Source organism: Carassius carassius, chromosome 37 (assembly GCF_963082965.1).
Source record: "Carassius carassius chromosome 37, fCarCar2.1, whole genome shotgun sequence".
NCBI classification, from domain to species: Eukaryota; Metazoa; Chordata; class Actinopteri; order Cypriniformes; family Cyprinidae; genus Carassius; species Carassius carassius.
The window spans coordinates 22,797,845-22,859,861 of record NC_081791.1 but is presented as its reverse complement, the minus strand read 5'-3'; the positions used below and the strand labels follow the sequence as shown (position 1 = coordinate 22,859,861).

General features: G+C 37.9%; 2 long non-coding RNA genes across 2 annotated transcripts; one reads left to right on the top strand and one right to left on the bottom strand.

The window, feature by feature from the left end:
• Positions 1–24,305: 24,305 nt before the first annotated feature.
• LOC132117760 (uncharacterized) lies at positions 24,306–31,038 on the bottom strand. Its single transcript, XR_009425839.1, has 4 exons — positions 30,854–31,038; positions 29,024–29,157; positions 25,067–25,116; positions 24,306–24,710 (listed from the first exon to the last, which is right to left on the bottom strand). It is a non-coding gene; the product is annotated as an uncharacterized LOC132117760 (long non-coding RNA).
• A 25,754-nt stretch (positions 31,039–56,792) lies between these two features.
• Positions 56,793–57,378, top strand: LOC132117759 (uncharacterized). Its single transcript, XR_009425838.1, has 2 exons — positions 56,793–56,878; positions 56,963–57,378. It is a non-coding gene; the product is annotated as an uncharacterized LOC132117759 (long non-coding RNA).
• Positions 57,379–62,017: the final 4,639 nt, after the last annotated feature.

The following is a 62,017-nucleotide window of genomic DNA, read 5'->3' as shown; positions in this document are numbered from 1 at the left end:
TGTCAAGCGGGGCATCTGAAGTACTGAAGAGATCTGCCTGGACACTTCATCTCCCATGATAAAGAAATCTATTTATCCTGCCTTTCATCTTCAACGCCAGCCGCTCCAATAAAGTTGTGGTGTATTTTTTATGTGTTTGATAGCTTCATACGCTGCTGCTTTGAAGCTCCCTAAACATCATTTTTCCACACGAGAAGCTCACCCTGTCTAACTCCACTCAGAGCTGCATTGGTGTTGAGCCAACCTGTCTACTCCTTAGCACAAGAAAGCCATGTTTTCCACTAATTGGGAGGTCTGTGCTTGGCATATTAATGGCTGACAGCTTCGAAGGTTTGTGTTAATATTCTGGACATCCCCACAGCTTCACCCAAACAAGACCAGCTTCCTCCTGATAGAGAGACAAAGAGAGGGAGTACAGTACACACAAAACCAGATCAGAATTATAAGTAGCATTACAAAACTCTGCCGTGACTTGTCCAGGGTAGCGTTTTCCAAGGTTACGTCTACGCTGAGACAGGCTTCAATATTGGAGGAACAGTAGCGACCTAAATGCCAAACGGGCAGATAAAACCCTGAAAATAGCACGTCTCTGATAAGAGCGCCTGGAGCCCATGAAGACTCAAGATGGCCGCTGCAGTGACCATGTGCAAGTGCAATGTGTGTGGGCTTGTCTTTCTTGTCATCTCCTGGTCCCTTTGAATAGATTTGGCATGGCAAGAAGGAGTTACAGATGGCAAGAAAGGCATGGATGATGAATGCGCGTGCACACACACAGACTGCTATGGTGGTACGTGCATGTGTCTATGTTTGCGGTCCCTCATTTAGCCCAGCATACAGGCAGAGAGAAACTCACATGTGAGATGTGTCTTTTGTCAACGCTCACGCCGGCAGAACACACACAGGATGCCATGCCTCCACACACGCTGCTTGATCGCTCTTTGTTTTAAGTAATTATCTTTCTTTCACCGAGGCTGCTTCGTTTCTTTACTTTGATTATGTGTGTGTGCATGACAAGAGCCTTGCTTCTCTGAGCTAGAAAATTGTTGTTGCTTTTCTCAGAGATAAACAAAATCTATTTATTCAATTTTGTCAGCCCCTAAACAAAAATGTTAAACAGTTCAAAAATGTGAAGGATAAAAAAGGCAGGTCATAGTTTGTTTTTCATGGATATTGCGTATATACTATAATTAGATGTTTGTTCTGAAGAAAAATGTATGCTTGACCATTTAAAACTTGACACCATTGTGTGAAGGTGTTGTGAATGTTTGCTAAGGTGTATTGTTTGGGAGGTTGTGATGTGGTTGCTTGGTGCTTTCGAACTGACCCAAATCATGACATTGTTAAAGTACTATAGTCACATACCTGGGTATTTACAAATGAATACCATTGTACCATAGTATGAATGTCATTAGAAAATAGTTTTACAGTTCAGAGACTGTAAAATTGGGGTAATATGTTCATAGTTTCTTGACCTGTTAAGGACTCTAGCCGGTGCATTTGGACTACCTGTAGCTTGTTTATTGAAGATGCAGGACAATCACCAAGAAGTGCATTACAATAGTCCAGTCCAGAGGTAATGAATGCATGATCTAGACTCTCTGCATCAGAAACAGGTAACATGTTTCATAGCTTGGTGATGTTTTGAAGATAGAAGAATTCAGTTTTTGGCAACATGGGAAATATGGTTTTCAAAGGACAAGTTGCTGTCTAATATAACACCCAGATTTCTGAATGTAGAGGAAATATCATTTAGTTGAAAATTGTAATCTATGAGATTCTGTGTACTGTTTTTGGTCCAATAAGTAATATCTCTGTCTAATCTGAATTTACAACAACACCACCACCACCACATTTTAAAAACTTAAAAAATGCAATGGGATGTTAACTGTAAATAAATAAATAAATAGACAACAAAAACAATAAAATGAAAAATCAAGGAGAAATAATACAAATTTTGTGATACGTTAAATGTAAATAAATAATAAAACGGCAAATAAATAAACAAAGAAACATTCCCCATTTTAAAGAACAAAAAACTTATGGTATGTAAATTAAACAACATGCTACATGCTAAAAAAGTGAAATTAATTTTGTACTTTTTTGACAATTTTAAACATTTTAGTAATTCAGTTCCATACAAACATACATACAGTACTTAGCAAAAGTTTTAAGCCACTAGTATTTTCACCAATTTAAAAAATTGTTTCAAGTCAGTTATTTCTATCTTTCGCTGTAGTGTGTCAGTAGTAAATATCAGTTTACATTTCCAAACATTATTTTGCTATAATGGCTGATGCACTACAGCAAACAATAGAAATAATTGAATTAAAACCATTTTTAACTGGTGAAAAAATACTAGTGGTCTAAAACTTTTGCACAGTACTGTATATGATATAACCATTGTCTATGTAAATAAATAAATAAATAATCACCATGATACCATTTCCAAAAACCAACTTGGACAAACAAGCAACCACTTATAACAGCCTAAAAATCACTTAGCAACGAACAATAACACTCTAGCAACTGCATATCAATGTCCTGGGAAGCATCACAGCAATTTAACAAAACAGCAGCCAGTTTTGCACTGCCAAGCATCCTTACATTTCCTTCAGCATCTCTTTAAAGACAGATTTATTCATTACCCAAAGGAAAGTGCTGCTAATTATCATTCTAATCCGTTCAGTTCGAACCATAGAACCAATTTAAAATATATTCAAATAGCAATTGCTGTTGTAGCCACTCAATATGCAGGGAGGCAAGCCTGGCAGAAGAGACCACTTCCTGTGAATATATGGTGGCCTGGTGAGCCCATAAAGCAGGGGTGTGTGGATTAGACAGGATAAATCAGAGTCCCTCAGAGACTCGCTGACTGCTGCTTGTCGAACACACACCGAGGGGGAACGTTTAGAGCTCATCCAGGTTTTGTGCTTGGATGATTTCCAGGAATTCCTCCCTGTGCCACATTTCAGTATGGAGCGGTGTTTAGTGCAAACTGATGACAGACTCTTATCATGTTCATCAGTTATTAAGACGACTTCAACATGGACTCAGTGTATGTTTAAAGGAGGGTGGAGAAGAATATTCTGCTTGAATAACCAATTTTTTTTAGAGCTGAAATCATATTAGTTTCTCATTTCGAGGAAAAAAATGACTGCTTAGATATTGCTCTTTTTAGAGACTTTAGAGACTTTCTTCTCAATTGTTCAATTTCAAAGATCAACTTTGCTTCAGATTTTTTTCTAGAAAAATATTTAATAAATAATGGAAATGAGACTGTAAATAAAATATTTTAAGAGTATGAAACTATAAAATGAATGTAGAGAGCATACTTCTTGGAAGGAAATGATGAAATGAAAATGTTGATATTGAAATCTCTTACCTTCGACTGCATATCTTGAGAAATCTAAGCACAGCTTAAAATATTACGATTTTCTTAATGTTTCTATGTGGTACTGTATGGTTCTGAAACTCTGAAGGATAAATAGGTACATTTTTATATTTAATATTAAAGACAATCAATTTATATTTTTGATAATAATACACATCAAATATTTTATCGCTAATAAAATACTAATAATATTCATATATATATTTTTATATATAATAATGATAACTGTCATTATTATTATTATACACTTATTCATGTAAATACTGTTTTATTATTATATTAAGGACAACCAATAATTTATATTTTGATCACAATCATTATCTGTCACAAACACGCCAGGTTTCTCCTCCACACAATCACGACGCACACCCTCACCTGAGTACTAATCACCACCACCTGATCCGCATCACCTTCATCCACCTCAGCACCACAAAAGCCACACACACGCACTCAGTCATTGTCCGGTCACGTTCGCGACAAGATCATTCCTGCGCTAACTATTAGGACTAACTCCTCTTTACCTTCTCTCCAAGGATAACCTCCGAAGTTTCTTCTTCCGTCTTCTCTCCAAGGATTACCTCCAAGATCCTCCCAAAGACCCCACGGTGCGTGTGTGTGGTACCCTCCTTCCCGGCACGGATCCCAGCACCCATCCACTCCTTACTTCCCGCTCCTCTGCTTGTGTCCATTTAATAAACTACATCTTTCATCTGTTACTCCTCTGTCTCCGAGTGATCCGTAACAGATGACCGGACCAGCACCGAGAGACACAAGCATGAGCCTCACGGATCCCTTCCAGGAATTAGTAGATGCACTCCGCCGTACACTTATGTCAGCACCTGCATCACCACCACCAGCGAGCACTTCCGCGGATCCTATCATCCCTCCTTCACCTGCCGTGCACGCCAGTCCCATGGCACGGCCAGCGCCCTACTCTGGTTCGGCGGAGGAATGCAGCGGATTCTTGCTTCAGTGTTCACTGGTCCTGGAGATGCAACCGCTCTCGTACCCTACGGATCGAGCCAAGGTAGCTTTCATTATCTCCCAGTTACAAGGCAAGGCTTTACAATGGGCAGACTCTCTCTGGACCCAGAATAATCCTGTAACCCAGTCATATTCTAGCTTCATCTAACACTTCCGGGAAGTTTTCAGCAAACCTGCCTGGGACTCCTCTATAGGTGAGAGATTATACAACTTGAAACAAGGGAATATGTCTGTCAATGATTATGCCTTGCAGTTCAGGACTCTGGCGGCCTCTAGTGGATGGAACGAACAGGCCCTTCTCACTACCTATCGCCAAGGATTGGAGCCCAGAGTGCGGTTGCATCTCGCTGCATACGAGGATACCATCGGCCTCGAGCGATTCATCCAGCTGTCCATCCGCTTCGCCACTCGTATGCAGTCGTGCTTAGAAGAGCACCAGGGCCAGGCGCATTCCTCCTCTCCGCTCTGCCGGCCAGAGAACGTCAGCTCCCCAGAACCAGCCAGCCAGCCCATGGTCGTGGACTCCTACCGCCTCACTATGGCGGAGCGTCAAAGACGGCTGGCCCAGAATCTTTGTCTGTACTGTGCAGCTCCGGGGCATACCATAGCTGGGTGCCCCGTCCGTCCTCCTCGTCCCATGGTGAGTGCCATCCTTCCTTCACGATATTCTATGAAACCACTCACCACTGTTGTGACACTTACTGCGGCTGATGTGTCTCTTCCAGTTTCCGCACTCCTCGATTCTGGGTCAGCCGGCAACTTCATCTCCGGCGCCCTCTGCCGTCAACTCAGTCTCCCAACCTCGTCCACGGCGGCCGCTTACCAAATCCACACCATCACCGGCAGGCCGTTAAGCAAGAAGTATGTACGCCACTGCGTGGGTCCAATCTCTCTCCAAACTGGACTCCTTCACCATGAGAACATTCATCTGCTGGTTCTGGAGGATTCCACCGCTGACGTCATCCTAGGGCACCCGTGGTTGGAGGAGCATAACCCGGTAATCTCCTGGAAGACCGGAGAAATCCTGAAGTGGGGCGAAGCCTGCTTTCAATCCTGTATCTCCGGCTGTCCAGTTCCCGTGGAACGTCCCTCCGAATCACTACCAGTCTACACCACCTCTATTGAAAGCCCTGTCGTCAACCAATACATCTCCATACCCCAGTGCTACGCCCCCTTCAGTGATGTTTTCTGCCCGAAGCGGGCCTCCAAGCTGCCTCCACACCGGCCATGGGACTGTGCCATAGATCTGCTGCCAGGTGAACCAGTGCCTAGGGGAAGGATCTATCCCCTATCCGTTCCCGAGGAGAAGGCCATGGAGGATTACATCAGGGAGGCGCTGGCTCAAGGATACATCCGCCCATCTACCTCCCCTGCTGCTTCGAGTTTCTTCTTCGTGGCCAAGAAGGATGGAGGTTTGCGGCCATGTATCGACTACAGAGCCCTGAATAAAATTACTCAGAAGTTTCGCTATCCTCTTCCCCTCGTCCCAACGGCCCTAGAACATCTCCGTGGTGCCACTGTATTCTCCAAGTTGGACCTCCGCAGCGCGTATAACCTCATCTGGATACGCGAGGGGGACGAGTGGAAGACCGCCTTCATCACCCCTACTGGCCACTACGAGTACTGCGTGATGCCGTATGGGCTAGTAAACGCCCCCTCCGTACTCCAGGATTTCATGCATGAGGTGCTCCGGGATTTCCTCCATCAATTCGTCCTAGTGTATATCGATGACATCCTGATATATTCCCGGAGCCAGGCCGAACATCGACGCCACGTTGCGGAGGACCTGCAACGCCTGAGGGACTTCCAGCTCTACCTAAAAGCAGAGAAGTGCTCATTCCATCAGCCCCCAGTGCAGTTCCTTGGCTATACCATCAACCGCAGTGGCATCCGGATGGACGAGGGGAAGGTAAGCGCCGTCCGGGATTGGCCCGTTCGTACCACCATCAAGGAACTACAGCGATTCCTGGGCTTCGCAAACTTCTACAGACGATTCATTCAGAACTTTAGTACCATCACCAGTCCTCTAACCAACCTCCTTCGTCAGAAGCCCAAGTCCCTGTCTTGGACTCCAGCCGCCACCGAAGCCTTCCAGGCCCTGAAGCTGGCCTTTACGACCGCCCCACTCCTCGTGCATCCTAACCCAGATTTACCATTCGTCGTGGAGGTGGACGCCTCTACCACCGGAGTGGGTGCGGTCCTGTCTCAGCAGCAGGGGACGCCCAGCCGCCTCCATCCATGTGCCTTCTTCTCCAGGAAGCTCAACCCGGCGGAGGTGACCTACAACATTGGCAACAGGGAGCTACTTGCCATCAAGCTTGCCCTGGAGGAGTGGAGACATTGGCTGGAGGGAGCCAAACACCCCTTTCAAGTTCTCACTGACCATAAAAACCTGGAATAACTTAGGGCAGCCAAGAGACTCAACCCCAGACAAGCCCGCTGGGCGCTATTCTTCACCCGCTTCCAGTTCTCCATCACGTACCGCCCTGGGGCAAAGAATGTCAAGGCCGATGCTCTGTCCAGATGTTACTCACCCGAAGAGAGGTCTGAGAACCCGAACCCATCCTCCCAGACAAAGTTATTGTTGCCCCTATCACTTGGTCTGCCGAAACCCTACCTCCAGCCGAAACTCCTGCCAACGCTCCGCCGGGTTGCCCACCAGGGCACCAGTACATCCCCAGGACACGTCGCACTCCTCTCATCCACGCCACCCATACATTACTTGGCACTGGTCACCCGGGGGTCAATGAAACCCTCTCGTTGCTACGGGAACGCTTCTGGTGGCCCAACATGGCCTCGGATGTCAGAAGGTATGTGAGTGGATGTAACAGCTGCGCCATGTCCAAGAGTCCTCGCCATCTACCATCTGACAAACTCCATCCTCTGCCCGTCCCCAACCGCCCGTGGTCACACCTGGGAGTGGATTTCATGACCGACCTTCCTCCCTCTGACAATAACACATGTATTCTGATTGTTGTGGATAGATTTTCTAAAGCATGTCGTCTTCTTCCTCTGAAGGGTCTCCCCACTGCCATGGAAACGGCAGAACTGATGTTTAACCGTCTTCAGGTACTTCGGCATCCCAGAGGACATAGTGTCGGATCGGGGCCCCCAATTCATCTCCCGGGTATGGAAAGCATTTCACTCCCTCCTAGGTGTGGCCATCAGCCTGTCCTCCAGCTACCACCCGCAGTCCAACGGGCAGACGGAAAGGAAGGTTCAGGAGATCGGACGCTTCCTCCGTACCTTCTGTCACGGCCACCAGAACTCCTGGAACCAATTCCTGGGGTGGGCCGAGTACGCACAGAACTCCCTCCATCAACCCACCACCGGACTTACACCCTTCCAGTGCGTACTCGGCTACCAGCCACCCCTGTTTCCCTGGTCTGGAGAGCCCTCTGATGTTCCCGCGGTCGACTATTGGTTCCGGGAGAGCGAGAGGGTCTGGGACGCGGCCCATCACCAACTTCTACGGGCGCTCCGTAGACGCAGGACGGCAGCCGACCTTCGCTGTTCCGAGGCCCCCCAGTACCAACCCGGTCAGAAGGTCTGGCTGTCTACCCGGGACATCCGCCTGCGTCTACCCTGCCGCAAGCTTAGTCCCAGATTCATTAGCCCGTTCACTATCACTCAGCAGATCAATCCGGTCACCTACAAACTGCAACTTCCTCCCGAGTACCGGATTCACCCCACATTCCATGTCTCACTCCTGAAACCTCACCATCCTTCTGTTCTTCCCTCCACAGAACCTGGCGAGACGGAAGCCCCCCCTCCTCTCCTCCTAGATGATGGCGCAGCCTACTCGGTCAAGGACATCCTGGACTCCCGGCGGCGTGGTGGGCAGCTTGAGTATCTAGTGGACTGGGAAGGCTACGGTCCAGAGGAACGCTCCTGGGTCCCACGCAACGACATCTTGGACCCCTCCTTGCTGGATACCTTCCACTCAAGACACCCCAACCGACCAGCTCCCAGGGGTAGAGGACGCCCACCACGACGTCGGGGTCCCCGGTCCTCAGGAGCGGGCCCTGGGGAGGGGGGTACTGTCACAAACACGCCAGGTTCCTCCTCCACACAATCACGACACACACCCTCACCTGAGTACTAATCACCACCACCTGATCCGCATCACCTTCATCCACCTCAGCACCACAAAAGCCACACACACGCACTCAGTCATTGTCCGGTCACGTTCGCGACAAGATCATTCCTGCGCTAACTATTAGGACTAACTCCTCTTTACCTTCTCTCCAAGGATAACCTCCGAAGTCTCTTCTTCCGTCTTCTCTCCAAGGATTACCTCCAAGATCCTCCCAAAGACCGCACGGTGCGTGTGTGTGGTACCCTCCTTCCCGGCACGGATCCCAGCACCCATCCACTCCTTACTTCCCGCTCCTCTGCTTGTGTCCATTTAATAAACTACATCTTTCATCTGTTACTCCCCTGTCTCCGAGTGATCCGTAACATTATCATCATCAGAATTATTTTTATTAAACACATGAAAATATAAATATTCTTTATTACTAATTAATTACACCAATAAATAATAAATATAATATAATAATAATATATATAAATGTAAAACATGTGACAGCGATGTCAATTTGATGAAATTTTACACTGTATGTGTATATTATATATTATGTCGATTTATTTGTCTTTGGTTGATCATATAGTAAGTTCAGTACACATTTATTCATATAACCACTTTATCAAATAAGGGTTTTGTCTTTAAATCAACCTCTTGTCAGCACACACTGACCTAATCAAGACCATTCAGCAGTGACTAATAGGTGTTCAAAAACACTGTTTGTTACAATTTAGTGTTTTGGGGAAGCAAATAAAACGAGAAGCACATTTTACCCTCGAGGGGCTTTAGTCCTGTTGTACAGTACCTGTTCCAACAGTCAACAATAGCATTAGGCTTCATGTCGTGTTCACTTGCTGTTTAACGAGATTTTGCTCAGTCGTTACATAGTATCCTGAAGTCTTAACTGATGTTGTCTGAGTACACTTCACAAAGCACTGTCAACATTATAATCCATGCACTTTTTTTTATCAAGCATTAAGAGTGCAGTGTAAATGATATTTAGTCTCCCAACACATCACTCTCACTTTTTTTTCAGTGTAATTTGTGTGCAGAGAGGAGAGAGAGAAGAGCTGGAAGAATGAAGCCATCACTCAGATGCTAGCAGCATGGTGATGCTCAAATGTAAGAGTGAAAAGAGGTGTGAGAGAGAAAGATTGAGTGTGTGTTGGGAGTTCATGGACAGAATGGTAAATAAGTGTGTGGCAGACACACACACACACACACACACACACACACACACACAAACACACACACACACACACACACACACACACACACACACACACACACACACACACACACACACACACACACACACACACACAAAGGCACAGATGGCTTGGGTAGTCCCTCTGAAAGTGCTCTTAAAACCAGTGCTGGAGGTCCACAATAATAATACTAATAAAAAAGGTGTGTGTATGACAGTCTTTTCATTTTAATGCACTCTGAGGACATCTGATATTGTCATGTACATGAATATGAACAGCCACTGGGGTAATAGTTTAAAACAAAACTAGATTTTGTCCTCAACATGTCTTTGAAAAGAACCGTACTTACATCCCAACAGTTTACGACCAGCTAAGTGTTTACTTGCTAACTGCTAAGCTAACTGTTATCTATTAACACTATTGAACCTATAATTATACCTTATACATATGCTTTACTGACTCAAATATACATAACATAACTACATACATCTACACATACAATACAATATACATATAAGCTAATAATTTACAGATGCCATTTAGTAAGAAAAGTTAAAGCAATTGTAGCATCTGCTTAGGATCACTGATGATCGTTTAGGCTTTATGTCTTAGAGATCCTTTTAGCCTTTTGACATTTGCATATAACTAACAGACATGGCCCCACATTATACATTTGTATGGGTGCTTAATGGCCAATGGTTCCCCCCACTAACAAGAAGATGCTAAACAGATCACCTCTCTGGTCTTCTCTCTGGACTTTAAACACATTCCATTGAGAAGCCAGTCACACTCGATACCTGGCACCAATGATTGGTGGCCAGTGAACTACCCCCCATGCTTACAATACACATACATAAAGACATTTTTCTTTATTTAGACCTATAATTAATCGGTTACAAATGTGTCTGGTATATGCATGTGTTGTTTGTATGTTTCCCTATTATATTAGCCTAGTTACCACTTGTTATTTGTATTAACAAAACTCTAAATGCTTATATTCAGGTGTATGAATGCATCTCTGGTTTAATATCTTCTAAATGTTTCTTTCTTGGTATCACAATGATCTGCTCTTTATTCCTCAGACAATGATGTACACTATGTGATCGTGAAATCCATCACACTATTTGTACTATATCTTTGGTGAAACTGCACCGATCCTCCAGACCAGCAATAAACATGCAACTGGACCATAAATGGAGACACAGAAAACTTTTCCCGCTCAAAAATTCATGCCTGGTTATGGCCATTCCACACAAAGGTGGGTGTGATCTATTAAAAGTCCCTAACTCAGACTAAAAAACCTTTTTCTTGAGACAGACAATCTCAAAGACTGTCTACCTACCGCATCAGGACTCTTGTTCAGCAACAAAACCAATGCAAGTAACCGCTTACAACTATTTAGATGGGTGTTTTTAGGTGATTTTCAATTAATTTATTCTCATTAGGGTGTGGCTAATTGATGTGAAATACTGCCAGTCTTTTGTGCTTCTCTCTCTCTTTCCTTACTCTCATTCATTCTGTATATGTGTTTTGCTTAGTTGAATTCTATGTTAGCTATGTTTTTATTTATTAGATCCCTTATATTCACAATTGATTGTTTGTGTGTGCTGCTCACAATTCAGAGTTACTGAATGTTGATTCTTGCTACATGCAACTGCTAGTAATGCATAAAGTAGGAGCAGGCACGTGCACACATAGACATGAAAGGGGGCTTGAGCACCTGCCCTTTTTATTCCTGGAGAGAAAGTGCCCTTTTTTCTGGGATGCTTTTTTTTTATTTTTGAAAAATAATATATATTTCTGTTTGCACACAGCTTCCCTGTCAAACAAATATATTTATTGAAATATAGTATCTAAATATCAGGTCAGGAGTTCTGAAGTGCTCCCTCTCCCTCTCCCCCGATTATTAAACCCGATTTTATTGCTTCCACTAAAGAAAATAGTCCGCTCCATCTCTATGGTTAGAATCCTGTGAGTCCATAGCAACGCTCTGTTTTCATGGCAACGGTCTGTTATACTCCGCACAGCGGTCTGTTGGTTATAACAGACCGCATTCTACATTGGAATTCAACCAAGCCATGTAATAAAATAAGTTAATGAAATAAGCATATATCACCACCAGGTGATATGCTTTAGTTATTTTGTTTATCCTATTTACCTGCATTTCCCTGTCAATTAGATGCAAATGTGCGCATTTTAACTAGTTGACGCCTAATTTGCATACAGAACGTCCCCAGTTATTGACTTACATCAAGAGTGTTTCCCCCTGAAATTTAGAAATCTAAATTGGTGAATTTAGAAGAAATCTACAGATGCAAACAGATGGAGAATACACTCTAAAAAATGTAATAAATCTGAGTAACTGCATCTGGTACATTAATAAATAAAACCGAGTAGAAATAAGTTAACATTAAACTTTAAAAATAACAATATTTATAAATTAACTATTTAAGTAATTTAACTTTTTTTATTTCCTCGAAACCTTTATAAAATAGTATCCCATACCACCACAAATACATACATGACATTGGCTTTTATTGAATTTTTACTCAATTATTTTGGTAAGTTTAATTTTAAAGTGTTATGTATTCTGATAACACCAAAATAATTAAAGCGATGTAGTGCCTTGTGCAAAAATAAACAAATTATTAGTAAAACACGCCCCTCTGTTTGATGCAGTTATTTAGGTTATTCTAAATATGAAGAGTTCAGATGAAAAATCCTCTAAGTGGCATCTGAAATTTCCTTCAATAATGATCATTTTTATCAAGCTTGTATGTTTATGTTCACTTATTTCACATTACTGGCAATGAAAATTACCTATTAATTGTCATTTAAGTTAAATTACTGAACTTAAATACGAGCTTGAAAAAAAAAGCTCATAAGAAAATTTCAGATGGCACTTAGAGGCTTTTGCATCTGAACTCTTCATATATACTTGAAACTAGTAGCATAGAAAATGTTTTCAAAACATGCACATTGTGGAATGCTTTCCTTTGCTGCTCTATAAACCTAGTGAATACTAAGGAGACCATGGATTCTGTGAACTGATTATTTTGTAGACATCTTTTGAAAATAAAACAATTGCGTGAGTTTGAGGAAGATAAAATTAATTAACTTTTAAAATTTTTTTTTTAAAAGGAAGTCAGAGTTGCGTTAATATATATATATATATATATATATATATATATATATATATATATATATATATATATATATATATACTTTTTTGTTAAAAAAAAAAAAAAAAAAAAACCTAATTATGAGAAGTGCCCTTTATTTCACTTGAGCCCCTCCCTGCCCCTCAAAATGTCTGTGCACGTCCCTGAGTAGGAGTTATAAAGTAAGTTATTCTTCCTTAGCCAGGAAAATAATCTTTCCTATAATTGATGAATGATTATATTGTCTGCTCAGTAGACAGAAAATGACTAATAAATGTGACAGCAATTTTGCTACAGTTAAATTAAGATCTAACCAAAATATTCATTATTAATTATAATTAATCATACATATTTCCCTTTTGAGCTAATCTGCTACACAATTTTATTTATATAGGGCTTTTAACATTACCCATGGTTTTAAAGCAGCTTTACAGAAAGTCATGATATTAATGTTATACTGTCCTAATCTATGCATTTAGAAGATCAGAGCTGGGCGATAGTTCACATTATGCAACTGAGATTTGCCAAATAGGACTACTGTATTGATTTACATGAGTACTATATTTATTTAGTTATATAAATTTAGAGCCATATGATAATATGATAATATAAATTTTGCAGTGGTATAAACAATCACACAGTCAAGATTTCACATACAGTAACTTTGTGCACTAAGATTTGAAAATGTTTTGATTGATTGATTTATTAATTGATTGTCATATCCTTTATTTTCCCCACATGACAAGTTCAGGGCTCAGAATAATACATTTTGCATACTTTGCAATCATTTTATCATTCCACTAAGCAAAAATCATTTCAAGCATATATATATCACTGCTTTATGAGTTATAAACGGAGCATGATGCACAACTAAAAAAAGAAAATATATGATTAAATATTTATGATTTTGACAACCGTTATCATATCAAAAGTTCCTGAACATCTAAAGACGTCACAGAATGGCGTCAAAAAGCAGAAAACGTCATTCAAAATGACATCTGTCACATGAACATCATTGAAGCTAGATGAAGAAGTTTCTCAGTGTCTTTAAAAGGTGTTTGCTCAGTTCTCAGTGGTTCCTTCTACACTTACACTGAGAAGTAGTTTCCACAAGATGAGAAGATTAAATGAAACTAAATATGCTTTAATTTGAAGTATTTTCAAGCGTTATTAGGAATAATTGCCGGATCAGTTAGGCTGATGTTGAGATGTGAGGTGTTGAGGTGATGTGTGGGCACTGCAATTATTTAAACCAGCGTGACCTTCAGTTGAAAGGTGCGTGTTTTTTCAGTCTATTTCTTTTTTTCGAGTGCAGAAGAGAAGGATTTTGCTCCTTCGGCATGCTAGCTCTTTATACGCCAACGCCCACTCGTGTGCACACACACTTTATACACATATGCAGGCTAACACAAGACACTCTTCAGAGTTTAATTAGAAGCCTCTGTGTTGCTTTAAGAAGCATCTGTAAAGGAGAGTGTGTAGGAGGAGGCTAATTGCCTCGTGGTGCTAATTCAGCTCTGACCCTCAGCGATTCTTGAAGTCTGTGTGTGTGTGTGTGCGCGCGAGGGCTGTGTGTTGAGATTTGAAGAACAAAGAAAGAGCAAAAGAAAATGATCAGCCCTAAAGGACAAACGGATACTCCCAAAACTCTTTCGAGTCTAACTACACCTCTCACCCACATCAGTTAGATGTCAATTAGTGCAGCATCCCTGTGTATCATCTGTGTATCAACATCAGCCTAATCTGAGACTTTAAGCATCTAACCTCCTACGTACTGTAATTGAAAGTGGGATTCGCCAAATAAGTTACAGATAAATTTAAACATCTACATTGCAAAATCAGGTGCATCTTAAGGCTAAATGTCTCTCCCACTTCAGCTGTCTCTTTTTCATGAAACAACAGTATTTGTTAGAGCATACATGAAACTGAAAGAAGCCCTTTTAGTTTTATTACTGGTATTATTGTGGACTGTTGATTGGTGCATGTTGCTCTAATGACAACATGTGCTCTCTGTAATATTTCACCAAAAACCATCAAATTAATTTCCTTTTTAATGGACGTGACCAATTTTCATTGGTCATTTTTCATCTAGTGTCATTCTTATATGCAACAATGATTTTTCGCAAATCTCTTCTTATTTTACTCAGAAATAAGGGGTTGTTAATCAGGATTATTATAGTTAATGAAAACACACTGATACTTTCTTTCCTCCATAAAACACAAAAGTAGATCTCAGGTGGCACCTCTAAGCTGCTATTTTCCATACATGGAGAATGAATGGGGTACTATAATTGATACTATCAAGCTCTAAAAAAAAAAAAAAAAAAAACTCAGAAATGTATGACATTTATTGTTTCCCCTACGTTTACAGCTTTTTTTGGGGGGGGGGGGGGTGAGTTTGGTTGGTTCGGAAAAATTTACACAGACACTAACACTTAAAGACGGGTCTGATTTCCTTTCACAACCTCTTGTTTATGCTGTCTACATATTCGACAGAGCATTCGTAAAACCAAAAGAAATCTTAAATAACTTCCTTTTCATTCTTTATGTGCCATCTATTAGGGCTGCACAATAATGGTTAAAAATGATAATCACGATTATTTTGATTAAAATCAAAATCACGATTATTAATAACGATTATTCTATCATGCTTAAAAAAAAAAAAGCTGCAAAAACCAGCCTAGACTTAGCTGGTTAAGGCTGGTCTTTCAGCTTGGTCAAGCTGGTTTTAGCTAGTTGTTCCAGCTGGTATCCCAGCCTGACCAGCTAAGGAAGTGGTCAAAACCCCTCTTAAACCAGCCTTCTGACCAGCTTCGACCAGCAAAGACCGGACTGGATGACCAACTAAAATCTGTCAACCTGCTTAGGCTGAGTTTAGTTTTTTTTTTTTATTCAGCAGGGAAATGCAATAACATTTAATGTGTCCTTTAAACAACCTCTACTGACTTCATTTAACCAACTATGATACAAAACTCTTGGTATTGGTTAGTGTTTTGTCATCTGTATTCACATTACATTTTGCAAATGGGAAAAAGCCACTTAGATCGCACAGTAAATTTGCTCAAAAATCGTGAATACACACTGAAAACTAACATTGCCATGCCATTTTCAACACGGAAACTGGTAAAAAAAAAAAAAAAAAAAAAAAACCTTTTGAAACTCTTATTATAAATTCCAGCAATTCCAATATATGTAAATGTTTCCTCATTTTATTGTCAAAGGGAGGAAAAGCGCATTTATTCCTCAAACACAACAGATCCATTATTGAAACTCAGTGAAAATTTGATCATGACCCATTTGGTAACACAAACAGTACAAATGGCTTGTGAAAAACACACATTGTCTATATGACACTTTCATGTAAGCAGAATATCGCTAAACTCATAGGCTGTTTTCATATCATCATCAGCGATTGTTCCGCCATCTCTGTTTTGGGCCTTAGAGCTCTTCTCATCTGGCAACCACAAGCATGATCGCTAGTGAAGACTTGTTAGCAATGTATGCACGATAACGTAAATGCCAAATTAAAAACAACGTTTCAGGATAAACAGCCAAGCTGGGTCTAATGCCGCCTTCACACTGGCAGTTGAAATCAGCTCCAATACAGCTACGAAACGACCGGAAGTCATTCATTTCGCAGATTCGCAGACCGCATGCGAATGGCTACGAACCGGGTCCGAACGAGTGCGGTGCGAAAAAAATCGTGTCCGTTGGTCATCCGGATGCGTTCAAAAAAATTTTACTCTTGCGAAAGGCTACGGACGGTTCCTATCCGACAATTCCAGTGGAAGTTGGCGTTGCTATGGTACTGATAAACAAACTTGAATTCATAACTTTTAATAAAATAAATAATGATTTTATAACGATAAGTTGTCATGTCATTTTCTTATTTTCATGATTTTCTAACATTATAAGGGCAGTTAATACAATTAAAATGAATAATTAAAGATTGTGGCCTCCGCTCTCGGATACACTCGGTCTCTCTCGCTCGAGTGCAGGGTTGTTACAGCCCTATATACCACTATATCACATTTAGCTGACCTGACATGCACATTCAGATACAGACAATATCAATCGTTCTAATCTCTCCGCCATTTTTGTTCTACTCGCTTCCGAAGCTTTCCGATGCTTTTCAGCGGTGTAGTACGACGCCCACTGGGGGAGTATTGCGTATTACGGAGCTGATTTCAACTGTCAGTGTGAAGGCGGCGTAAACCTGTCATCCGGTGATGAGTGGACTTTTGATGCTTGTCAGGGGCAGGATGCGCAGCACATAGACTTGGAGCAGGAGAGCTCGGCTGCTACTCGCAGTACAGTGAGTGTTGCCATCTTCAGTTCCCTGTGAGCGTTTAAAAAACGGAAATATTTTTGTCTGGTTTTCGTCTGTTTGACGCGACATATTTCCCGCCGCGCACTCTCTGTCCGCTAGTGCTCTCTGTATGTGACGCAAGTGTGTGTTTGTGTGTGAGTGTGCGCACGTGTGGACTCCTTGGGGTAATTGTAAACGCGAAAACACAGACAAAAAAACATGCCATCATAAATAAGATAAATAACATATTACTTAAGGGCTGATTAGTTTGTTTAATAAAATAACAAATTGTAATCTGGCGCTATAAAGAAAATCTAATTAAATTTAGTTGACATTCAAGGGGTGAGCCGAGCCGTTAGGAGGGCGGGGTGCCCCCTTATACAATGTTAGGGAAAACCCTGATTCACACTGAGTCACACTGAAGGCATCAAGGGCTATTTGACCAAGAAGGAGAGTGATGGGGTGCTGCGCCAGATGACCCGGCCTCCACAGTCACCGGACCTGAACCCAATCGAGATGGTTTAGAGGTGAGCTGGACCGCAGATATAAGGCAAAAGGGCCAACAAGTGCTAAGCATCTCTCTGGGAACTCCTTCAAGACTGTTGGAAGACCATTTCAGGTGACTACCTCTTGAAGCTCATCAAGAGAATGCCAAGAGTGTGCAAAGCAGTAATCAAAGCAAAAGGTGGCTACTTTGAAGAACTTAGAATATGACATATTTTCAAGTGTTTCACACTTTTTTGTTATGTATATAATTCCATATATAATTACACATGTGTTAATTCATAGTTTTGATGCCTTCAGTGTGAATCTACAATTTTCCTTGTTCTGGCATCGGTCAAACTGCGCCTCGGGACTCCACTCCTCTGGCTTTGCCTTGTCCCTTCATCCCTCCGGCTACATCAGGCTCCTTCATCCCCTCAGCTACACCTCAGTCCTCTGTCGCTCCGGCTCCACACACCCTCCCAGATCCACACATTTGTGTCAGTTGCCATTGCCATGGGCTCCACCTAGGTCCTCCAGATTCTCCCTGTCACCCTGGCTAATCGGCTCTCTGTCTCTGCCTAGGGCTCCATCACCACCTGCTATGCCACTGCTGGTCGGCCCCTTGGAGTCGGCGGCCACTCCTCCTCCATGGCTCCTCCAACCATCAGCTCCCCCATGGGCTGTCATTATGGCTGTGGCCTGGATCTCCTTCCTTACTTCGTCTCCTCCCTGGACTCTATCTGCCAGCCCCCTCGCATATGTGTATCCTCCTCCAGAACCTCCTCCCAAGTTCCCACCCACGCCTCCCTCAGTAGTTGCTATGGTGCAAGGACGCACCTTCTGGGAGTGGGCATAATGTCAGGATTATGGACCTGTCTGTATGTGTGTTTTGCTCCCTCTGACCCAGTTTCTTCCTCATTTTGATTGTTAATTTGATTCCAGGTGTGTCTCCTTAGTCCCTTGTTATCCTGTGTTTAAAAGCCCCAGTCCTTTCAGTTAGTGTTTGTCAGTTCAACTCTTTACGTGGATGTGTTTCCTGCTGTCTCCTGTATTGATGTTCCCAGTGTTCCATGGATTAAAAGTCTGAAATGTCTGCCAAAGAGATGTTTTCATCCTGGAAAGTCAGGCAACTTGGGGGTCAAAGCTGTCTCCTGTCTGGCTAATTGGATGAGTTTGTAGTCAGAGCTTGGACAGATTGAATCATCAAGCTGTTCCTTTACAAAGCTCCAGGGTTTTCTCTCATTGACGGTTAATGACCAATTTCGTCTTCACTGCGAGACTCTGCGGAAAGTCTTAGCTCTCCTTTATTTGTATTATACAGTCATACAACCAGTTTCTGAAAAAAAAAACAGCCAATGCATGGAGGTCATTGTGGGGAACTGGACGCTAGCTAACTTCAAAGGGAAATTTGGACCATGGCGTCTGTTCTGCTGTGAAGACAGAGCGAGTTCTAGCATGAATTATTCAGTGTTTGTTAGAAATTGGGTGACGTTCACTGTAAAGCATACAGATTTCTTCGCCAACTGAAAGTGCCCATGATGTACTGTGCGTGAATGCATCTTGCTTTCTGAACATTATTAAAAGAAGTGTAAAATAAGGTTTGTGTAGAACAGAAAAAAAATCAATTTGCTTCTTTCTTTCGCAAAAAAGGAAACAGCCTGTTCTGGCAATAGTGCCGGGGAGGAGTGCGACCGCTGTGGCCAGGCTCCCTGCTGATTTCCTGACAAATCTAGCATTACAGGACAATCACTGTTCACTATATAAGTCTCCCAACTGTACTCTTAAATACAGGGTGACTACTCACTCAGACGCATAGAATAAGACGGAGAGATTTTAAGAGTGATATTTAGATTCTGGCAAAATCTAGAGAGAAGTAAACTCAGTAAAGAATTTTTCTTTGCTTATTAGCATTTATATCACTAGCATATTAGTGGTTTATTAGTACTTAAAAAGCACATTAAACTATGACTTTTGCCTCAGACTCCTAATTGGCTGCTTATTATTTGTTAGTAAGGTAGTTGTTAAGTTTATGAATGAGGTAGGATTAAGCAATCTAAAGTATGGTCATGCAGAATAATGCATTAATGTGTGCTTTATAAGAACTAAATAAGTAACAGCCATTATGCAGTAATGTGAATGCTAATTAGCAGCTAGTTAATACTGAGAATTGGCCACTAAAATAAAGTGTTACCAATCAAATCAAGCTGTAATATTATTTAACAAATAAAATAAAATTGTAATAATAAATACCATAAATTAATTCCAAAATATACTATATTTCCAAGACTTTTAAAGATTTAGCTGACGGGATGTTTCTCACACAAAGCTATTGTTCAGAGTTTTGTGCGAGAAGACTTTGGAGCTTGACAGCCCCATTCCTTATTTACTTATTATATTAAAACATATAACAAGTATATTATTCAAAAACAACCTTGTGCATTGCACGGAAGGAAGTCAGTCATATGGAGCACCGTACACGTGAGTAACAGAAGTTTCATTTCTGAGTGACCTATCCTTAAAGGCCAAATGTAGTTTTCAGTGTTTCCAGTCCAGGATCTTCTATGCACTGTTTTCCACTAGGTCTGCATGCATCCAGATGACCTCTAGCCTACTACATGTAGCCTAGAGAGATTTCCCTTTGATTAGGTTCCTTGGGTTTGTTCAGCTCGATACCTGCTACAGTGTTAATGAACCCGAGAATATCCAGCATGTCCTCTAGAGCCCTATGCCCTGTTCAAACACCCACCTGAACCAAAAAGGTGAATCATCTCTCTGCAAACACCTGGTGACTTCATTTGCTGAGAGAAAAGTATGATTTTTCCAATGAATACCTGGATGCAATTGCAATACACATGGAAATTTGCAGAATGAAACATACAGACCTTCTACTAAATATAATAATAGTATATAAATAACTCTAACGCTAATATTTAAACTATAAATCATGATTTTATCAATTATTTATATACACTGAATAAAAGAAAAGGTGCAGAAAATAATTTCACTCACATAATTGCTAATAGATATTACAATTAAAAACAAAGAAATGGCAAGTAAAACACCAAATTAAATGTGACATTTTAAAGCAGAAAGACTGAAATAGTATAATCTTATATAATTCCTATATATATATTCCAATAATTGATTTACCTCAATGTTTATTTGTTTTTGCAATGTAAGGATATTATTAAAATGTTCAACAAATAAATATGAAAAATATGATCAAATTATTATTTAATATTATAATATTAAAATATGAAATATTATATTTACACAATAGTGCAGAAAAAAAGATACATTATTCAAAATATTTAAATACATATTTTAAATGATGCATAATAAATTATGTCTGAAACTGTGCTATTTTATTCAGTGTAGCACAATTTGTTGAAGTCATTGCTGAAAGACACCAGCATTGCAGGTCACTAAGTCTTCTTCCTGTAACTAGATTAGCAAGTCTACCTTTGCCAACCTGTGAAACCAGCAATAACCAGCAGGAACTTGGAACATGGAAATTCATGCTAGTACTTTTAGCAGGATTACTGTGTGGGAGGATTTTGCAAAAATTTCTCTCAAAAAATGACAAACTTACCAAACATCTAATCACCAAATAGTGAAGCTCTCGCTTACAAAGTTGAAGGCTGCACTTCTTCACCTTGAACTCAATTACTCCACTTTTGTCTTGCGTCGATGAGTTTGAACTTCCCCATTCTAATTCTGTCCTCCTCCTCCTCCTTATCCGCTTCTCTTCTCCCTCCCACCACCGACAGCTTCTCAGAAGTAGGCCGTGAGTGGGAGCCCCTTTCAAATGCAGACAGTTTGCAGGCCCTGCTACTGTACAGGGCTCCCAGAGGGGCCTATTATCAGTGACACCAGACTCCAGCGTAAAGGATCTGCAGAGCAGGGCAGAATCAGATGCTAGATCCCAGTGCTGGCTCAGTTATTAATGCTGCTCGTTGCAACAAAGGGCATATAGTATATGATGTCATAACCCTCAGCGCACATACAGCCGCTGGACTTACAAACATGTTTAATCTCACTGTGACAAGGAGAAGCTCAGAGTCAGAAGGTTCATGGTGCACCTCAGATGACCATCCGCATGTTGATGGAAAAGGTCTTTCCTGAACCTTAAGGTCTGTGTAGATTTATTTCCTCCAAACACTTGCTCCAGGGTGAATCTCACAAAACCTGTCAGCAATGTGTCTGGGTCATATTTCACTCCAAAAATGAAATACTGAAATGATATTAAATTAGATCTACAGTATATGTGGAACAAATAAGATTTTGGATAACACTTTACAACAAGGTCCATTGGTCCATTACTGAAAAACATAATGCTCCATTACTGTAAAGTGTTACCAGTCTTTTATTATTATGTTTTTTTCAAAATGATATTTTGTTATTTAAAATTAGCTGTAAAATAGTAAATAAATATAAAAAATAAAAAAGTGATAGTTATATTAAATAGTAATAAAAATGACTAGTAATAGTAAAACAAATAGTAATATTAAAACCACTAATAAAATGACAAATGGGTAAAACAAATTACTGAAAATGAAAATAAATGGGAAAATATAAAAATAAAAACCAATTCAATATATATTAATAAAAACTAAAATAACTGAACTAAATAAAAAAACTAAAATAAATAAAAAGATCAAATAAAATTAGAATATTAAAACAATTGCAGGTTTTTTCTATTTACATATACCTCAAATAAGACATTTTTATATATACATATTTTATATACATATATAGGTATTACACAGAAATATGGCTACAAAAACTCTAGGCATATATATATTTTTATAATTATATAAATATCATTATTCCTTTTTCATAATAATGCAAAACGGTTATCACTCAAAATAATTAATTTTCTAATTAATGAAATGTGATCCTAATAAAAAAAAAAAAATTATGCTAATTGGGTTTAGAATGTATTGGGTTTATTGTTTTGAACATAATGACATAATTCACATACAGTAAAAAATAGGCATTGTAAGGGAAACAGGTCAATTTAGCTCAAAGGGAATTATTTAAGATTTTAAAGGGAATTTGAACAGAATCACTGTTTCACGTCTGATCACTGAGACGCCCTGCGATTCACTGAACGAGCTGTTTAACATCAAATCTGCGCGGGATATTAATATCCAAACTATAGTGAAAACACTATCAATTAGCACAGTAACAAGATCGGCAGTTTAAGACAATAACTTGTAAGCACAAAACACAAGATACTTCTCTTTTCAATATGAATAAGACTTTATTAGATAAATCTAAGACATATAAACTAATCTAACACATAAACGCATGCACACATTCACACAAGTTGCAGGAAGATCGAAAGTTAGGGAAAGAATGAGTTTAAGAGAATGGAAATGTGGAATCCCAAGTTCACAGCAATACGTTAAATTGCATAGACATGAACAACCATCAATCACTTAATTAGCCCTCGCATTGAGTTCCTCAATGAGGTTAAAACTATATTAGATACACCAGTAAAGGTCACAGTCTGGAGGTAAAGTTACTTGCGTCTCCTGTAAAAAGGGAGTCCCCTTTGTTGTCGTTGAAAGGGGTTTCCCGATGTCGCTGATTGGCTGGAAGTTCAGTAGTTGCTGAAGTGACGTCTTGGGAAGCCCGTGGTTGGGCGTTGGCTGAAGACGCAGAGTTGTGTGGCTGGTTGAAGTTGAAACAGGCACTCGAGGTCAGACGTCGGACACTCAATGTTACAAAACTTAACTCAGAACACAAAACTCTCAAACGGAAAAGAAAAGAAGTAAAGTTTGGCGAGACTAGGTGGTGTTTCTTCTCACCGTGGCTAAGTAGCAGCAGGCGTGCAGGCCGAAGCACGCTGGAACAGCGCTCAAAGAACAGTGATGACTAACAGCATGGCTAAAAGCTAAAGCTAAGAAGCAAAGCTAAAAGCTAAAAGCATACTGATAGCAAAAGCAAAGCTAAAACTAAAAGCAGGCATGACTAATAGCTGAAGCATAGCTATAAACTGAAAGCAGAATTTTATGGTGTCCTGAGTATTTAAACTGGCCTGTTGGCCACACCTCAAATGTTGTCTTGACCAATCAGATATTTTCTTGGCTCGGGGGTATCATAAATCATATGTTATCTTATCAAGCACATGGTCCGAATTTTCCCGCTCTTGCAGGGTCTAATTTTGGACATGATTCCTATAACAAGAATATGATACATTTGACAAATAACTGATGGTCATGACTGTTTCAAGCAAGCAGATTCAAGCACATACATATGAAACATGAATATGTATCCTTAAGCTATCCAATAGTTATTAAAAGACATACACAATAAGGGATTATAACCATGATAGTCAAATGTGTGGTTACACATAAATGAATATGGAGTGAAGCGATGGACTGAGTCTTTTTGAGTTCATCTTGGTCCATATATATGTAGAAAAGACAGTTTCTGTGTCATTATATTTTGACAAAGATTTCTGTGGAGACCAGAGGTTCAAAGGCACCCCCCCCCCCCCCCTTAGGAATTTGAGTCTGGTTCTGCTAGGTGGGGGAAGTGTTTAAGGATATTGTGTATAACTCTCATGGGTTTACAGGTGATGTCCGACATTGCATCTCACTTGCCCCAAATTTGACAATCTCTTCTCCGAATTGTTTCTGCTGGTCTGTTGCTTAACCTTAAATTGTACATTCAGTATCTCACAGTTTGTTTACTGCAGCCAATTTCCTCTCAGCAACATGTGCTAATTAGTCTTTAGAATAAGAAAAGCTAATTCTGTTAGCGCTGAATTAAGTTAATTGCCTTAATTGCGTTTGATCCCATCATGTGGCAATCCATCTTACTCCGAATACAACCTGTTGACTAACTGCAAACATGTTCTTCTTTCCTCTATTTCTTTTAAAGTCTGGCCATTATCGCACAATCCTTTGACCCAGACAGATAAAAAAAACCTCACAAAAGGCCTCAAGACCTCCAGCAAGTACCATTTCTCTCCAATGATGGTGCGCAGTTGTTGAGATGCGGTTATTACGCTGACAGACGAGTCAACCTCAATACGCAGATGTTGACTCTCCTCGTCCGTCTGTTGGGTTGTCTGAGAGGCAAGAATGGCTCAGAGTCAATTAGCAAAAAGAGAGATAATGATGAGAATAATCATGGTGATGGTGATAACAATGATAATTAAGTTGACAATGGTAATGACAGAGGGGGACAGCATTTAGAAACGGCAAGCATGCTTTCTTTTAAATATCACAGATTTCTCTCTGTAGTTATGAATGACCCATCTTTTGTGCAATGCACTCTTGTCTTTTTGTTGGTTTGTTTTTCATTCTCATGAAATAATTTTTTTTTCAGTTTATATCCAAAGATTAGGGTTGCTTTAGTGTACCATTGCAAGTATTTAAAGAAACGGTTCATACAAGTAGAAAAAACAAGTTATCGTTTACTCACCTTCATGTAGATCCAAAACCACTGAACTTTCCTTCATGAAAGGAGAAATTCTAAAAAAAACATTCATACATGGGATGCAGGTTTAGAATGACATGACAGTGAATAAATACTGACAGAATATTTATTTTTGGACAAACTCTCCAGGTCTTTGTAACATTGAGAGTGCGTTTAAAACGCAACATGTCAAGTTACGTTTGAGTGTTTGCTAAAGCGCTGATAAAAACCACTCAAACTCGCTCTTCAAGACTTATTTGAGGACTATAAAAAGCGTGTTTTTAAACCAAACGACTCCTTGATATTCTGCAACCTTCTTTCTTCTTTTCATCTCTGTTTCATTAGGTTGTACAGTAAGAGAAAGTGACTATGACAGCTATAAAAACACCTGCTTTGAGCACTGCTTAATTTATTTAGTTACCATGGCAACTCTTCATGGCATGTACAGAAAGCTGTGCTGTTTTACAGAAAAAAGTTAACTTGTTGCAAAACATGAAAGTTAGTGGCAGATGAAAACTGATACTTTTCATAACATTGGTGTAGAAAATGACATAAAAAATAAATGTGTATGCTAAAGGAGAATGTGGATAGTCGTCACACTAGTGAATATTTCTCAGGTTGAGTTTATTTTAAAAAATGTATATTTCCTTATAAGCACATAAAAAAATCTAATATGTCTGCTGTTATTAAATGGGGCATGTTGTCACACGATATTGAATAAGTAGTCACAATAGAATAGGCATATTATACAGTAGCTAAATTTAAACACCACACAAAATAGACAGCAAAATATAAAACCAACTGACTGTTTGCAAAGGCCCGCCCTCCTTAGTCACTGTTGCCATCCCTAACAAACAATGCTGCTTTCACACTACAAATCATGTTCTCATGGAGTGAAAAACACATCGCAGAGCAAAGAGGAAACTGACAACACACAGACAGACAAGACAGAGTAGGATACTTCTAGTATGAAACAAAGTGTCATTTAAAAAAATACAAAATAAATCAAAGAATAAATACTGTTTTGTGAGTCTTTAATTCGTTCATTTTCTGGCTCGGCTCGGCGTTCATCTTCAGTTCTCTCTACACAGCTGTTCAGTCAGTGTACTGTTTGAGCACATGAATTACTCCGGGATATTGGTTTGTTGGTTGCACTTTATTTTACAGTACGTGTACTTACATGTACTTATAGTGTACGTACAGTGTATTTATCTAAGAAAGTTCTGGTAATACAAGGTAACTACATGGGGTAGGGTTATGTTTAGGAGTAGGTTCAGGGTTAGTACATAGTTATTACATGGTTATTGTAATTACTATAATAAGTACATAGTATGTACATGAGGAACAGGACTGTAAAATAAAGTGCTACCGGTTTGTTTGAACTCAGAGGGAGTGTTAGCCACATTAAAAAAGTTAACAGCTAAAGTCATCTGTGGATTAATGCGTATTGGAGATGCGAACCGTTTAAAATGATTCAGTTCGATTTGGTGAACTGGTTCAAAAAGATCCGGTTACATCAAATGATTCGTTCACGAACCGGATATGACAAACTGCTTTGTTTTGAACTCTCACACAACAGACACGGAAGAGAAGACAATGCTGAATAAAGTCGTAGTTTTTGCTTTTTTTGGACCAAAATTTTTGATGCTTCAAAAAATTCTAACTGACCCTGTGATGTCACATGGACTACTTTGATATTTTTCTTACCTTTCTGGACATGGACAGTATACCGTTCACACAGCTTCAATGGAGGGACTGAGATCTCTCGGACTAAATATAAAATATCTTAAACTGTGTTCCAAAGATAAATGGAGGTCTTACGGGTTTGAAACAACATGAGGGTGAGTTATTAATGACATAATTTAGATTTTTCGATGAACTAACCCTTAGTGCTCATTGTTAATTAATGTTACTTAACGGTTAACTAGTGTAAACACCTTCTTCCAAAGTGTTATCTGTCTGTAGGAAATGAAGGCAGTTCTGAACTAGTGAAGATGTTCAAAACCAACCATACAAGAAAATCATTGCTAGAGAAACCCTTAAATGACAACGAGCCCCAGTCTGCTTTACATGCTAGCATTTACCTGCAGGCAGTTGTGCCTATTTATCTTTACTTCTTTCTTGAATAAAATAAACTTCAAAGACCTTATAGCGTTGAACTCTCCCTGAGCCGCTTCTATTTTCCTGGATGCATTTGGCTAAGTTTGGCTATGCATTCATGCGAACAGGAAATGGCATTGGATGATAAGGTTGCGTTGATGGCTGGGAAGTGAGGATGTGCCGTGGCAGCTGACGAAAGCTGAGGGAGGACAATGACAGGGCAAAGTGGGCCCATATGGATGAGGAAAGTAAAGTTCAAACGTTTCAGGTGCCATTTCCCCATTACGATTATCACCCCTACACACGCTGATGATAGAGGCAGATAAAGTAAGCGTGTGTTTACTGCCAATATTGCTTTTAAAATACAGCTGCCCTTCAAGGCCTTTGAAGATGGCCATGACATTTGGAGGGAAAAATCTTAAAGGAATTCTCTTTATTGTGATGGCTATTGAAAACGACAACAGCAGCATATTCAGTGGCACACAGGGAGCAGCAGCATCCCGCCATGCAATTTACTCAGTGGATGTCACAGTCTTACAGCATTTCACAAACCACCCTGAGAAAACGCTGGAAAATATCAGCAGCTCTTTCTGCTGCAATGACATTCCGCTTCAGTAATAGGCAAACTATGTACAATTCTTATTTCCTATTATTATTTTTTTGTCTGCAGCACATTTTGTTTAATCATAGTCATGTGTAGTGTTTATGTACTATTCCTGTGCTCTCAAGAAGCTGAATATACCAGACTTGACAGAGAATGGGAAGCACTTTGTGTGCTCACATGGTGAATGTGTAAATCTTTGAATCTATTTTTGATATTTGAATCAGAGTTATCTTTGTGTGTTTATATTTTGCACATGCAGTCTCATTGAAAACATCAGTGTATCAAGCAAGCCAATAACATTTACAGACTTTTCTTTCAACAAATTCTGGTAAATGTTTATGACATCAGGCCTTCTACGCAAAGATATATAAATGAAAATGTTTTATTTGTATTATTTTACAACCAAAAGTCTAATATGTACAATGCAGCACAATGAAACATGAGCACAATCAGCTCTAATATATGCATGAAAGGTGACAAATAATGCAAAAAATTAATTAACATTAATATCAGTATTAAATTTAATCTTTCATAAAATTGAGCTCAAAGTGCTTTGCACACAACACTATATAATAATAATAATCAAATAATACAATTATTAATTATTATTGATGCTATTGTTCTTAATACTAATAATAAGAAATTATAATAATAAAAACTATAATTTTAATAATAATACATCATCTGTCTGGATTGTTTTCATGTAGACCTTAAAGCATCACAACATAAAATACTTTTACTAAGTGATGTCAAAATGCCGGAACACTTTATTCAAGTATCTATTATCCATGTTTTATTCCATTTTAGTCTTTAAGAAATGCAGAAAAGTCTTTTTTTTTTGCTGTAGCGGTTGTTTAATTGGTCAGTTTACTCTTGAACCCATTTTCTGTCTCTTTCACATGAGCCGTGGAGCTGATTGATCCCCTTTCTTCACCCCCTCTTTCCATTATTCCACCTGATCCCTCAATGAACTCTTTTCTTATAATCCATCTGATTGTTGCCCCCTCTCAAACCTCCGTCTCTCACTGCCTCTATCTCCTACTTCCTTTCTTCTCCCTTAAACAGCTCCCACCTCAATTAATCACCTTCATCCATCCATCCCTCCACCTCCTCTTTCCCTTTATGAGACACTTCCAATAATTGCACTGTTAGCTTAAGGGATGGCCAGGACTTTCCAAGCAATCAGTGTGATTGGACGGGACCGCACCACTTGGCGTCTGTGATTTGATGTGATTGGATAGGGTTCCTGGAGGGCTAACCTGAAGGAGACAGGAGGGGATCAATCCGAAGGTCTGCAGGCTCCTGTCTGAGGCCTCGAGGCTCAAAGTCATTAACGGGAACTGAATGTGTGACTTTCAACCATCCAAGCCTTCATATCGGTCATTCCAGTGACCTGGAACCAAAATGAAAGTCATTCGCATCTTAACGATGCATCATGGTACAGACATACACCTGGAAGAGACTTTTTCATGGTTATACGCTTCATAATTCTGATAATTCATGGAGCATAAAATATAGGAAGCTGAAACTATGATGATATTGTCAGTCTGCAGCAATTGCACCAGCTGCATAAACCAGCTCCTAACATCTTCTGTGGTCAAGCTTGTTTTGTGTACAGCCATACTACAAAAACATCTTAAAGTTAGAAAGCTGGTTAACACTGCTCAAGTTAGACTGATGGTTTTGAAGGGATTTAACTTGGAGATCAGCTGGCAACTAGCTAAACCAGCTGAGCCCAGGATATGGTGATCACTGATACAGACAAGCTTGAACCAGCTGATAAACAAATGACCAGGGTCAGGGGCGTAGCACCAAATTCTGGGCCCTGTATACTCTCAATGTCAGTGGGCCCCCTACACATGCCATTGTACGATGCGGGTTAGCAAAATGAAAATTCAATTATGAGTGAATTTTTTTTATTATTATTTGAATATAAACAAGTATAAATAGTGTTTAAATCTATAATCAAATCAGATTATAGTAATGACTGGTTCTTTCATTCACCACCTGAATTGATGCATTTGGCCTACTTGTGCTCAAATACCTTTAAACCTTAGGCTACATCGGGTTTGTTTGTGCACTAACATTTTGATCCATGATACTGATGCAAGTTTTAAATTAAAAACATTTATTTTTGAACAGGAGAACACGAGACAACTGTACCCTCAGAAACCAATCAAATAAGCTACTGTAAGCCTGCCATAATGAAAAAAAAAATGTCAACTATAAAGGAATAACCTTTCAGTTTTGTAAATTCCCATTAATTCCCTTATATTCCTGTTAACTCCCATGGAAATTTTCCAACTTTGAAAATTCCCATAATTTTGCAACCCTATTCATTGGCTTTGATAACATCACAAATTTATTGAGCATTGACTATAGCTTTTAAGCACAGCACTGTTTGTTTCTGAAACTGGTTAATGTTGCCAACCTGATGTTAGGCCTGGCCCATGATTTACTTACAGCAACAAGCAGCCTGGTTGACAAACTAAGCTAAAGATTTAACATTAGCATACATACATTAGCAGCAGCTGTCTGGAGTTGACTACGTTAACTTTAATTAGATGTAGGTGCATAACAAGCAAACTCAGTTCACCTTTTGGAAAGAAAGCAGTCATCAGCTGCTTCCCCTCATTCTGCCTCCTTTCTTTTTCCTTCCTGTCTTTCTTTTTTTTGAAAGCCCGATTTGGGCTTTTTTTTGCCCAGCATGATCAGGCTCCCAGGCTCTAGACCGCTCAAGACTCACTGCGTTACTTGTTTGCTGCAGGCTGCCGTCTATGGGCAGACTAAACCATTTTGTGGGGGGGGGGGGGTCTGGCACTGAGTTCATTCTCTCAGTTGGTGTTATCAATATATTTTCAAATGAATAATGACATCAATTGGAGGGCCCAATTAATTCGAATTAGGCTACAAAAAAATAAAAAAATTTACAAAAAAATAAAATACAAAAAATTGATGGGATTTCAAAGGGCCCTCTCCCTAGTCGGGGCCCTGGGTAGTCAGGTCCACTTTTCCCCCCACTACCACGCCCATGACCAGGGTGGACCAGCTGGAAAACCATTTTCTAGAAATGCTTCAAAAACACTCACCTGTGTTGGTGTGCTTTTGCAGACCATATTATTTGGCTTTGCACACTGTATTGTTATTTAGGGAGAGTGACATTACCATGCAATTCCCTGAAAAAAGAAAGAAAATGAAAACATGCCTACGCTATACGAAAACATTCCCAGTACTGTTTTCAAGGTACTTGGAAGGATAATAGTGTTGCATGTGTGTGTGTGTGTGTGTGTGTGTGTGTGTGTGTGTGTAAATAAGGAGGATGAATCAAGGGAGAAAAGAAATGAGAGAGAGCAAGAGAAAATAACAAGAGAAGAGTGCAACAATAAGCCTTAGCTGCACAGGCACAAATTGCCGTATCCAGCACGGGCTCTGCCATTACGTCTTAATGTATTGAAAACTGCAAGTGTCCATGCAAACCTCTAAACCAATGCATCACCATGGCAACCAGGCCCACAGTAAAATGACAGTGTCTCTGTGTGTTTAGTAGAAATTGTGTGCAAGTATTGTGCGTGAAGTGCTCGTATAGAACATCTTTACTAATTTGCACCACACCAGTCCCCTCACAATAGGCACAGTGTTATTGATGCATTATTTTCCGTTTACAGTCTGAAGGACACAGCGGTGCACCTCAAAGATGCTACCAAATCACAGCGCTAAAGGATTGTGTCAAGAGGGAATTGAAAATGGCTTTCTGCTGTCCTTCAAAAGTGCAAGAAAACAGCAGCTGAACATAAGAGAAAAGTCAAAAGAGTGAAACAATGTCAGGAGTTTTGAAAATAACAGCACCTGATCATTTATTCATATTCATGTTGTTACCTTTTTCTCAAAAAAAAAGAAGAAAAAAAAGACCCAATCAGGCCTTTCAAATAAAACACATTCAGTCTAACAATGGTACCCAGGAGAAAATGTTATTGTTCAAATCTTTGTTATTTATGGAGACTTAATGAACTTGTTCAGGTATGTTTCATATAAGTATTATTTTGACTTATTTTGATACTTATTTTAAAAGGCCTTAGGAGAAATAAAAAGATACAATTGTTAAAACACAGATGTTAAAATATGAGCACAAATCCATAAAATAATTCAAATTTGGCTCTAATAAGTCTCAGAAGAGTCTGTTGAGAAATATTTGACTTCATATTGAGATCCCAGACTACTCATTATGAACTTGCACAATTAATGAGAAAACATATGACATCTCTTTAAGAACAATGTAAGATTATTCACTTCTCAGGAGAAAAATCTGAGAATCAGAAAAAGCTTCAGTTTGGTTTCCACTGCTGGCAAAGAGAAACAACTGAGAAACAAAATGTTAACATACATTTACTGTTTATAATATATATATATATATATATATATATATATATATATATATATATATATATATATATATATATATATATATATATATATACATGTGAAAATAGAAAATAGGAAAACTTTAGATGGATGGATGGATGGATAGAAAATATTACATGGAATACTAAATATATTATTTTACATTAGATTAATTAGTTTTAAAACAATCAAAGTGTCCTTGTGTTGGAGTCCCCTACAACAGGTTTATAAATCAAATTTATAGGTTGTGGTTCGGAGACGCATGTTATTCTTCTTGGCATGATGTAAACACACTAACTAGCTGAATTATGCAAATGTTTTACCTACTGTAGTGACATATAACAGATACAAAACAGATATGTTAAAAATAAAACCTATATGACCTGCCCTTTAATATGTCTCATTTGTGATCGGCTAATCCTTTGTATAAGAGACTGTGATGTTTTCCCCCTACAGCCCCAGGAGGTCAAAGGTCAAGTCCAAGAACTGGAGGTCTAAGGTTAGAAGGAGGTAATCACAGTCAGTTAGGCCGGGCTAACCGTGTCACGACCACTCTCTCTGATTTCATTTTACCCACAATCACGTAGAGCGGCTGGTTCCGCGCTGCTGCCTGACCTCCTTGTGCTGGAGTACCAGATCAGGTCACCGCACGGCTGACACATTTCACAGTCATTATAAACCTCTGGGGTGGGACGTCCATCCATAGATCTATCTGATGAGGAGGTCTGCGTCTTCAGCGGGCTGGAGAGATGAATTAAATAACCTCATTTTAGAGAAGCAATAGAATTTGGGTTCATCGTTTCAACTGGCCAAATAAAAATCGAATTGACCCAGTTCAATCCAGCAGCACTGGTGTGGTTAATGTATTTCAATGAACCATAAATAAGCGTAGTAAATGAGCAGGAAAAATCAGTGTTCGCAATGGACCAACGCTGAAATTTTCTTCAATAATTTGGACTGTATAGCATGCACGCAGAAACACACACCTGTCCGTGTTTGATAGGAGATGCATAAGTGGTAATATAGGAGAAAAAATGACTTTAGATTAGAAAATACAAAAGCAGCGGGTGGTCTGCCATGAGTATGCGGTTGAAAGAAGCCCCAGACAATTATCTATTGATTACATTTGTAAATCCAACAGTGCAATTTAATGGGCTTTAGCTGGTAATAGGAAAGTTTCTTGGCAAGAAGGAAACACAGATATTTTGTTGAGAAGATTAGTTTAATCTATTACCCTCTGAAATCACTAGGCAATTACACAATTGTCTCATTAAGAAAGAAAGACTATAAGCCGGAACACTGGCGATTATAAAGTGAACCTTCTAGTATGCTCCAATAATCCCAGCTGACATGTTGACACCACAAGAGAACTTTGAACTCACTGAACTCATAGTACAGGCCACAGCAACAGCAAAACTCAGACAGTAAACATAAACTGCACCGTAAAACATGTTTTCATGATGATCACAATTTTAAAAGAAAAAAAAAAAAGCTATGTTAAAAACCTGTTTGGGATAGTTCACCCAAAACTAAAAATTCTGTCATCCATTACTCATCCTCAAGTTGTACCAGAGCTGTATGAGTTTCTTTTCTCTCTTGAGCACAAAATGGGATAATTTGATGGAAGCCATTGACTTCCATAGTATAGGGGAAAAATATTATTAACTTCAAAATATTTCATGTAATCTTACAGTACTGTTAAACTTACAGCTTTGGGTGGTGAAAAAGAACAAGTCATCTAATGGTGAAAAACCATAAACTGAATTCCCTGTGTCACATTTTATGATTTTTGATTGAAATATTTGTTTTAGTTATTTCTTAATTTAAGTACATTATGGTTTTGTGTTATTTCCTATGATGTTAAATTAAGGTTTCCTGCATTATTTAAGTGTCATGTTTGTTCCTATGATGGTGTTTTGTATTTGTGTGCAGCTTCTAAATATTAATTTACATCTTGCAATTCTGCACTTTTATTCTCAGAACTGCATGATTATAAAGTCTGAATTGCGTGATATAAAGTCGCAATTGCGAGAAAAAATCAGAATTGTGCGAAGGTCTCATTTGCAAGAAAAAAATAACATTAACTTTTTTTTCCCCTCAGAATTGCAATTTTATATCACGCAATTCTGACTTTATAGCTTGCAGTTCTTACTTATTTTCCTAAAAATTTTGAGTTATAATGTCAGGATCGCAATATGTAAAACCACAACTACGCGAAAAAAAAGTTAAAATTCGCAATTAAATTTTTTTATATTCAGTGGATCATTCAGTGGCTTTCATAAGTACTGTATTTAGATTGTGGAAAAGTGACTTAAAACAAGCTTTGATTCATCACGTGGCTTTCCCTTTACCACTTGTGTTTTTTATGGTGGCTGTCAGTGTATTATTATAATTGTACAAGAAAGATTTTTGTATCTCAATATATATTTGCATTACATCAAATAGGTTGTAGATTGTAGACAGAGATTTTTACGTTTATATAAAAACAAGGTGTTGTGAGTCTCTGTCTTGTTTTGCTCTCAACATTTGGCTCCAGTCCCTTCAATTCAGTTGTTTTATCATAAACCTGGAGAAAATCATACGTTCAATCATTTGTAAAAAGCATAAATCACAAACCACACAACTGCAGTGACTTTCTTTTGAATGGCTCATTTTTTGCTAACCAAATTTCAGGATTCAGTGCTTTGCAGGAGTGCACCTCATTGGCTGGGGCTTTTGGAAGTACTTCAGCACAAGTCCTTAGTTGACATAAAGCTCCATGGCAACACTAATACACTGTATACAATTTCATTTTGACTCATTTTTATACTATTGTGCTTGATATATTCTAGTTAATGCAATGTGGAAGTTAAAGGTGAAGTGTGCCATTTCCATCTAGGTGAACCTAAACAGAGTTGCAAAAATAACAACAGTTACAAACAGATATGCTTTCTGCAGTTTGTCACATACTTCAGAAGGTTCTTGCCTCCCAGCTCACATCATTAGTTGACCCAATATTGCTTTGTTGCCTGGTTTGAGATAACAGAATCAAACTGCAAGAATAAAACCTATGTTGGTCAAAAGCTGATTTTCAGCAATAATCCTAAAAGCTTTTAGAAAAATCCAATTGGCTTCATGTCAGTTGACCTGATATACATATAAATGCATGACAGACAGACAACTTCGTCATTCTGTCTCTAAGCTACTTATAGTTATCCATAATAAACTACCTCTAAGATTATTCTTTAGTCCTCAGGCTACAGATTCCATCCATACATCTATCCATTGCTTAAAGGCTAAACATCACACTCAAGACCAGCTTTTGAAGCTCAATAAACCAGGAGCATAATAGCGCATGAGGAATGTGAATAACACACTTAAGCACAACCTTGAACTTGCAAGCTGGGTTATTTACGACAGCGGTCATATATAATTATACATTGATCGAGTCTCCTGACAGCCTGTGGTGAGAGTTAGATTGACCCTGCATTGGAAGAATACCGTCCAAATGAATGATCCGTGACACGCAGAGTGTCAGATGCCGCAGATGTTTGTACGTTCAGCACAAAGAAATGGCCGAGGAGCGAGAACGATTAGGCAGTCTGTGTGATCGTTTTTTTAAAATTATGAATCTGTCATGAGCAGACAATACCACTGACAAATACTGTAATGGGGTGACTTCAAACCGGAATGAGAGTGCGACAGCTGACAAATTACACTTTGGGCTCTCTCTCTTTTTAACTTTCTTCTTTTTCTTTCTTAAACTTTTCATCTCTTTCATTGCACCTCACAACTTCACATTTTGTTTATCTTCTAAATCAGAGGTTCTCTTAAAATTGAGTATCAGGTGTCGATTCGAACATAACACATTTTTTTGTTATAACAATGTTTTTGAAAAAAAAAAAAAAACTCTTGATCATCAATTCTGCATATATTATTGTTACAATTGAAAAAAATATGAATTTAATTCATATGAAAAATAAAAAATAAATAAATAAATACCAATAAGACAAAAAATCTTTCTAATGTGCTGATTTGATGCTCAAGTAACATTTCAAAACTTTATTTTCTCAGGATCCTTTGAATAGAATGTTCAAAACAACAACATTTAACTGAAATAGAAATCTTTTGTAACATTATAAATGTCTTTGTCACCTTTGATCAAATTCATGCATAATTGCTAAATAAAAATATTTCTTTTTTTATGTTACTGACCTCAAACCTTTGCACAGTGTATATCCACAGTTGTTTTGTCCAGCCTTCTCCTGTGACAAAACAACTGTGACAGTAATGAGAAATGGTGGGGGTCAGATGCTAGCTGAAGGTAACATGAGGTGTATGACACACACTTCACTCACGACTGTGTTGCTTATGGCTGACTGACCCCTCTGTCACTTCTCTGCTTTTCCTCTCACCAACCTGCAGACCATATAGACCACTGAGAGGGGAGAAAAAGGGAAAAATGGCACTGATTGCAAAGCTGTGACAAGAGAAGCCATCGATTTCAGAGTGGAATTAATGAAGGTCCAGTCAGCGTTGACAGAGCTGTGGCAGCTTCAGAGGAATTATATTGAGCACTTTGCACTCGTGGCTATTAGACTAGAGATAAAGTGTTTCCAGTGATGATGACAGAATAAAGGATTCAAGCTGTTAAAAAGGCATTCATTAAAAAACAATTTACTCAAATGCTGTTTTACAAGAGATCGGACCATTGTTTGATTTCACCCCAAATCTAATTGAACTTTGTCAAAACTTTAATGTTCTGTCAGCAATGTCTGACCATTTATTTCAGTGAATCTTTTGTGGAACTGAAGTTTATTACATATCTGGATGATGAATCAAACCAAACATAAGGCTTTATTTTCACTCAACCACACCCATGTGACTTTATTGTGACAAAATCCATAAAGAAACTTGTGTATAATTTTCTGTTCAGCTTGACAGCATGCTATTACAAGTCATATGGCACTTTAATACTTTAAGTCTAAAGAAGACTTTTTTTTTTTTTTGAGGAGCAGTGGGGTTTAATTCAGTCTTGAAGGTCGAGTAAAATCAATGCATGCCAAATGTAAAGCAGTGGTTTCATCATGCTTTAAACATACTGATAAAGCTTCAGAAAAACAAAACTAGTTGGGAGTCAAATCCCAACTAGTTAGCAAAACAGCAGCTGATGTGAACTGGTAAAAATGTGAAAAAGATTTTCTAACTATGCATCTTTATCTAACTTAATACATTTTTGCAAAATCGCAGACAAATGCCCGAAATTGGAGACAAATTGATGCTCATTCATGCGAGTGACAATCACGCAGTTTGAATTATCACAGACTCGATCTGAGGGAATCGCCGACACTCGCAAAATATTTGGCATGCTAAATATCTGGAGCTGTCAGCGATTCATATTCAAACTGTGTGCAATGATTTCTGACTTAAAACTACATCGTCAATGACCTACAGCCAATGAGACCATAGGGCAGAGGGGAATTCGGGGAGGAGTTATTGACCAGAATATAAGTATTTTCATAGATATATGAACAATTATATCATACAGAAACAAGCACAAAAATTTCTTGACCAGCCATAACATCAGCATAAGAACAACCAATCCCTGTTCCCTGCATCTCCCTCCTGCATAATCTGGTTTTCTTTTTCTCCATGTAGCTGGAAATCAGCTCACAGGCAATTTGTGGGCTATATATACAGTATGTATGTATATATATATATATATATATATATATATACATTCTGGATTGAGTCTGTCTCAGTTTGTTCTGTTACTTCATGTTATTCCAGACAGACTGATGATGATCAGATCAGATCTCTGTGTGGAGCACTGGCTGCTTTCAGGCTCCTCGAGCAAACAAAAATGTCACTGGATTATTACAATTAATGGCAAAAATAATGTTTGGAAACCTAAACAGATATTTACTACTGACACACTACAGCAAAAGATAGAAATAACTGGCTTAAAACCATTTTTTGTTGGTGGAAATACTACTGGCCTAAGACTCTTACACAGTACTGTACATTTAACACTATACTTTGTGTTGAATTACCCTAAAATGAAATGACCGAAAACTAGTTCACACTGCTGTGTGAGTGTTTTAATACAACAACTGAGGGAGTTACGTAAAAGTTGATATAATTTTATAACTCACCAACTTAGTCCTATACCCCCCCCCCCACCCCCTTTATTGTAAGGTCATTGAATTGCGATTATGTTTTGCTATTGGAGCAATGCATCAATTAAATTTTTTTCGTAGTTTCCACTCACAACTATAGAAGTTTACTCAACTATGATGACTTCCGCTTCTGAGAAATCTAACTTAGTACTCTGAAAGACTTGCATCATACAGTCAGTAAAACGCACTGTAACAATTCCATTCCAGGTTAGGGCAACACTTAAACACTTATTATGATGGGTTTAAAACTGGTCCCAGTCTGAAAACAATCATAATAGAAGAAGTTATTAACGCCCGATGGCTATTTACCCCAGCGTTTACTCACAAACATTTTACATCTTCAGTCTTCAATGAAACGCACTAGCTCTGAAATACCAATAGGATTTTCCATCTCAGCACCTGTCCCTGATCTTCAGCACTATACAAATCAAAGCCATGATTTATTTTTCCATTCCCTGTCAGAAAAAGAGCTGCTCATGGCTTCAGCTGCAGTGGCTTCACAGCTGGACCTTTCATACCATAAATACATCCTCCAAAAGAAGGTGCCAATACTGATTAAGGAGAAGAAGTGTCCCACTTTGACCTGGATTAGAGAGGTATTAGGTGGAGTGGGCTGTGTGCCGCAAGCCATCTCCCTTCATCGCCGCTGCTAATGCGGAGGCATAGCTCTGCTCGCATCTAAGTGTTTCATTATGGCGCGAGCGGAGATACCAATTTCTCTCTCCATCTCTCCCTGCTGCCGACCGCTTCTCCCGCAGAGGGGGGAGCAAAGCATGACAAATTGAAATAAATGAGAGTGCAGAAAAGGTGGTGGGGGAGGCCGCTGGTCTGAGAGGTGGGACCCTTTTTACATGCATCTCACTCTTTCTCTCTCTCACTTTACTTCTTCATCTTCTCCTTTTTTGTTGGAAAAAATAATGAAATTCACTTGATTGTTATTGTCTATGACCTTCATCTAGCGATGACAGCGGTGGGATAGACAGGGGCCTTTTATGGCTGGATGGTCATTTGTGTATGCTGAAATCCTTCGTAGCCACCATTTCTCAGATAGTTCCTTCGCTAGTGTGTGAAGATCAAAAAAGTATGTTTTTCTTTGGTGTCTTGGTTTGAACTTCCATACTCATATAGTGGACGTGACTAGAGATCTCACAGGCAAACCTATGCTTCTGATGTAAGAAAAGTTTGTCTCGCTCATGCCGGCGGATCAAAGATGTTCAGTTCAGTAGGATATAGAGGAAAGCAGTCTGTGTTTCCCAGAAACAGTCTATGTAAAATGTTTTTGAAACCATGAGTACATCGTGCATCAAGTCAGTGGTAAAAACCATGAAAGTTTAAACTAGTTTAAAATAAAGATTTTTGCACCTGAAGTTTTCAGATATAATATGAATTCTCAATCTCTGGAAAATGCGTGGATACCTGATTTTTTTCAACAACAAAACAGTAAAAAAAAAAAAAATACATAAAACACTTGTTTAAAAAAAAAATCTGATTATTCATATTCATGTCTATTTAAGATAAATAAGTTAATTGTTCTTGTTTCCTTGTTCAATTATGATATTCTGGATTAACTGGAGAATTTATGTGGTACTGAGGTGAGATATGGGTAAGGTTAGGGGCAGGTTTGGTGGTATGGTTAGTTTTAAGGGGTAATTATAGATGTAACTTTAAAAAATTAATTACAAATGATGGTATTTTCAAATTTAAGTACAATGTAAAAACATTTATGTACACAATAAATGCTTTGTATCAAATTCCTTGATTTAAAGCTGTACCTTATCTGCCTGTACTTGACAGAATTCATGTATATGTCAACTGATAGTTTAGTAAACTTTTTTTGATTTAGAATATTTATTGGTTTACATATACCATCTGCTTGTATCGCAGCCAAAATTTTGTTACAGAGTCTCATTTACTGCAATATGATATTTTTGGACTTGGAAAGAGCCTGTAGACACTAGGGCTGTGTATCGGCAAGAATCTGGAGATATGATACGTATCATGATACAGGAGTTGCGATAAGATATATCACAATACATTGCAATACTGTAATCAAGGTGATATATTGGGATATTTCTTATTTTAGGAATAGGATATATTTTTAGGAAAGCTGTCATTAATAACACACCACCATATGCAAACCTTAGCAAAAATAAATAAAGAAAAATGGTTTAACCAGAACACACTGGGATCTGCATTTCCGTTAACATTCATCGTTGTTGAAACACTTTTTGTGCAGTACGAGTAAAGGGGGAAAAATTCAAGTGCTTGTAGGATTCTTTAGTTAAATATAAATGTATTTTATAAAAGTTTTTCAGTTTGTATATATCTTCTGCGTGGAATCAGAGATGTGAGCACGCGAGCACTGCCCCAACTGCATAAAATGTCTCCTCCATGAGAGAAAGTTGCAGCCGCGCGGCAACCCTACCATCCAACTCGCCCCACGCAATGGCTCTTTCACACGGGACGTGGCAATCTGCGGAACAGAGGTGCCACCCACGCTGCGGTCCCAGGACAGATGTTACCGCAAAAGCCCAAATGAAGCTACATTTCATCTTTTTACACCGAGGCGGGAACTGGAACAACTCTTTAATCCTCCATTACTGGCAGTGAACTATATTAATGCTAACAAAGTGCCTTAATGCTAGTATTTCCTGTCACTGTTTAAGTTCAGAGATGAAGACTGCTCTGTAGCGGTCTGAATATAAACTCTAAACAAACTGCCATAAATCTTGTATGAATTAAAAAAAAATATTAAATGAAGCAGATACATCTTTTTATGCTAAAAACTCCATGTAAAAATGCATGGTGCAAAAAGGCCTAAAGGATGACCCTAAACCCAGACCTTTCTGTGTAAAGATAGTGTGACTAACAATTTAAAGGGACAGTACACCCATTGTTTACTCACCCTCATGTTATTCTAAACCCGTATTTACAAACTTCCTTACATACAGCAACGTTTATTTTGAGAAGTGTATTAGTGTATTTTTTTTTTGTTATTCAGTTAAGTCAATAGTAACAAAAAAAAGTTCCTAAAAATATTATCTTTTGTTTTCTGCAGAAGAAAGAAATACATGTTTGGAATAAAATGAGAGTGAATAAATGATGAATGATCATGTTTGGGCTGAACTATAGGCTGCAAGAAGGTAGTTTTTGAACAGTATCACATCAAGGATTAGACTCCTACTTACATCAGTTTGTGTGATGATGTTGATATAAAACCAGCTTTAGCAGCTTATCTCATCAGAACTCACTCCAGATCATCATGTGAGGTGACGGCTGCAGCTAGAGATGCAGGAACAGTAGATGGATGGACTGAATTGCATGGATCAATCCTGCCACACTGAGAGTGATGAGAAATATTAGAGTTAAAAATTGTGTTATTCCTAATCTCTATTCCATTGTAATGTGTCAATAAAGAAAACAATAAAATAAAAATAAATGGCGTGAATTATAAATGTTACGTCAAAAGTAATGTTTTCTTCTAAAGTAATTTAAAATAGAATAGTTCATCCAAAAATGAATATTTCATGAAAGATTACTCACACCCTCAGGCCATCCAGAATGCAGAATGAGTTTGTTTCATCATCAAAACAGATTTGCAAAAAAAAAAATCTTATATAAGTTTGGCCTCTCATTCTGATGGCACCCATTCACTCCAGAGGATCAACTCATCTACATCTTGGATGGCCTGAGTTTATTTTCAGCAAATTTAAATTTTTAGATAAAGTATTCCTATAATGGTAAAAAACTACAGAGATTTCAGCATATACAAATAACTATCCAGCTATAAAGGGCCCATGTCTATCCCACCGCTGTCATATAGCTAGATGAAGGTCATGGGCAATAACAATCAAGTGTATTTTACTGTTCTGTTGAACAAAAAATGGAGGAGGTGAAAAACAAAAATGAGTAAGTTAAAGGTTATTCAGTCAACACTTCCCACATATTCGTAAACATTCAGACAATCCTCCCTCACTCATTAATAGCGTCCACTTTTGTTCCAGAGCTCATAAAAAAATAATCAAATCGGTTGTTTTACTGGCCTCAAATATCACTGCATTAAAATATTTAAAAGACTGTTCTTCTACAATCTAAAGCTCAATGTTTCTGTTGTTTGTTTTTTTTACAGAAAAAATTGACCAATTTCTGTTTAACTTGTTTTTCATCAGCTAAAAAGAACGTGATCGCTGTCAAATATTTATCGAAAAGTTTGTGTAAAGAAAGAAAAAGTTGCTGCAGTGATTTAGATAATACATAAGCACTGAGCCAAAGAGAGTCTGATTGTTTGAGCAGCTCTTATAAAGACGTTTATCTGCGATTCTCTTTGAAAATATTCCTATTAAGCCTGGGCGAAAATCATTCCCTGTAGTGTCCACTATCTAAATCTATGATGTCTATGTTTTTGTGTTGCACAGCAGATAAAAGGCATAGTGAATGAGTCTGAAGTGAACAGGGTTGGGATTAGTAAGCTTTATGTGTCTGAATTGAGCTTTTAATTATTCACAGCCTGTTACTGAGAGAGAAACATGTTGAATTCACATTGTCAACGACCCCTTTGTTTTTAGTCTATGCGTGAGAGAGACAAACAAAACATGAGTGAAATATTCAACTAATCCGAAGAAGATTCCAGTGAAAACATCTGTCAAGCATTCAAGGCTTAAAAAGAGGTTTATCTGTTAAACGTTGTGCATGTGTTTTTCTTTTAGTCAAATCGTGTCGCAATTCATTAGACGGCGAATCAAACGAGGCTGTATGGTGAAGCGCTAGCTCACTCCGGAGAACTGGGAATCGGAATGATAAAAATATCAAGTATTGTTATGCTGCACAGACAGATCCTGGTATAATTTAGGATGTGCACTCTCAGTATTCACTGACATCAGCCCTCCCACATCCCCATAGGTCTCTCACTCTTCAGTGCAAAGTCGCGAGAACACATTCACTCGGTGGTGTGTGCTCTAGTTACCACAGCAACCGGGCCAAGGCAGTTTATTGTATATTCTACGCACAGTTCCCGACTCCTCCGTCCTCAACATGTCAGTCAAAGACACTTTTCCCCATTTAATTCTGTACTGAAACATGAAAAGAGTTATTTTTGCCATTGCACGCATCTGGAATCGCAAAGACGAGCGTCAATCCAACAACATCAGCCTCCTCTGAATGTAAACAACAACGACTACGATGACGGTGCCACAAAGGTAAACAACTCATTCTTTTTCAGTTGCCGTTCTGGTAATGACAGACTGATGCAAGCACCTGAAAGGCCCATTGAAAACTGGCATCTGTGACGCATCAAACAAATTTGACACAACAGATCTGCTGTTTTATGTGGTGTACACATGCAGTGGTTCAGCTTGGAGGAGTGTGTATGCTGTCAGAAGTTGAAATGGATGCATAGAGTCACTTAGGTCAGGTCGTAAGCGGGGTTCTGAGGCATGAACGGCCGGTCACACTGGCTGATGAAGGCAATTAGAGTTGTGCTAATTGTGTCACGTTGCTCTGACAAGGCTGACCTATCTGGAAGACTCATAATTGGGATGTCAGGTGGAGGTAAAATGAGCTTAGCAGTTAAGTAAAGTTCTACTTAACTTCTATGGTTTAGGAGTGTTTAATTTATAAAAGTCTTTTAAAAATTAAACACTCCTAAAGCATACACTAGATTATTTGTCTAACATTATGCATCTGTACATGCAACAGAATAACTTTTTCTGAACCATCATCCCAAATCTCAGATTATGCATTCTGTTTGACAATATTTTTGGAATTAAAATTTGTACTTGCAGTACTGCAATAGGGTTTTTTTCCCCTGCAGGAAACCTACTAAAATAGAATTACGTTTTGTAGTTCCCCAAAGAACCTTTCAGTGAACAGCCATTTTTTTTCTCTCTTTTTTTGAAGAACACTTCTAAAAATCTAAAGAACCTTTGTCCACAATAAAGAACCTTTGGTTGATGTTTTAAGTTCACCATGGAACCAAATATGCAAATAAAGAACCTTTATTTAAGTGTTCATTGAGTACCATTTCGAATTTTTCCCCCATCATTTTACAAAATTAGACCACAGCTTGATTGGAAATTATGCAAAATATATTATATTTACCTTAATTTGTTTTTGTTTCCTTCTTACATCACGTCTTGTACTTCATTTTAAGCTCTTCATTGACTCTGTTGTCTCCACTTTAAACAAGTAAATTACCTTTCAAAAAATGAATTGCACAGACTTTGTTTGTTGTGCTGTGAATGACAAAAAAAGGGTATGCGTAATTTGTGTAAAAATTATAAAGTTCTCAGACAGAATTGATAATTATTTTAATTTTCATTTATAATTTTCATATGTGAAAATGTAAGTTCTGGATTTGGAACAAGAGTAAACTACTGAAAATATACAAATAATAATAACAATAAATTAAAAGCTAGTCTATTAGTTATTTAAAAAACAACTTTTCTGTGGTTCTGGCACAAATTCTGTGTTTTAATAAAAACCATACAGAAATAAAATTTGTCATTTACTCACCCTCATTTTGTTCCAGTCCTGTATGCTGTTGAAATTTTATGTAGAAAGCTTCAGCTCTTTTCCATACGACAGTTCACAGTGACCCGTCAAGCTAGAAAAAAAGACAAAATGGGAACCAAAAAAAAAAAAAAAAAAGTTACTGTGAAGGAAGAAAAATTTGTCCATTGCATTCAAATTTGGTTTAAATGCTTAAAATGGGTATTTTTCTTTTTACATTTTCTTTGGTTTTCTTTTTTCTAACTTATCATTCATGGTCACTATGACAGCTTAAAAATTTGCAAAACAACTTTTGCACAGGATGAGTAGCTTATGAGAAACAGGCATTCAAGGCCTCACTATGTTAGATCGCCGAACACACTGTGGATTTAAAGCATGCCTTACAGTATTTTTTTGAATTGTAGATTTTATTCCATTCTTCACTTTTCAATAGGGATTTTCATTGCTCTCTATAAACATTGAAAATATGTTGGTGGATAGAGCCACGACCTTGCTGAGAATTCTGCTTGCTCAAAAAATCCCAGAAACCAGAGTTTTCTTATACCTGCTTATAAATTTTGAATTGGCTTGCTTTTTATTCATAAATATGCATAAACAGTTATCTCAGTCAGCTCTCAGTGCTGTTTAAAAGAAGTCATATGCCATACAAAATTTTTTGACGCTAAGATTTTTTTTAATTTGGTAAATTGAGTTTGACTAAGTTTGAATTGAGTTTCACACAAAAGCAAGACTGAACATAATTTGGCTAATAAATTAAATTAAAATAACAATTACAAAAAGGTAAGAGTGCAAGAATGTTCACTGAAAGAAGTGTTTACACATCATGTCTGTAATGAACTTCCCACCTATTTTCTTGGTAAAGAGCTTGACTATTCATTTATATTGTATTCAAGGTCTTTGATTACTTTTATTGTAAGCTTTGTGAAAATGTTCACCCAATTCAGAAAGAATATTTCTAACAAGTAGAGACTTTTTGAAGGAGTTTCAGGGTCTACCACGTCAATATACCAATTCCCTCATATGTTTGAGAAACAGATTATTTATAGAAACATTGTCAAGGTCACAACCTTTCTCCTTTCGTGCTTGCAAAATTACAAGATCTTTTCTGTAGCTACTGGTTTTTTACTTTGCATTGAAATATTCCTCCACTTTTCTCAACTTTCAGAAATGTCCTGTCTGTCCTCACAAAAACAGTGAGAAACATTCTCTTCCCCAATCTCTCTCTCACTCCTCCACAACATTACTTTCCACACGCAAATACAAACATTTTCCTTTTATTTTGATTTACTGCATTTTCATACCTCAAATTGATGTCTGCTCAGCCGTAAGATTGTATCCTCTCTGTCTTCTCTAAAATAATTGGCCTGTAAAATGTGTCTACCTGCTGTGATAACGACATTTTTTAAACAGAAAAACATTGTTACAAAGCTTCGTTTAGCTGGAGAATGAAAATGAGTCACTAGTTATGGCTGATCTGTGGAGATAGTTAAATGTGAGAAGCTCAGGACAGGCAGAGAGACATTAGCTGTCTGCTTCACATAAAAGGCTCAGTGCACATCCTAATTGCTTGCGTTGTAAATGTTTATGCTTTTTTTGTGACATGATTTCGCAACACGGCAGAGTTCTGTCAATCAGTTTTGTCTACATTCTGTTCTTTACAACCAATGAAAAAAAAAAAAAAAAAAAACGGTGTATGTAAGCACAGGACAAAATACATTCTGATTCGTATGGCTATAACAGTGATGCTAGCAACAGTTCAATTGAGGGATTGATTCCCCGTGAACATATCAACTGAAAAAATATATACTTTGAATATAAGTCTCTCATGGATAAAATCATCAAAAATAAAAACCATTTCCAAACAAACAGGCAGTTTTGCCTCAAACGTAAAAACCAAAGATGATGTATTGTGCCACTCAAACAAACAATGCAATGCGTTTAATGCTACATAATTTATTATTATTATTATTTTTTTTTTTTTTGTAGTTGTTTCTTATGTAAATAGGAAGAGTTTGGTTTCAAAATGCGATAAACGCCATTTTTAAAAAACAATTGAGTTCCCGCCAAAATCAGTAATGTATCTGGTCGGTATTGAAAAGTACATTTTAATTTTACGCAAAATACGATAACCGCCTCGTTATCCGCTGTTATTCTTTTATGTTTCCTCCATATCTTTCCAAACAGTGAAAAACGCAAGTCCCTTCTCTGCATATCTGCTATACATCCCCTCAAGCAATCACAGCACGCCATGCCATGCATGTAAACAGTAGGCCTAACTGACAAGCTACACAATTTTGTGTTCATAATCGCATATGATTCGCCTTTGATTATAAATGTGATATTGCATAGCTTGTCAGTGATCTACGGCTCTGTGTATTAAATGCTGCTCCATTTGAAAACATGCGATGGAGATTTACTACTAATCACAGAACAGGCTTTACTGATGATCTGTGCATGAAAATTACATGCAATTTATCATGCAGCCCTAAAAAAAAAAACAAATAATAATAATTTTGATGGCATTGATCAACCTGTGGGGAAGAAACATAAGCTATTAATTAGATTAGTATTGACCAAGTTCAGAGGCTATGTGGATCAACTTACTTTGTTGTATATTTTCAACAGTTTCAACGATAAAAAATTTTAAATAAATAAAAACTAAATGTGACATGAATTTGACTTAACAAAAACTAGATTAGATTTATGTTATTAAAACTTCAAGATGCTATGTGAAAGTTTGAGACAGAAAATAGTGTTTTTTAACCATTTTGAACTAAAGCAGCTCCATTTTCAATACCAATATTCTCAGATTTGATAAATAAAGGTTCCAAAAGGGTTTTGCAGTGATACATAGAACAACCATTTTGGGTTCCTTAAAGAACCTTTTCCTCACCTTTCTTTAAAAGAACCTTTTAATAATCTAAGGCCCTGGTTTACACTAGTACATTTTCGTTTTAAAACAGCATTTTAAGATGAGGAATTTACCTATACAAATCTATGGGTAGAATGAGAAGGATGTTATTGTTTACATGGTTGTCAAGGATACGCAGAGCGAATTTGGCCAGCCACGCCATCATTTTCAAAAGGCTCCATTTTTGAGGGTCGAAAACACCAGAGTTGTGTAAATGACAGGTGTAACCATAGCAAAAGTTGCGTTTTAAAACAAAAATGTACTATAACGTAGGCTAGATTTTTTTTCTGACTATAAAGATTGTTTTGCTCAGTGGAAAGATTCCATGGATGTAAAATGTTCTTTATGAAACTATATTCTAATAAATAATGCCTATAATAATGCCTAATGGTTTACGTAAGTTTACTCAAAGTTTTGGCCTTTCCCCAAGAGCTGTACTTGCATAACTAAAAAAATAGTGAATGAACTTGCCTCAAAACGACTTTGACTATTTTATCATCTCAGTCTTTGCTCTACTAGACCTGTCAAATAAGTGACAAGTCAGAAAAAACCATTGCGGTCCTCCATGTCCCTCATGTACATGTTGTTGACACACTTCAAAAACGGAGTGGAGAGCTTTCACACCACCTGAGGAGCTCACACATCTTAAGTGAAAAACATTTTTCTGATGAAAAAAGCACGTGAATTTGACAGTGTGTTTGCGAGGTGTTGAAAATCCATTTCTCACGGCAGAGAGGTCTGGTGCCGTTCAGTCCCCATGTAGTGACCACAAATCCAGGATGAGTGGTACCTCGAATGCCACAGCAATCTGTACAGCTTACACCTCTGTGCTAGGGATTTATCATGCATCCAGTACATCCAAACAGCAGCCGGACAAGCAATTCATCCATTTCCACTGTGAGAATTATCATTGTGCCTGGGGAAAAGACCCGAAACTCGAGCTCAGTGCCATGGCAACTGTTAACTTATGATTCTGGGGCACTTGTGTGTGTTTGAGAGGCATGTGGATGTGGAATAAAAAACGCAGAAATGGGAAGGACACAGAAGAGCCCGGAGTGCTTAGAGGTGAATGCCCAAATAACTTTCTGCCGCGAATCATTCCTTTCCTCTCATTTTCTCCTTCCGTTTATCCTGACCTCGCTCTCTTTCATCACCTCTATCAAGTACGGGCCAGCGGTTAGCAACACAGGTGGTTAAAGTAGTTGTCTGGGATGGCATCTCCTGAAATGGCGAGAGATGAAAATGGATGGAGGCTTTCAGAAGAACGATGACCCTCCTAACTTACTTGTTCTCGAGGCTAAAGACTAACTAAAGACTTTAGGGAGTGTTTGATACCAAGCAAGTGGATTACTCAGGGTTACTGCATCATTACCACTGAGGTCAAAGATGAAACTATACTAGATTGAAGACATCAGTAAGAATCTTTAGACACAGACAGACAGACAGACAGACAGACAGATAGATAGACAGATAGATAGATAGATAGATAGATAGATAGATAGATAGATAGATAGATAGATAGATAGATAGATAGATAGATAGATAGATAGATAGATAGAGATCTTTAGACACAGACAGACAGACAGACAGACAGATAGATAGATAGATAGATAGATAGATAGATAGATAGATAGATAGATAGATAGATAGATAGATAGATAGATAGAACAGACAGACAGATAGATAGATAGATAGATAGATAGATAGATAGATAGATAGATAGATAGATAGATAGATAGATAGATAGATAGATAGATAGATAGATAGAACGATAGACAGACAGATAGATAGATAGATAGATAGATAGATAGATAGATAGATAGATAGAACAGACAGACAGACAGACAGACAGATAGATAGATAGATAGATAGATAGATAGATAGATAGATAGATAGATAGATAGATAGATAGATAGATAGATAGATAGATAGATAGATAGATAGAACTTTAGACAGACAGACACAGACAGAAGGACGGATGGACGGACAGACAGACAGACAGACAGACAGACAGACAGACAGACAGACAGACAGACAGACAGACAGATAGATAGATAGATAGATAGATAGATAGATAGATAGATAGATAGATAGATAGATAGATATAGACAGATAGATAGATAGATAGATAGATAGATAGATAGATAGATAGATAGATAGATAGATAGATAGATAGATAGATAGATAGATAGATAGATAGATAGATCTTTAGACACAGACAGACAGACAGACAGACAGATAGATAGATAGATAGATAGATAGATAGATAGATAGATAGATAGATAGAGATCTTTAGACACAGACAGACAGACAGACAGACAGACAGATAGATAGATAGATAGATAGATAGATAGATAGATAGATAGATAGATAGATAGATAGATAGATAGATAGATAGATAGATAGAACAGACAGACAGACAGACAGACAGACAGATAGATAGATAGATAGATAGATAGATAGATAGATAGATAGATAGATAGATAGATAGATGATAGATAGATAGATAGATAGATAGATAGATAGATAGATAGATAGATAGATAGATAGATAGATAGATAGATAGAACTTTAGACAGACAGACACAGACAGAAGGACGGATGGACGGACAGACAGACAGACAGACAGACAGACAGATAGATAGATAGATAGATAGATAGATAGATAGATAGATAGATAGATAGATAGATAGATAGATATATAGATAGATAGATAGATAGATAGATAGATAGATAGATAGATAGATAGTTAGATAGATCTTTAGACACAGACAGACAGACAGACAGATAGACAGATAGATAGATAGATAGATAGATAGATAGATAGATAGATAGATAGATAGATAGATAGATAGATAGATAGATAGATCTTTAGACACAGACAGACAGACAGACAGACAGACAGACAGATAGATAGATAGATAGATAGATAGATAGATAGATAGATAGATAGATAGATAGATAGATAGATCTTTAGACACAGACAGACAGACAGATAGATAGATAGATAGATAGATAGATAGATAGATAGATAGATAGATAGATAGATAGATAGATAGATAGATAGATATAACGATAGAACAGACAGACAGACAGATAGATAGATAGATAGATAGATAGATAGATAGATAGATAGATAGATAGATAGATAGATAGATAGATCTTTAGACACAGACAGACAGACAGACAGATAGATAGATAGATAGATAGATAGATAGATAGATAGATAGATAGATAGATAGATAGATAGATAGATAGATAGATAGATAGATAGATAGATAGATAAAGTCAAAGTCACCTTTATTTATATAGCGCTTTGAACAAAATACATTGCGTCAAAGCAACTGAACAAAGCAAAACTGCAGCAAAGTCAGATTGTGCAGAAGAATCATCTGTTTCCTGTGGTCTTGTCCTGGTGCTCCTTTGAGACAAGGTCTTTACAGGGGATCTGTATCTGGGGCTCTAGTTGTCCTGGTCTCCGCTGTCTTTAAGGGATGTAGAGGTCCTTTCTAGGTGCTGATCCAGCATCTGGTCTGGATACGTACTGGATCCGGGTGACTGCAGTGACCCTCTGATCTGGACACAGACTGGATCTGGTGGCCACGGTGACCTCGGAACAAGAGAGAAACAGACAAATATTAGCGTAGATGCCATTCTTCTAATGATGTAGCAAGTACATAGGGTGTTATGGGAAGTGTTTCCGGTTCCGGTTTACCTAATTAATGCAGCCTAAAAATCCTTTAACGGATTTGGATAATAAAAGCATATTAGTATGTTATGTGTATGCCAGGTTAAAGAGATGGGTCTTTAATCTAGATTTAAACTGCAAGAGTGTGTCTGCCTCTCGAACAATGTTAGGTAGGTTATTCCAGAGTTTAGGCGCCAAATAGGAAAAGGATCTGCCGCCCGCAGTTGATTTTGATATTCTAGGTATTATCAAATTGCCTGAGGTTTGAGAACGTAGCGGACGTAGAGGATTATAATGTGAAAGGAGCTCATTCAAATACTGCGGTGCTAAACCATTCAGGGCTTTATAGGTAATAAGCAATATTTTAAAATCTATACGATGCTTGATAGGGAGCCAGTGCAGTGTTGACAGGACCGGGCTAATATGGTCATACTTCCTGGTTCTAGTAAGAACCCTTGCTGCTGCATTTTGGACTAGCTGTAGTTTGTTTACTAAGCGTGCAGAACAACCACCCAATAAAGCATTACAATAATCTAACCTTGAGGTCATAAAAGCATGGATTAACATTTCTGCATTTGACATTGAGAGCATAAGCCGTAATTTAGATATATTTTTGAGATGGAAAAATGCAGTTTTACAAATGCTAGAAACGTCGCTTTCTAAGGAAAGATTGCGATCAAATAGCACACCTAGGTTCCTAACTGATGACGAAGAATTGACAGAGCAACCATCAAGTCTTAGACAGTGTTCTAGGTTATTACAAGCGGAGTTTTTAGGTCCTATAATTAACACCTCTGTTTTTTCAGAATTTAGCAGTAAGAAATTACTCGTCATCCAGTTTTTTATATCGGCTATGCAATCCATTAGTTTTTCAAATTGGTGTGTTTCACCGGGCTGCGAAGAAATATAGAGTTGAGTATCATCAGCATAACAGTGAAAGCTAACACCATGTTTCCTGATGATATCTCCCAAGGGTAACATATAAAGCGTGAAGAGTAGCGGCCCTAGTACTGAGCCTTGAGGTACTCCATACTGCACTTGTGATCGATAGGATACATCTTCATTCACTGCTACGAACTGATGGCGGTTATATAAGTACGATTTAAACCATGCTAATGCACTTCCATTAATGCCAACAAAGTGTTCAAGTCTATGCAAAAGAATGTTGTGGTCAATTGTGTCAAACGCAGCACTAAGATCCAATAAAACTAATAGAGAGATACACAGATAGATAGATAGATAGATAGATAGATAGATAGATAGATAGATAGATAGATAGACAGATAGACAGATAGATAGATAGATAGATAGATAGATAGATAGATAGATAGATAGATAGATAGATCTTTAGACACAGACAGACAGACAGACAGACAGACAGACAGATAGATAGATAGATAGATAGATAGATAGATAGATAGATAGATAGATAGATAGATAGATAGATAGATAGATAGATAGATAGATATATAGATAGATGTGGTGTGGTGCGAGGGTGTGTGTTTGTATTTGTGCTCACATTTGTATGAAGGTTATGTGATTGCTTTTTGTGTAAATTCAGATGTTCCAAACTCTTCCTAACCTAAAAAAAGGGAAAAAAAAGACAAATCATTGCATCATTTTTAATTCCAACAAGGTTTTCCATTTGTACATTTCAGGTTCATTGTAGGGTTTGCAGCAAACCCCCAATAGGCCTTATTAGACACATGCAGGTACTATTGGTCTTGGGTCAGTGCTCAGCTCACCCACATTGTCTGGGGTTTGAAGGCTGCTGAGATCTGAAAAGGAGTCACAAAAGGGTAAAAAAACCTATCAAGGAGATGGAGACAACAAAACATTCTTACAAGAAGACAGAAGAACACAAGGAAAAATGTAAGTTATACACATGATATTACTGATTACAGCCAAGGATGAATTGCAGAACGGAAGAACCACAACACAACTAAAGGTGAAAAATAGCTGCAATACAACCGAACCGTTATCAGAAACCCAACCAACCTTATGATTGGCTGTTTAAGCCGAACAGACCAAAGCTCTCTGTGTCACAACTCAAATAACATGAATAAACAGGAATATACTTTGAAGATTAGTTTAAATGAAAAAGCTTTGATGGAAAAACATGAAAAACCCTTATCGCTGCAACTGTTTGACTATATTTCCGAATTAGACTATAAACGGCTAAGTGTAGCCATTGTGAAAAGTTTCTTATCAGCTAATCCAGGAGAGAAAATTACTGCTTTTCAGAAGTTCTCCTCGCGCCATCTAATTGACACTCAAGAGTGAAACAAACACTGTTGTGAAGTGCTAACTGTGAGAGTCACCTAAATGAGACCAGTCTCATTAGCAAACGCTATTTTTTAGACCATCCTCTTATCTAACTAGCACTTCATCTGATCGGAATTTGAATAAAACACATCTATGGATCCACAGACCTCGCTTTGCTCTCTTTAAAGGAAAAATGCATGATTAGATTTTCATTCATCTACAGAAAAGCAACAAATGAATGCTAGTTTTTTGATGACAGATGAATTGAACTAAACAGAGGTATTTACAGCATTTAAAAGGGGATATGGAGTTTAAAGGTTAATTAGAGGACGAACAGAAAATTCTACAGCAATGTATTATTGATAAATGTATGGCTTTATGTAAAACAAAATTATTCAACTTTCCTTTGTAACTTACACTAAGCATTTATGAGTAAAAGTGCTTGGGGAAGTGGTAAACTTCTAACATAACCATAGGCATATCTTATTATTTGCTATAATAGTATATATGTCAAATATCAGTATGCTGTGATGCTCTATACCAAATATATTCTGTTCAAAAAGCTTGTCGTCTTGTAAAAATGTTTTTTTTTTTTTTTTTGCTTTAAAGAAATCAATAATTTTATTCAGCATTTAATCAAGTCACAGTAGATCAGATCATAATGTTACAAAAGATTTCTATTCTAAGTAAATACCGTTCTTTTAAACTTACTATTCACCAGAGCATCCTAATAAATAAATAAGTACGCATGTATGTATCACTGTTTTCAACATTGATAATAAAAATAAATATTTCCTGTACACCAAATCAGCATATCCTAATGACTTCTGAAGACTGGAGCAAACTCAGCTTTGCTACTGCAGAAATAAATTACATTTTAAAAAATATTAAAATAGAAATCAGTTGTTTTAAATTATAATAATATTTCACAATATAACTATTTTTACTGTATTTTCAATCAAATAAATGCAGCCTTGGAGAGCATAAGAGACTTCTTGCCAGGACATAAAATAAAATCTCACCAACCTCAATGACGAAACATTTTTTTTTTGATAAACTAACCCTTTAACTTTATGTATGTAATAATCCTTTTAAAGTCATCAGTATCCAGCCTCTTTGACTGCTTGTAATTCAAAGCCTATTTTGCAGCACTACAGTAAAGTAACAAATTCATGGCTAATCCAAACACTCATTTCCATCCACCTGGCCAAACATTTCAGCACACCTCCTGGTTTTGAAGACTCTGTTCGTTTTGGGGATGCACATCATCACAGAGCTGCGTGCTTCCACACCCTCAAAGGCAAATGAAGGCATTGAGGATTTCTTGAAATGGAAAATTTGCAGCCGCTCTCGGGTGACGTGACCCGTGCCTGTCAGAGCACTGAAATCTTCTTTAATGTTTCCATCTTGTTGGCTGTGCAGTGGCATGGGGAAAGGGCAGGAAGTGAGATATTCAATAACCCTGACCTTTCTGCCCGCCAGACGTGCACGGCCATTTGCTTGTTAAACAGTGACTGTGCCGTGGCGGATCGGTGGCCCTGAAACTACAAGTGTTGAGAAGATGAGGGTTATCACTGAGGATCAGTAATTCTAGGATCATACATCTTAGATTTAACTGAAACTATATGGTGTGAGACGACAGCAGCACTGATTATATTTGTAACCATGTCCAGTTTGTCCATTTCAAAACATTTGCCAGTCAGTTATTGAGCTCTGGCAATTTATTTAATTAATTGCTGCGGGAGCCATTCTGTCATGAATTTAATTAAGGAGCATTCTGTATTTCTTGTTGACATAAACCAGAAAGTCAGGAAAGTCAATTAATTCATTTAAATTCTTTCCTGCGACACCTTTGATATTATTTAAATCCATTTACACACTGCTTTAATTTCACATTTGACATGTCAGTGAGTGATATGACCAGTATAATATATTCTGTCAAATTGGTTTTAACTGAAATAAGCCAATAATTAAATTGAAAGTCAGTGCTGAATTAAAATGCCAAATATTAATAAGTTACTGACTTGTGTAGTTTAGCAAGGCAGAGCAAACAGCAACTGTTTTTGATTTCATGGTCTTTAGGAGACTTTAAAAATATAACTTTCTTAAGCATTTGAAATGAAAATATGGAAATGATACCATCATTTATAATTGAAACAGCCTGCAGCAATAATGTTTTATAGTGTAACTGCTAGTTCACCCAAAAATGAAGATGTCGTCATCACTTACACATATTATTTCTTCCTTCTGTGAAACCAAAAATTAGATGTTAGGCAGAATGTTAAAAAAGAAGGACAAAACATGCTAAAAATATCACAAAAGTAGTTCATACAACTACTATATTCAGAATATTCCCAGTATTTTTGCACAAATAACACCAATATTCTGGTCAGCATTCTTAGAATATCTACTGCATTTTTTCAAACTTTCCGCATCACAAGTTACGCAAAAAAAAAAAAAAAAAGTGGTTACCATTAAAGATGCATTAAGTGATTTTGGAGAAATGCTGTTGAAAGTGGATAGGACAAAGTAACGAAAGAGCTATCAACATAGGGGTGTGATTTCAAACATCAACAGCGTTTCTCCAAAATCACATACTGCTCCTTTAATGACGTCAAAGCTGGTGCCGTGTGTCTAAAGCCACCATTTTTCAAGTGCACCTATCATGCCATTTCAAATATTGTTTTCCATGGAGTGTGTAACATAGCTGTCTGTAAATGCAAATTATCTACATTGATCGATACATGAAGTGCATGATAAATTAAAGTTATTGTGTCCCAAAATAAAGCATCGACTCAGAAAAGTGTAAACGAGTTGTTAGTAATTCGAATTCCACTTTTGAGATACATTTACATTTAGATACATTAATACATTTGCATAATGTGTGCCTATGTTCTACGTTGGCTGGCTGCAAAACAATTTGACTTGCCCTCATACACGTCATTCTACTGACGACCGCTTCTCTATTATTCTGGAAGTTCATCACAGGATTCATAAAACGCTTGCTCTTGAAAGATGGCTCATTACCCAGTTTGTTTGGACCAACTTGCTCCACTGAATCTCAAACTTTAAGTATGAAAAATAATAAATGATTATATGCTCTATAGAGGTCGGGATTGTTGCGTCACGTCGCAATGCATTGTGGGAATCGCGGTATGGAAGTAGATGTACTGTATAGTAGGCATTAGGTAACGTTGGTCAGTTGGTCATTAATTTTGATTATTTTTGGGAAAATGGTTCAGAACTGCTGTAATTGGTCTCATGATCGACAGGGCAAACGCCTCGTGAATCATATTAGTTTTCAACATTTTCCTACTTGGAAAAAAAACACAAGGTGTCTGAAATCACCAAGAGGCGTCAGATGGCTTGGGTCGCCGCTGTACGGAGGAAAACCATCACCTTCGATAATATTATAATACATAGTTATGATGAGACATGTTGTGTATGGTGTCTCTCTCTCTCTCTCACACACACACACACACACACACTCAGACACACACATATTACGTTTTCTCTAGTTTTTGGCCAGTAAGTGAGTCAGTTTAGTGTCTGTATTTTTTGTTTAAAAATTTTCTTTTGACCCAATCCTGAACTTAATTTGCTTTTTGATATTTTTGTGCTGACTGTATTTACAAATTTGAAAAACTTGTTTGAAAAAAAAAAAAAAAAACTGGAACGAACTTCAAAATAGGAAGTTAAGCGTCTTGTTTTGGTGAACGGTGGGTTGTGTCTGAGGTGAATGTTCGTCAATATTAAACCAGATTACAGAACTACCGAATAAAAACGTACCGTTTTGCACATATGATAGGTGAGTAATTACTCCTGAAGTGTAACAAACCCGCATAGACAAGCTTCATAGCTCGCAGAATCTGAAAAGTGTGTGTGTCACCACTGATGCTTGGTTAATGTTAACATTTCCTTAGTGAGAACGATTGTTTTCTCCACGTTTAATTTGCAGATCCATTTGTGAACTGCAGGTGAGCCTACAGTGACTTAAAATTTTGGTGTAAGCGCTCACTCCATAGACCCGGTAGGAGAAATTATCAGGGAAACTGAGGCTTGGTAAACTTTCATGTGTTCATAGGGACCGATTCCGCCTACAACCTCTTTTTTTAAGTAGCATTGTTTGGCTTCATTATTAAGTTTGTTCGTATAGGTAAAGGCAACTTTTTTTGTCACATTCTATAACTTTTTCTGGAGACCGGCTATTATCTTATTAAAAACCGGCTTTGCGTTGCCTCTAAAATGGCCGCCGTTACCCACAATGCACCATTCCATAACGTCTACGCCCGAGCTCTATTGTGCGTTCAAACGACAAAACTGTGTGTATAATTTCCGACAAGTGCTGTACCAATCAGAACAGACTGGGCCATCTGACCAATCAGAGCAGAGTAGGCTCACGAAAATGAGGGGTTTAAAAAGACTGAATCTTAGAACTGCTTCAAATTAGTAGTTAGAGAATCATTGGAAAATGAGATGATATTGTTTGACCTGGCATGCTTGTGAACCTATTGTAGAAGACTCCTAAAACAATATTAGGAACCTTAAAAATTGCATAATTAGGGCACTTTAATTGAAAAGAAGCAGTAATGTGATTTGTGAGTGATTGTCAGTGAATATGATTTAGATTTTTGACTGCTGCTCACTTTAGAAGACTTCTATAATGATTTGATGCTGCTTTTTCATCCTTTTTGGAGTTTGGAGCTCAAACACTGAGACACTGTCCTTTTGTGGTGCATAGAAGAAAAAGCGAAACAGGTTTGGGATGACTTGTGGGCGCCTAAACAAATCACAATTTTTTTACTTTTTTATTTTTAATCTTAATCAATCAAACAATCTGTATCTCCATGGATTCCTCAGGAGTTGTCACCAATATGAACTGCCTCACCCATTATTTCTCTTCTAGGATTCCACATCTCCCAGCCCTGAAATCATCAATGAATCGAAACCTCAAACAAAGTGAGACAGGCTGAGAGAAAATGAGAGGGAGAAGGAGACCCATCCCATTTTCTTCCACTTGCGTACCGCATTTGGTCATCGATTACCAATGTAGGTGAGTAGTTAGCATCTGCGTCTCGAGTTCGCAGTAAAGGGATGATGACTGATATGAGCAACACATTTAGAACTGAAACAATTTTTTTTCCGGCAAATTATCGATCAGCGCTTTTTTCCTTCGCTCAAACCGACGCAGCAAGAAAAATCTCCCATTAATAATGTGTGGATAATGAAGCATGAGCCTGAAAAGAGAATTCAGGAAGATAATGGGAGTTTGAAAAGGGGGAAATGGGGGAAAGAAAGAGGGAAAAGACCCCCTGCCGGGCTTCACTGGCTTCCTGGCTGATCTTTCCCATAGATATCACATATTAACCCCAAGACGTAAATGCTTCTCCCTGCTGAAATAGACCCCTAGTCATTTTGTCAGGGAGGGAGACCATTACACTTTAAGACCCGCTCAGTAACAGAGAATAATTAATGTGCCCCGCTCCCCAACCCCCAGCCTATCATTCACAGCCTTTTGAAGTCTGTTTATTGATGATAAAGACATAACCCAGTTTGAGAGACTGTTGGCGTGTGCTTTGAAGGTTACGTTTCTCTGGTGGTGATTAAACAGAATCAGTGTGATGGGGTGACTTCATGTAGTTGTGTATTTGAAGTGTATTTTTTTTTTTTACATTTATGGATCTGGTGGACAGGTTCATTAAAATTTACTTGCAGTGCATTCAAGGTATATATTTTTTTTCAGTACATGTTCCTCAGGAATCAACCCCACAACCTTGGTGTTGCTAGCACAGATTTAAACCTGTATTTGAACTCAGTAGCTCATTTAGTTGGGAAAACTGTTGTGCCATGACTCTGAACACACTTAGTGCCAGATTTACTATTCTACATTGTCTTTTGCCTTGAAATAATAGCGTACTGTCAGTATTTACTAAAGACGTACAGTGAAGAATTAGCGCTGAAAAGGCGTGGACAGTTATTTTTGCACCTGACCTTATTGAATATACATTTGTAGGAGTTTCCCTTTCAGGTGAAAAACTTATGGGAGTAGAGCATGAAAATGAATCACGCAACGCGATTTAACATTTGAATTGGAAATTATCTAATTGCATCTGCATTCTTTAATGTGCACATTGTCAGTAAATCACATGCAGAATTTTTCCCTCCCATCCAACCCGATCTCATGGCAATTCGTAAATATTTTACGAGGTGGCTTATTCGTACGAATTCGTATGACCACACTCGTACAAATTCGTACGAATAAGCCACCTCGAATTAGTCGCGAGATAGGGTTTATCCCATCTGCACTTTTATGTAATTAATTTACCCTGTTTAGTAAATCTGTCTCTTTGTCTGGACAACGTGATCTCATGAGAATACGTGTGTATTTTTACGTTAAATGTGGTTCTACCACACGTACATTTACTTACGTTTTCATGCACATAAAAACGTACAACTTAGACGTATTTATAGCAGTAAAACGTACAAATACTTACGTGTTAGGAGCTAAAAAAACGTAAATAATCTAACGTAAAGTGTGAATTTATATGAATTCCCATGTATTAATATTAAAATCGTGGCTTTAATGATTTAAATCTGTTGTATTTAATTGTCATATCAATAAATGTTTTTATTGAATTTATTGAAAGCAGTTTACTCATCTACTTAATAGGAAATAACATTTCTGTGCATGCTGCAAACCATAGATACACAAAAGCACAGCATAAAATTACAAATCACATCCATTTTATTTGTTTGCTGTACTCCATATCTTCATCTTCATTCTCAACAGCGTCCGTCGCAGTCAAAGCCCGCGCTCGTTATGATTCGAATATGAAAATAGCGCCAATGCACCACAGGAACGTTACGACATGGTTTACGGCACTAATATCGAACTCTCATTGGTTCTCACATAATTCGTCACAGATTGCGACATGTCGTGTTTCAGTTGATAGACATTTGAAATCAGTACTGCTACTGCGCCAGTGCGCCTTCACGGAGAGAAGACAGATTCATAATTTCACGGATTAATAAATTAAATTCTGCTCTGTACCCTATAAAAACTATTACCTCCAGAGAGGACTGCGACTGGAACTCATTATCATTTGAACTACTTTTGGTACCACTTTTGATATTTTTTCGCAAAAAATAAATGATTAACATTATGTTTGTTTGTCTGTTATTTGTTTATTTATAACAGTAACGTTATGTAGTTTTAAGAAATGGTTATGGGTAGGTTTAGGGGTAGGTGTAAGATTAACGTTAGTGGCTCAAAATAACGTTTTAATGTTATATTTTTACCAAAATTGTGTTTTATTATGTTTTATTCTTTTAACATTCTGTATAAAATGGGTAGGTTTAGGTTCGGGTGAGGTATAGGGATCTTACATTTATCAAAAAAAAAATTATAAAAAGGGAAAATATACATAAATATTTAAAAAATTAATCCGATACGCATTGAAAAGCAGCTTCATGAGCAAATTTCTATGGATAACTGACTGGTCAGAGAACACGTTCTATCTGTTCGTATTTGAGGTTGTTTTTACGCAAATTAATAATACGTAAAAGATAATACGTAAATGACACTGTAAATACGTAAAGGCACATACGTTTACGTCTAAATATGTACGTTTTGATTGTAAGATCAGGCTGGTCTGGATGACATTTAATAATTCAGATTTTAATTCCACATAACTATTCTAGATGGTTATTGATTCCAATAATGTTTTTTTTTGTGTGCTTTTATAGAATAAAATAACTTGCTCAAGTAAGTGCAGATCAGTGAGTGAGTCAAGAAATGTTCTGAACTATTCAGTAATTGAGCGAGTCATTAATCCAATTCCTACAACTTGTGAGATTAATTTGACTATTATTAATCAGTTCATTAATATATACACCTTGCTTTCAAGGAACAAAATAACTTGCTCTAGTAAATCAGTGCAGTGCAACGAGTGAAACAAGAACCGTTTTAAGTGACTCAGTAATTGAGTGAGTCATTAAGCCAAATCGAAAAACGCATGAGATTAATCTGTAAATCGTTTTGGTCAATTCATTAATATATCTAAACATAACTTTCTCCAGTAAGCAAGTGCAGTTCAGTGAGTGAGTCAAAAACTACACTGAATAACTCAGTGATTGATTGAGTCATCAAGCCAGTTCCTAAAACAAATGAGATGAATTTGTGAATCTTTTGTCGATTCATTAATATACTGTATACATGCGCCATGTTTATAAGGAATAAAATAACTTTCTCCAGTAAGACAGTGCATTTCATTGAGTTAACGGTTCTAAACGATTCAGTAATTGAGCGAATCATTAAGCCAATTCCA